General features: G+C 33.4%; 3 protein-coding genes and 1 pseudogene across 3 annotated transcripts in view; 1 reads left to right on the forward strand and 3 right to left on the reverse strand.

The window, feature by feature from the left end:
- LOC109362648 (LOB domain-containing protein 19) lies at nucleotides 28,414-33,210 on the forward strand. The gene is made up of 2 exons (XM_019608600.1): nucleotides 28,414-28,895; nucleotides 32,707-33,210. Exons 1-2 carry the CDS (start codon nucleotides 28,590-28,592, stop codon nucleotides 33,034-33,036), a joined length of 636 nt encoding a protein of 211 aa, XP_019464145.1. The 5' UTR covers nucleotides 28,414-28,589; the 3' UTR covers nucleotides 33,037-33,210.
- On the reverse strand, nucleotides 35,210-40,235 carry LOC109362647 (bifunctional purine biosynthesis protein PurH). The gene is made up of 11 exons (XM_019608599.1): nucleotides 39,902-40,235; nucleotides 39,486-39,561; nucleotides 38,741-38,837; nucleotides 38,434-38,536; nucleotides 38,182-38,315; nucleotides 37,908-38,085; nucleotides 37,298-37,452; nucleotides 36,910-37,119; nucleotides 36,013-36,360; nucleotides 35,799-35,925; nucleotides 35,210-35,544 (listed from the first exon to the last, which is right to left on the reverse strand). Exons 1-11 carry the CDS (start codon nucleotides 40,128-40,130, stop codon nucleotides 35,393-35,395), a joined length of 1,809 nt encoding a protein of 602 aa, XP_019464144.1. The 5' UTR covers nucleotides 40,131-40,235; the 3' UTR covers nucleotides 35,210-35,392.
- Nucleotides 46,930-48,154, reverse strand: LOC109361834 (annotated as a pseudogene).
- Nucleotides 70,298-72,089, reverse strand: part of LOC109361542 — a 2,177-nt gene continuing 385 nt past the window's right edge. The window contains exon 1 of the mRNA XM_019607028.1: nucleotides 70,298-72,089. This exon is cut by the window's right edge and continues 385 nt beyond it. Within this exon, the coding sequence (XP_019462573.1) occupies nucleotides 70,557-72,089 (1,533 nt within the window). The 3' untranslated portion in view covers nucleotides 70,298-70,556.

Below are 72,089 nucleotides of genomic sequence, written 5' to 3' on the forward strand. Positions count from 1 at the left end.
GATAACTAACTTAACTGTAAAAACAGAAAGAAACTAAAAGAGGAAACTAACCTAATAACAAACAAAACAGAAAACTATTTTAGGAAATATTACATAACAAGGCTAAAGAGGGAATAATATCACAATACTAGTTCCAAACACTAACTTAGTCATACATTACCAATAGACAAAGACACAACCCCTATCTCCAAAAATTATCACATAAACCAGTCATCTCATCATTAATGCACTTTACCATGTCATTTATATGAAAGATATTAAGACACTAACTTACTGATCCAAAATTAATGGAAAAAGCCACAATTTCACTACACTTTACAGCAATGTTATTAATACTATACCAGTCATCAAACCTGTTAGGGCAGTAGTTGAGTGATATAGTAATTTAATCAGTGATTCATAAATTAAACTGCATATCAGTTAAATCAAATATATATAATATTATTCATATAGATTTATTTACTATTTAATACTTTTATTGGTGGGATGGTGAAACATTTGTTTGTGTTAGGTTATTTTCCATTATTCAACTCATGTTTTTTATTACAATAATTAATTAATCGTTTCAGCAATCCATAATAATGTAATGAGTAAGGTTAAACTCATATTGTGTAAATAGTCCAACCCAATTAAAGAAGAAAAAATATTAATTGTATGCAACCCTAGTTCACAACAGCATAAAGAAAGAGGCAAAAATGAGTTTCATTCCTAAACAACATCCTCAAGAGTCAAACTCTATTTCCTATCTCTTACTCTCAAACAACCACCACCAACCTTGATTCATCTTTCCATAATATCAATGTTGGTTCTTCTCTACTATGATAATAGTTGTTGTCATGAAGAAATATTGGTTCCTCTTATTTCTTCCTCTTACTGTGTTTGATAAACACACTTTATGTTTCGTTGAATTTCTTCTTCTTCTCACCTATTGCTATGATTTGCACAAATTTGGCTGGTTCATTGGTTTTCATCAAAACTGGCCGGTTTTTCCCAATATTAGTGCATGTCTGGTCTAACTACCATCTTGTACTGGAATGAGGTGTGGTTTGCTGGTTTTTCGGTTCGACCGGGACGGCCTGATACATTTTTTATAACATTGCTTTAAAGTGTGAGAATATTTGTAGGCTTTCAACAATTTCAACTTTTCAAGAAATATCAATTGAGTTAATCGTCTTAGCTTCAATGCATTTATATTGTGTCATGTCCTCTAGACAAGCCTCATTCTCCAACACTTTCCAAGTGCGTGAGTAGTTATACGCTCTTAACAAATTCAACTTTTCATCCATAATTACCAAGTCAACTTAACTCTAAACATACTTATAAAAAAAAGTGATCTCGAATAGGCTCATATCCAAATTCATTTTTCTTTAACTCTCAAATATCTTATTAATAATTAGTTCTTGTTTTTACTCCTTACATATTAGCTACTATCTTTCTTAATTTTGTAAATAAATTGATATTCCATTCTCTCACTTAAATATTTTTTTAGAGTAATTATCCATTTTGGTCCTTCATCTTTTTCATGGTTACCAATTTAGTCTCTAACAAATTTTAAGTGACATTTTAGTCCCCAAGAAATTCAACACCGAGTCACGTTAGTCATTCCGTCATATGTGCATCGTTAATTGTAACAGAGTTACTGGCGTGACACGTTTAATGGTAACATGGACTATGGTGGATGGTCCTATGTGTACAACTTGTCATGTCATCAACCCGATTTTTTTATTTTTTTTCCTGTACAAAATGACTTCGTTTTTGTTCAATAATATTTTTTAAATATTTTTTATACAAAACAATGTCATTTTGCATTGATAAAAACGATGTCATTTTGCTCCATCCTCTTCACTCATACATCTCCTCCTTTCCTCCAAAATTCTTCACCCTTCACACCTAAATACGAAATAAAAATTTCTTCACCCAATTCACCCCTTATATTGTTCACCCTTGACATTCTAAAACGTTTATTGTTGGTTTGTTGCTCTGATTTTAAAGAGAACCGAAGCTGTGATTTCAAGGTATGTAGTCTCTTGTGTTTTTTCTTTTTGCTTCATGTGGTCCCAATTCTATTTTTTTAATTCATGTTGTAGTCCATTTGTAGCTTAATATTTGTATATTAGATTTTGTTGAGGTCCATCTTTTAATTCTGCTTATGTGACATTGTGTTTGCCAAAACATTTATCTTCTTGTGTTAATTGTTGTATTTATTTCGAGTATTTAATATGTTAACATTCATGCAGATGTCTCAATATATTGTTTTGGTTTATCAACATGTGGGTCGGTTTGTCATGGACACTGATGGCAACTTCCAATACATTAGTTAAAAAATTGAGAGAATGCCTCCTTTGAACGTGTGTGAATACCCATTTTTCTCTGGTCCAGAAAAAGCTCAAAACCTTTTTTTCAAAATAATTTTCACAAAAAATGAATACTTAGATTTTTAAAAAAATATTAAATAAATAATGGGCTTGTAGAAACCCTATACTTTTTTTCCTAAAATTCCAAAATTAATAAAGTATTTTTATCATTTATTTTTATTTTTTAGAATTTATATTATAAAAATAAACAAAATATATTTAAAAAAATTTATTAATTTTTATAATTAAATTCGAATTTATAAAAAAAAAGTAAATAATAATAAATAAGATATTCTAAATATCCCATTTATATTCCAAATAAACAATAAATATTTTTTATTTTTTCGAAAATATAATTTTAAATAATTAAAACTTATTCAACAATATTTTTTATCATTTACTATTATTTAATTTGAATATAAAAATTTAATAAATAACCAAATTTAAAATGTATTTTAAATAAAAAGAATTAGACAAAACACCAAGTCAATGTTGACTTGGTGGGTACCTACTAATATGGGATTATGGGTTAGTAGATATTAAAATTGTTAGCAATTTGTTAGCATTAGGCTAGGCTAAAAAAAATAATAAATAAATATTCATAGTATTAGGTTATTCTTCTTCCCTGGCTGTTAAAAAATACAATGCATAGAGAAAAATTGCCAAAAAACTGCAAAGAGAAATTAAAGAGAAAAGAGAGTGAAAAAAGGATCTAATACACCCGGTCCTGGCGTTAGCACTGTGCATCTGAATCCACCGCTGTTGGATGTGCAGATCGGTTTGGTTGACCTCCATTGAACGCACGAGATCGTGACGTGCAGGCACACCCACGTCCCTTCACGAAGATGTGTGCATACACAATCCAGGCACCCCATTCCTAGGTAGCGTTCCAGTGTAGTCGTGCTTAGTCTACACGCGGTGCACTCACCATTCAGCCAATAATCACGTGAAACATAGGAGGTTCACACTGCTCTCTGTAATTCCATAACATTACCATAGTTTATAAAAAATTTACAACATTTTGGGATTAATCAAATGATGGAGATTGATCATGTTAACACTTTTTATCCTCATATCATCCTCTAATGGTCACATTAAGATGCTTCTTTTCACTCGATTAATTCCTAAATTAATAACTGAAAACCAAAAAATATATTATAATTATTTTCAAACCTTTTTAAAATGGGATGTGGTATGGACATTAGTTTATGTTGCTTCATCTTTTTTAAGGAGATAATTATTTTACCAACAAACCATTTTTAACAATTAGAACTACATAGTCTTGATTTCCTAAAATGTTTAGGGATACATAGGAGCAAGTAACCTTGTTAAACTTCAAAATAAAAAATTAATATTTTGTATTATACAAATTAAATTTTAAATAAATTAAGGGTATTTAAATCATACAATTGGTAAGGGTACTGTTTAATTACAGGCGGACGAGGTGCTAATACTTTCCTTGATCTATAATCGACTCTCGAACCTGGATATCACAATCCAAAAGCCCAATGTAATTGGGCTTAAAATATTTTTCTACATTTTTTAACCATAAAATGTAGTGGCGGCTCTAAGAGGTCGCATAACCGAAAATCGAGGTGCGACATCTAGCGACTCTGCTGAGGGATTTTGTTTAAGAAAGTCAGGCCCAGTTGTAGCCAGTTGTATGATTTGAATAATTTTTTTTCCTTTGTCTATTATTATTAACTATAAAAAAACAATAGTAATGAAATACTTTTTTTTACAAGTTATATTTTCGCTTTAATTTAATATTATTGTATATGCTCACCATTTTTTTGCAGCTTTGGGGTGGAGGTTTACTTTTTCAAATTTTTCTGCTTCCTCACACACTCATAGTACACTTGGGTTACACGCATATACGCCCTATACTCGGGTTGTTAAAGATTACAATTGAGATAAGAGGGACATGTGCTTTACCGGTGTTAGATTTGTCTCCTGGTATTAACATAATGGACCATCCAAATTGTCCTGGTATCGTGAGTTAGACACTCAAGGGGCTTGACTCCTCTTGTTTCTAACCTAGGATATTGGGACTCCTTTCTTTTGAGATTGGGGACAATTTGGTGACCTAAAAGTCTAGACCCTTTATCGATTCCACTTTAACGAGACCTAATACATTGCCATAGGGTTGTGTGACCATTAGTCTATCCAAAACCCTATAACTATACCATGCGTAGGACACTGGAAGCAAATTATGTCCACACCATTCTGCATTCATACATGTCATAAGATGAGATTTAACGTTCTAAGTAATTTAAAAGCTCATAACTCATTTTTGTTATTGCGCTATAATTGCATACATACAAAAGGGTTCCATACCATAGGCTAGTTTTTTTTCTTTCCCAAAAAAAAAGATAACATAAATTTTGCAAAACTTTGGGGGTTACGCCCCAAAATGTAATCATCACTCCTAATGATGGGCCCAAAGCCCGAGGGTAAGTTTTGTCCACTTTTTGAAAAATACTTAAACTAAGCCTTGACAATATAATGAATATCTATTATAACATGGTATTTAGTTTATATTGTAATGAGCTACATTATCCCACAAGACAAGGTCAACCACCCTAAAAAGGGATTTACACCATTTCATATCATAAATTAATCATTACATATATCATTGCATTAATCATATCATAAATTATTACATATATTATTGCATTAATCATAAATTATTGAATGTATCATTGCATATTTATTCATCATTTTGGTTGTTTTGACAATTTTAATCACATTTAATAAACAGGCACCTTTTCAGCTAAAGTTTTTCGGTATAGCAAGACATAGATGCTATTTCTAAAACTGTGGGTCTAACAATGCTCTCTCAGCAAAAAATAAAGTGAAGTTCGAATTGCAGACTTTTGATGTATGCCATTTGGTGGAGCTCCTCGCCAAAGTCCCTAAAGATATTATGAGTTAGTTTGCAAATGAGTATGGTAAATTGGCAGATCTCCTTCTCGTTCCTATTGATGCTGGTGCTTTACATGGTATGGGAGCCATGGCAAAATATTGGAATACATCCCTGCGAATTTTCGAGTTTTCAAATGTAGATGTTTCTCTAACAATTGAAGAGTATGACATTCTTCTAGATATCCCACTAGAGAGTCGACTTAAGGTATACTTGTTCACTAGCACACAGAATGTTACTAAAGGTCTCATTGAAGAATTGGTAGACGTCCGTCCAGCCGCATCTCAAATCATCAAGCAAAGGGCCTTATTATGGATTGAAGTGGAGTTTTCTGGAAAAAAACATCTTGATCAAGTGGTGGAGAAAAAAGATTGGAATTTGTTTAAACTAGCATTTACATTAGCAATATATGGCAGACTCTTCTTCTCTTTTGTCAGTGATATGGTGGACCAATGCACGATCGATGTCCTAGTCAAGTTCAGAAAGTTCAGAGTCAACCCAATTCCTGACGTGCTAGCAGACACTCTTCTCGTCCTCTAGAGAAGTCTCGAAAAAGGTATCCCTAAAATCAGATGTTGTGCACAGCTGCTGTATGTATGGATGGTGACAAGGTTCAAGCATCATCGATATCCAGCTTGGATCATCAATCCTCTTCGTCGGTTCAGAAACACAAAGCTCCAACCTATACAACTATCTGACTAGGAGACACTATTCAGAGAAGTCACCCCAAGAAATTTTGGGAATAAATGCACTATGTATGATAAGCAGGACGAGATCATGTACTCATGTGGAGGCTATCCCAATATGGTGCTCATGGGACCACGAGGATGAATTACTGTCACCCCTGCTTTAGTACTTGGACAGATGAAATGGAGCATGATGTCAGTCCCTCAGGAGCAATTGCAAGGCTTTGTAATCTGGCATAAGGACAAGGAAACCACCAAAGAAACCTTAGACATAGTAAGGAATGCCTTGAAGAACATCCACATCTATGGGAAAAATGAGTTGGGAGAGCATCCAGCTTTCTACACTGAAGAATACAAGTTGTGACGAACTGAGAGGTGCAAAGGAGAAGCCACCCCGCCAAGATCTCCACCTCATGAACCAGCTTGTCCCTCAGAAAATGAATTTTTAAAGAGTCAGCTCAAAATCTTTGATACAAAAATGGAGGACGCCCGATGCAAAATTGAGAAGTGTTAGCTAGCCATAGAGAAGCTTAATAAGACCATAGCTGCATTAAAAAAAGGAAGAACCCAGCCGGAAAAGGGATTATGCTCAGATGTGCTATTAATCTGACAAGTAACATCTGATCAAGTCTTTACAGCAAAAAGATGCTCAGCTAGCTGACTTCAGTCGACAAATGAAGGCTCAAAATCGCGTTATCAATGTTGCACAAGCCGATAAAGGAGATCTAGAGGCGAAGTGAAAACAATTGCAAGCCGCCTTCCATGAAAGTCAACAAAATGAGAATGACGCACGGGCACAGTTAAAAGATTACTAGTTTGCACTGGATGAAGCAGTGAAGAAGGAAGACCAACTCAAGGCAATCTTGGAAGATACACAGAAAATTCACCATGAATCCATAACAACTGCAAGTCATAGAGAGGATCATCTATTGAGGTAGCTCTAGGACCTTCAGAGAGCATATGATGAAATGACAACCAAACAAGAGGCATGGTCAGAAATTGGGAAAGAGTACTCTAGGAAAGCCCGAGAGAAAAATATCAATGGGAAAACATATGCAGAAACATGGTTGATGGCCTTGGGGACTTTGCTGATGATTGGCTGAGGACATTCTTCGATGTCAAGAGGGAACTAGAGATGTATCCAGAGACAGGGCTGCTCCCAGCTATGAAAGCATTCTATGAGTCTTGCAAGGAAGTAGCTAGAGACTTAAGAAGATGGAGGGTTTTAGCAAATAGGGAATTTTGATTACAAGATATAGACAAATAAAGTCTTGAAATATTTTTTATTTCTTATTTTTCCATGAATAAAATAACACCTTATTGCTACCAAGCTTCTTATTCATTGTCGTGCAAACAATCAAAGGTTGTTTTTCGTGCAATTAACCGCACACAAAAAAGAGAAAATGAAAGAAAAAATCATATTGAGAGAGATAATAACAACTTATATTAAGATGCGATATCGGTCCGAAAATTTGTGTGTTCTCTTAGATTGCCATCAACTGTATAAGGCCTTGTAGAGTACACTCTCAAGTTACCACGTGTAGGGAAAGATGTTTAATGCTAGTAACCCAAGTTAAAAGAATAAATATAGATGCAAGTATGATCCAAAACTTAAGGTTGTCATCAACGCAGGAAGAGCTAGCGGGGCATGCTTCATGGTCATCAACTTCAGGTCGAAATGTCTTGCTATACCGATCCTCCAAATGAAAAGGAATTTAAAAAACTATTGCCTGCATCATTCTTTTCTTCATTTAAACAAGAAAACGTTGTTTCATTCAAGAATCATCCAAACATTGCTCCCAAGCATCCGTACCACACTAGACTACAGTCCAAGCTGATGGAAGACCAAGAATCCAGTAGTGTTGATAACAGGTCCAAGCTTGCCAAAATCAAAAAGCAAATGAATCATATGATGAAAATAATCCATGATATCCAAAAGGCTTGAAGCTCAGAAGAAGACACCACTACGCCAGGCATTAGACAATCACAATCCATACAAAAGGGGGTCCAAAGACAATTACTGGGCCAACTTTCGTAAGAGTGTTGTCATAAGGTATGAAGAAACAACTGATGATCAAGAGGAAGAACAATCACCTGAGGTAGACGACGACGAAGAAGCCGAAGATCCTACTCACGATCTTTCTCCTAAAGGCAAGTCCATAAGCTATCAGGCTGAAAACTAAGATAAACAAGGGTACCCGGACGACTCCTCAAGCTAAGAGAAGGCAAAGCTTAAGCTTATAAAAGAGAGACTAAGGGCCATTGAGGGAACAAATTTTCCTGATGTAAAAAATGAATTTGAGATTTGCCTGGTACCAGATGTAGTGTTTCCACCAAAATTTAAAACTCCTGAGTTTGAGAAGTACGAGGATACTTCCTGCCCAAAAAGTCACCTACATATGTACGTCAGGAAGATGACAGCTCATCACGGAAATGACAAACTATTTATTCACTACTTCCAAGATACTCTGACAAGAACGACCATGGGCTATTACATCCGCTTGGAGAAGGCTCATATTAAGACTTTCATTGATTTATCCAATGCCTTCATGAAGAAGCATAAGTAAAATGAGGGTGTTGCTCATGACAGGGCCCAACAATGGAGAGATTTGGTGTCACAAGTCATACCTAGATTGGAGGAAGAAGAACAGTTGTCCATCTTTGTGGACATTTTGAAGGAACCCTATTATGACTACTTGATAGGAAGTGTTGCATCGAGCTTCAACACACTTATTAAAGTAGGAAAGAAAATAGAAGGGCGCATAAGAAGTGGAAAGCTAGAAGGAGATCAGTCCAAATCAGGCATGGGCAAGAAGCCCAACTTTATGAAGAAGAATGAGGGAGCTGAAGGGATACAAAGCCCAAAACTCCAAATACCAGACCTTATATAAGGCCACACAACCTAGCTACACAGTCAACAATAATAACAACAAAAACCGCCAAAGTTATAACCAAACACAACCTTATCAACACCGCCAAAACCACAACCAAACACAAGCCTACCAAAATCAAACCCAAAATCGCAACCCCGAAAGAAGAAGCCCACAATTCGACCTGATACCAATACCCTATGCAAAACTATAATCTCATCTTCTAAGGGAGACAATGATAAGCCTTATACATCTATAATTTGATACCAAATGTTACTTGTGAGTACCATTCTGGAGTCATTGGCCATTCCATTGAACAATGTTGAGCTCTAAAGCATAAGGTGCAAATCCTAATCAATGCAAAGCAACTACATTTCAAGCCCATTGTGCCTGATATAGACAGGAATCCATTACCAAATCCTGGTAATCAGGGTGTGAATGATGTAGATGAGGCTCAGGGTAGCACATTCTTTTGGGAGGTAGATGAGGTAAAAACACCCATGTAGTTGCGAGTTGCATGCGAAGTGGGTCACACCCTAGAAGAATGTCGAGAGTTTAAACTCTTATTGTAGAAGATGTTTGATATGAGGTTGATCACAATAGAGAAGGGACCTTCGTATCAAACTGTGAATGCTACTACAAAAAGTGAGGAGGATAATGCTCAATTACACCCACAAATAACTTGGTGGGTGCCAGTCATAAGTAGAATAGAGCTTGTTTTGAGGCCTACAACAGAAGAGAAACCATGACCTTTCGCTTTCAAGATAGATAAAGTTGTGTCATAGATCTATGCTGGAGGGAATTCGAAGACAACTCAGCAACAACTACAAGTCACCAATGTTGTTGGGGATAGTCGAATGACGAGAAGTGTACGTGTGTATGTTCCCTCAGATGTTGAAAAGGTCCTAGCCAAGGATAAAGGAAAGGGGAAAGCATGTACCCATGTGGAAGATGAATTGGAAATCAATTTGAATGACCTATTGCATAAGCATGGAGAAAAAGAGGAAGTATCTAATGAGGAGGCTTTTGAATTTCTAAAGTTCATAAAGCAAAGTGAGTATAAGGTCGTGGATCAACTAAACTGCACTCATCCCAGGATATCGATTCTATCTCTGCTAATGAGTTCTGAGCCCCCTGATGGAGATATTGAACCGCCACACGTCAGCCATGACATAACCACTGACAAGCTTGGTGATATCATCAATAACATTGTGGCTGATAATTATATATCTTTTAGTGATCAGGAAATACCTTCTGAAGGAATGGGACACACTAGCCTTATCCACATCTCTATAATGTATCAGAACTGCTTAATTGACAAAGTTCTTATCAATAATAGCTCATCTCTCACTGTCATGTCTAAAAGGACATTATCCAGGCTTCTAGTCGATGAATAGTATATGAGACCGAGCTCTATGGTAGTGAAGGCGTTTTATGGGTCGAACAGAGATGTCATGGGGGAAATGGAGTTGCCTATAAAAATAGGACCTTGCATTTTCTAGGTAGTATTCCATATCTTGGACACTAATCCCAGTTACAGTTGGTTTTTGGGAAGGTTATGGATCCACGCTTCAGGGGTTGTACTTTCTACATTACGCCAATGAGTTAAGTTTATAGTGGATGAAAAACTCCATACTGTTCTGGGAGAAGAAGATATGTTCGTATCAAGATATTTTGGCACTCCGTACATCGAAGCAATAGAGGAAGCTATTGGAACATCCTTCCCAGCATTGGAGATTGCCAATGCCTCATTTGTAGGAGGGGAGGCACCCACACTACGTCCCCAACCTTGGGAGGCATCACTGATGATGGCAAGAGTAATGCTGCAAAAGGGCTATGAACCAGGAAAATGAGTTGGGAAGTTTGGCCAGGGAAGAGAAAGTCTAGTCATGCTATAGCACACCAAGGATCAGTATGGCTTGGGGTACAGACCCACCCGGGAAGATATGGAGAAAAATTCTGAAGAGAAGAAGAAAGGAAGGATGGCTCGCCTAGGGTAGTGAGAGTATGAAGTGGAGGGATGTTCATCCCACACATTAGTAGGAACTTTGTCAGTGTAGGCATGGAACCAAGAATGATTGATATTGTGCGAGATGATGATTCAGAAGATGAGGAAGACTATGTTGTTTAGTGCCCCCCAGGCACCACTCTCAACAACTGGATAGATGAAGACACGTCTTTGCAAGTGTTTTTAGAAGCAATGTAATAAGATGCTGGAATCCCTTAGTCATGTCTAAAGCTATTGGGTTTATTTTCTTTCTTTTCGAATAAGGACAAATTATTTATGTTTCATTGAGTAGTACAAGTTTTTTTGAATTCAATAAAATGCATTTCTTTCTTCATATATTGTGTTTCATTTTATTCTTCACTTGCACACACTAAAAAAATCAACAAGTAAAACCATCAAAAACGCATAAAAAAAACTAATCATAGCATCAACATAATACATATCCAACATTATGTATAATCAGCTTTAGACATAGCATCAGCCACACGTACAAACATGATCATTTGATTAATTAGCTCGACGAAGGAGATAGTGATGAAGAATGAGAGGTATCACCTGAGTTATTGAGGATGGTTGAGCAAGATTCCAGAGAGATTAAGCCTCATGAAGAGCCCACTAAGCTAGTAAATTTAGGGATAGAGGACGGCAAGAAAGAAGTGAAAATAGGTACATTGATGAAAGATGAAGAACACAAAATGATAATTCAGCTTTTGCACGAGTTCAAAGATGTGTTTGCATGGTCATATGTCCATATGCCTGGTCTGAACAGAAACATAGTGGAACGCAAGCTGCAATTGAATACATATTCACGTCTGATTAAGCAGAACCTACGGAGGATAAAACCAGAAATATCCTTAAGAGTGAAAGAGGAGGTGTAGAAATGGCTAGATGTTGGGTTCGTGACAGTCTCTACATACTCAGGATGAGTGGCTAATGTTGTAGCAGTACCAAAGAAGGGAGGCAAACTCAGGATCTGCGTTGACTACCAAGATTTGAACAAAGCTAGCCCAAAAGATGATTTCTCGGTACCTCACATAGATGTCTTGGTCGACAGCACTGCAGACCATGCCCTTTTTTCGTTCATGGATGGGTATTTTGGTTGTCATCAAATCAAGATGGCCTCTGAAGATGTGGATAAAACTATTTTCATCACCCCATGGGGAACCTTTTGCTATCTAGTCATGCCTTTTGGTTTAAAGAATGCTATGGCCACATACCAAAGAGCCACAGTAGCTCTTTTCCATGACATGATGCATAAGAAGGTGGAGATCTATGTAGATGACATCATATGCAAGTCCTAATTAGAGGGAGAGGATGTGGAGAATCTAAGGAAGTTATTTGAACGACTCAAAAAGTATAGCCTCAAGCTAAATCCCACAAAATGTAGCTTCAAGGTTAAATCGCGACGAGTCCTTGGTTTCATTGTCATCCAGAAATGAATTAAAGTAGATCCTGAGAAAGTTAAAGCAATTATGGAAATGCCAGCACCCCAAACCGAGAATGAAGTCAGAGGTTTCTTAGGGCGTTTGAACTACATATCCAGGTTCATCTCTCAGCTAACAACTACATGTGAGCCAATCTTAAAGCTATTAAGAAAGAGTTAGGCAGTTAGATGGAATGACGATTGCTAGAAAGCCTTTGAAAGCATAAAGCAGAATTTGACCAAACCCTCAATGTTGATGCCTCCAGTACCTGGTCAACCCCTTCTAATGTACCTATCAGTACTGGATGACTCTATGTGATGTGTCTTAGCCCAACATGATGAATCAGGCAGAAAAGAGCAAGCCATATACTATCTAAGCAAGAAGTTCATTGAGTGCGAGACAAGATACTCATTGCTAGAATGTACATGTTGTGTTTTGGCATAAGCATCTCGTCGCTTGAGACAGTACATGTTGAGTCATACCACTTGGTTGATTTCAACGATGGATATGGTGAAGTATATCTTTGAGAAACCAATATTAACAGGGAGAGTCGCTCGGTGGCAGGTCTTATTGTCAGAGTATGATATACTGTATTTGACAGGAAAAGCAATCAAATGCAGTGACCTTGCATATTATCTTGCCAGTCAACCCATAGATAAGACCGAACGAATGAACTAGGCGTTCCTAGATGAAGGTATCATGAGTCTATCCTTAGAAGAACCAACAAAAGATGGTGTATGTACGTAGTATTCGATGGGGCCTCCAATGCACTTGGACACGGGATATGAATCGTGTTGGTATCTCCCGAACGCAACTTCACCCCTATTATCGCCAGGTTATGCTTCAACTGCACCAACAATGTAGCTGAATATAAGGCATGTGCTTTGGGTTTGTGGAAAGTGTTGGAAAGGAAAGTTAAAATTCTAGAGGTCTTTGGGGACTCGGCCATAGTCATCCATCAGTTGAAAGAAGAATGTGAGACCCGTGACAGCAAGCTAGCAACTTACAAGGAGTATATCCGTAGAATGGTTGAACACTTTGAACAGATCGACTTCTACCACATTCCAATGGAGGATAACAGACTAGTTGATGCCTTATCCACATTATCCTCAATGTTCCATATAAGTGGGAAAGATCAACCTCTCATCAAAATAGAAAGCATAGATCAACCAATTCATTGTTGTGAAATAGAAGGGGAGCGAGACGGGAAGTCGTAGTATCATGACATCAAGGCCTATATACAGAAGAAAGAGTATCCCATTGGTGCCTCATAGACTGACAAGAAAACCTTGAGAAGACTGGCCATGGGTTTCTTTCTAGATGGGGATATTCTTTACAAAAGGAATCATGACATGGTACTCCTCCGATGCCTAGAAGAGAAAGAGGCCGAAGTGATACTCACGGACGTGCACGAAGGCTCGTTTGGAACTCATGCAAACAAAAATGTTATGACTAGAAATATCTTAAGGGCATGTTACTTTTGGATGACAATGGAGACATATTGATGTGCTTATGTCAGGAAATGCCACAAGTGTCAAATTTATGCACACAACATCAATGTTCCACCAAGTCCTCTAAATGTCCTTTCATCACCTTGACATTTCTCCATGTGGGGAATGGATGTGATTGGACCAATATAGCCAAAAGCTTCTAATGGGCATTGCGTCATCCTCGTAGCCATCGACTACTTCACAAAGTGGGAGCAGCGCATTCATATGCCAATGTGACCATAACAGTGGTACTACGATTTATCAAGAAGGAGTTGGTGTGTAGATATGGGTTACCCAATAAGATCATCATGGACAATGCCACAAACCTGAACAATAAGATGATGACCGAGATGTGTAGTGAATTCAAAATCAAGCATCACACATCCTCGCCTTATCACCCTAAGATGAACGATGCAGTAGAAGCAACAAACAAGAATATTAAGAAGATTGTTCAGAAGATGGTAGTGACATACAAGGATTGGCATGAAATGTTGTCGTTTTCTCTACATGGGTACTGTACCTCGGTATGTACATCAACTAGGGCAAAAGTTTCCATCACTCAGAATCATGGCAGAATCAGGACTAAAAGAATCAGAATGGATCCAGGAATGGTTCGACCAACTGAACTTGATAGAAGAGAAAAGTTTAGCGGCTATATGTCATGGTCAATTGTACTAGAAAAGACTCATGAGAGTTTATGCTAAGAATGTTTGGCCACACCACTTTCAAGAGGGGGGGTCTAGTGCTTAAGAAGATACTTCCAATCTAGAAAGATCATAGAGGGAAATGGACCCCAAATTATGAAGGATCGTTCGTGGTGAAAAAGGCATTTTCTAGAGGAGCATTGATATTGACTACTATGGACGGAAATAAGTTTGTGCATTGATCATGCATTTTTGCATACTTTCGTGCATTCTCTTATGAGGATGATGTAAACAAATCCCATACGGTGTGTACTCTTAGACAGTTCATGTTGATGACACAACACTTCTTTGTTATCCCAAACATCAATGAAGATATCCTTAGTCACCCCTTTTGAGCCGAGACAACATGAAAGAAGTTTATTCAAAAAATACAACCCCTTCGAAAAACGCCATTAAATCGGAGAAAGGGTAGTTTTCCAACAAATCCTTAAAAGATAAAAAAAAGGATCAAGTGGATTACAAAAAGAGTCTGCTAAGAGTTTCAATAAACCTTAGGCAAAAATTAGGGAAAATCAAAGATATCTCATATTAGAATGGTTACAAAACCTTTCTTTTCAGAATGAATGGAAATCGTATCCATGATTGAAATATACGAGATGATGGAAATAGGATTATGGACAATATGGAGAAAGTCGGGGGCGAGTAACACATCATTTGAGCCTTATATCATTTTCTTCCTGTAAACCCCTAACCAGACCACGTTACAAACCTGAAAAGTCCTTGTTGAGATTTGAACTGTTTGAGATACACACCAAGGGTACCAAATAATTGACTCCAAAACAAATGCATAACAATTTTTATAAAAAAAAACTCTATGCATAGCATGACCAATATGCAAACTCTCTTAAAAATGAATTAAATCTAGTTAGGTCGAAAACTCAAAAGGGAGGTCTAAGCAAAACTTAGGAACAAAATAAAAGAAAAGGAAAGGTATCTTAAGAGCATAAGGCAATAAGTCAATACTGGGGGAAAACTTTGGAAGACCAAAAATCAAGTCAATAGTGGGGCAAATTTTTGGAAGACCAAATTTAAATCAATACTGCGATAATTTTTTTTGGATGGTCAATAATTGTATAGTGGTGATCTAACATGTTTTGTTATTTAAAACCAACTCCCACCACTCCACCCATAACACAAAAAAAGCCAAACACAGGTGTATTTCTTTAGTCATATATGAATTAAAGCCTTTTCGTTTGCATAACTTGTTTTCATTAAACTTGTACTATCTCAAAAATCTTAAACATGTGGGTCTGATTAATATTCGAAAAGATAAAAAAGCACTTTTCCGCTGAAAGAGAAAGTTAATTGTCATATTCTAGCATGAACAAACAATTACGTTCGCTGCAAACAGCAATCTACAACATAATGTTGAGGACGCGACGGAGCAATAACGATGAGTACCAATTGCAATTCAATTTGTGTTAACACATTATAGAATTATCAAACATGAGCATTTCATAGCATGCATCAATATTCAAATAGCTTATGTCTCCAAATTCCGGTAGTACATCGACATGTGTCTTTGGTTTCACCCTTTTCATTCCAAGTTCCGGCAGTACACCGACCTGCGTTCTTGGTCCTTAACCTAGTGTCATAAAAATTTCGACAGTACACCGACCTGCGTCTTTGGTTCCATCCTTTTCATTCCAAGTTCTGAAAGTACACCGACCCGCGTTCTTGGTCCTTAACCTAGTGTCATCCAAATTTCGACAGTACACCGACCTACGTCTTTGGTTTCACTCTTTTCACCTCAAGTTCCTACAGTACACTGGCATGCGTTCTTGGTCTTTAACCTAGTGTCATCCAAATTCTGAAAGTACATCGACATACGTCTTTGGTTTCACCCTTTTCAACAAAAGTTTCGGCAGTACACCGACTTGTGTTCTTGGTCCATAACCCAATGTCATCCAAATTCTGGCAGTACACCGACCTATGTCTTTGGTCCACACCCATCTTTATCATATCTATCAATAGTAAACTCATACCATCTTGAAGATAGCTCAAGTTTTAAAAGAAATATTGATATTTTCGAGCACTCAGATTTAGTCAGTTACGCTTCTTCTAAGCCTCAACAAAAATAACATTCATTTCTTTACTAGTTACTTATCATGGTATCCCTCAAACCTCGGTTTGCTTGCTATCAAATAAATAACTTGTAAAGAGGGCAACTAGGAATACTCATTTTTGTTCGGCCCACAAAAAGCACAAAACCATTTTCTCAAAATAATTTTCACAAAAAATAAATACTTAGATTTTTAAAATAAATAAATAATGGGCTTGTAAAAAAATCAATACTTATTATTTATTTTTATTTTTAGAATTTATATTATAAAAATGAATAAAATATAATTAAAAAGATTTTTACTAAATTTATAATTAAATTCGAATTTATAAAAAAAAATTAGCTAAATAAAATAAATGAAAAATTCTAAATATCCCATTTAAATTCCAAATAAACAACAAATATTTTTAATTTTTAATTTTTTCGAAAATATGATTTTAAATAATTAGAACTTATTCAAATATATTTTTTTATTATTTCATTCGAATATATAAAAATTTAATAAATAAACCAAATTTAAAATGTATTTAAATAAAAAGAATTAGAAAAACACCAAGTCAAATCTGACTTAGTGGGTGCCTACTAATATGGGATTATGGGTTAGTAGATATTAAATTTGTTAGCAATTTGTTAGGGTTATGTTAGGTTAAAAAAAACTTTATAAATAGGTGTTAGTAGTATTAGGTTATTCTTCTTCCTTGGCTACTAAAAAACACACTGCATAGAGAAAAAGTGCTAAAAAACTGCACAGAGAAAGTAGAGAGAAAAGAGAGTGAAAAAAAGATCCAATATAGATGGTCTTGGCGTTAGCACCGTGCATCTGAATCCACCACCGTTGGATGTGCAGACCGATTTGGTTGACCTCCGTTGGATGCACGGGATCGTGACATGCAGGCACGCCCACGTCCCTTCACGTAGACGTGTGCACACACAATCCAGGACCCCATTCCCAGGTAGCATTCCAGTGTAGTTGTGCTTAGTCTACACACGGTGCACTCATCATCAAGCCAATAATCACGCGAAACGTAGGAGGGTGCACACTGCTCCATGTAGATGCATGCACACACAATCCTCTCCCAGCTCCAATCCAGTACACGCACATGCATTACAGCACGATGCAACCATCCATCTCCAACATACCATATAACATGCCATATAACCATTAAATGTAGTGGTGACTCTAAGAGATCGTAGAACCGAAAATCGGGGTACGACAATGTGGATTTGGGGAACTTAATGAATTTGAAGACATTAATTGTTCAGTGTGGTTATCATGATTTCTAGGCAATATATTGGCAAAATCCTGAAGATCCATATTTGGAGAGTGAATTAATGACATTGGAGAATGATAAAAATATCAATGAAATGACGACTGCAGCATTGAAGACCAAGAATGTGGATGACATTGGTGATTTTGAGATGCATGTGTACTTTGAACATCTTGTGTTGAATGAGAAAGACACAGAATTTGTGTGTCAACATGAAGATGGTAATGATTCAGAAATGTATTCAATGGATATAGGAAGTTGTGATCATGGACCAGAACCTTCTTAACTTGCTGCCAAAGCTTCTGATCCTTCAACTGAACCTGCAACTCAACCTTCTGAACCTGTAACTGAATTTGATCAACCTCCTATAGCCGAATTTGCACCAGATTTTGCACTTGTAAATGAATATGATTACCTTGTTCAGGAAGGTATCAACAACAATAGAAAGAAAAGGAAATAAGGCCTGAAGAAAAGGAAGTTAGCACCAAATAAAAGGAAGTCACCACCAAAGAAAAGGAAGTCAGCACCAAAGAAAAAGAAGTCAGCACCAAAGAAAAGAAATGTTACCCTTGAACCTGAGGCTACTGATAAGGTGAATGAACCTGTACATGAAGTTGTTGAAACTGAAACTGAACTTGAACCAGAAGGTGTTCAACATGATCCTCAACAACTTGTAGCTTCTTTTGAGATTCATGGATATTCATCTAATAGTGAATATATGTATACCCATGTTTCTACTGATGATGAAGGGAATGCATGGAATGCATTTAGTAAGTACCTCATGTTAAATGAAAACAGTGCAATTGGACATGTACATTTGGAGATTTGAATGGAGTTTGTAAATCTCAAGGTTTTTAAAGATGTTGTCAAAGACTACAACATTTATCTAGGCAGACAAATTAAATGAAAGAAGAATGATTTGGTGAGGGTAAGGGTTGTTTATGCAAATCCAGATTGTGGTTGGTTTGCATTTTGTTCTAGGGATAGTAGGTTAAACACTTATCAACTGAAAACCTTCAACCCAAAGCATACTTGTTGCAGGACCTTCCAAAACAAGGTTGCTAGTAGGGATTGGGTTTCCAAAAAACTAGAAGCAAGGTTGGTGACACAACCTGATTTAAGGAGGACACAAGCAATTAATTTGATGAAAGAAGACTACATGGTTCACTTGGAGAAGAAAAAGGTGAGCAAAGCCTTGAAACAAGCAAAAGAAGCAATTGAAGGTTCAAGAAAAAAATAGTATGGTCAGTTGTGGGATTATTTAGAGGAAATTGATAAAACCAATATTGGATCAACTACTATAACATAAGTGTTGCCAATTCCTGAATCACCACCAATGTTCAACAGATTGTTTATATTCCTAAATGTTTATAAATAAGGTTTCAAGAATGACTGCAGATTCATGATTGGCCTAGATGGATGTTTTTTGAAGGGATATTATGGGGGTGGCTTTTGTCTGCTGTTTGACAAGATGCAAATAATTAGTTTTATGTTATTGCATATGTTGTGGTTAATTCAGAAAACAAGGATAATTGGAAATGGTTTCTAGAACTGTTGGAACATGCTTTAGGTTCTCAAGACATGTATGGTTGGAACTTTGTGTCAGATCAACAAAAGGGCTTGGAATCTGGAATAACTAAGGTTATGCCAAGTGCACATCATAGAAACTGTGTGCTACACATCTGGAATAACTAAGGTTATGCCAAGTGCACATCATAGAAACTGTGTGCTACACATCTGGAAAATTTTCATCAAATTTTTTAAGGATAAGAAGCTAAGAGATGTGGTCTGGGAATTAGCTAAATGCACAACAATTAGTGAATTTAAAACTCGAATGGCAAAATTGAAGGACAAACATATAATGGCATGATCTTAGCTAAACAATGTTGATGCTAGCTCATGGGTGATGAAATTTTATAACCACTGGCCTAAAGTGGACAACATTGCTAAGAACATGTATGAAGTATGAAATGCAAAGATTGTTGAGTATAGAGATAAACCAATTTTAACTATGTTACAGAAGTTTAGAAGCTACATCATGAGGAGAATGGGACATCACAAGCTAGCCATGAGGAATTAGAGAGGCAAGTTGCTACTTGTCCAACAAAGAAGATTGGAGAAACTCAAAGTATAAAGTTGTAAATGGACTCCAACATGGACTGGAGGTAACACATAGGTCAACCAAGTTGGGGGTAAGTTTGACAAACCAAACTTGCACTTGTCAAAAATGACAACTCACTGGATTGCCTTGTGAACATGTTGTGGCAACAATTGCATTCAATAATGATAGTCCTTAAGACTATGTCCATAATTGGCTAACTATGGATGCTTTTAATGTAACATATTCATATGTCATTAACCCAATAGTAGTGATGAATTTTGGGTTAGCACAAATCAGAATTCCAAACCTATTCCACCTAAGAAACATAGAAAGAGAGACTTAAATTCAGAATCTGCACCTGGTAGTTCACTAAAATTCCAAAGGTCATGGAAGGAAACTTGTCCAAAAAGTAATGAACAAAGACATTATGGTAAAATTTGCAAGGGTCTAGGTATGCCAAGAATGAGGAGTAAGAAACATGAAAAAGGGGTCCCTGAAAACATGCAGCAGCCTGAATTACTTCAAACTCAAGTTATCTATACTACCATCTGCTATCTATACTATTAGTTATATTCTTATATATAATATATGCTAAATTTATCTACACTGATTGTAAGAGAGTCAGGTTGGTTCATCCAGAACTGTAGCTGGAATTCCAACTCAGGTCAGATATCCAACAATGTTGGTAAGAACATCTTCTTGGACATTTAATTACATTATCATTTTCCTAGGCTAAACTAGTATGTATATACATTTTGTTTCAGTTTGAGGATGACAACACAATGGAGTCACCTCAAGTCCAACCATTAACAGCTAATACAACCTCAACAGCTAATACAACCTTCAAGGTTCAAGCCACTAAGAACTAATTTAAACAACATTAAGAAGAGATGATGGACAATTTGTAGTCATATAGTGTTTTGGTGTTTTTTGTAATGCTTAGAAGTTACCATTTTGTGTTAAGAATGATTGTATGCACTTTTTATTAGGATGATGGGGTGACATATGTCATTTTGTGTTGGATTAACTATTAAATGTAACCGACTCATTTGTGTTGCTATATTGTACTTCGTTCACTATTTATTGTTGTTATTATGTACTGCATTCACTTTATTGTGTTCACCATTACATTTCATTCACTATTAACTTATATTTTCTTTATTTTGTGGCAAACAGAGCATAACTTCATAATACAAAACTAACATAACTTGCATAAACGATAACTTTATTTCATTGATAATACATAACTTACATAACTAAACCATAACTTCATTACATAATAGAAACATAACCAAAATATATATAACTTCATTTCACTCATACTACAACTACTTCATCATTTCAAAATACAAATCATAAACCCACTAACAATATATAACAGGCTAAATACAGCTGCTACAACTACAACTTTTCTGTACCATATGACATGTTCTTTCATAATCATTCGATTTCTTTTAGATTAGCTTGCAAATCATCCATGTCTATAGCATGATCAATCTCATATTCTCCCTTCATGACTTGATTTCTTTCTCAATCATCAACGCACATAAAAAACTTCACACAATATTTGTTTCCTTCCAATAGAAGAATGAAAATTGTTTGAGAACTTCAAAATAACAAAAATTATAACTTCACATAAAATGGAAAATAAAAACAAAAACATTGTCAACCTTGAAATATAGACATTCATAGAACTGTTTCTTTGGGTTCTTCATAGTCTTTGATGTGTATACAACAACAACCGTTCTACAATGGCACAATAGAGGAGAAAATCTTCTATCTACAGAGTTGACATCGTCATAACTTTGATGAGAGGTGCAATAGGAGTTGACATCACCATAGTTTTCATGTCATGCAAGAGGAGAATACAACTATGTTGTTAGGATTTATAGTTATGAATTTGGAGGCAATTTCCCATCTTCTGGACCCTATGTGATATAAGGAAGAAGATGGAGCAAAACGACGTCATTTTGCTTAATGTATGAAAAAACCATTTAAGCGACGTCGTTTTACTTAATGTATTAAAAAACTCATTTAAAACAATGTCGTTTTGCTTAATGTATTAAAAAAGCATTTAAAATGACATCGTTTAAAAAAATATTTTGAATAAAATAATCTAAAATTTAGAGAAAAAAATTATTTTAAAATTAATTTATTTAAAAAAAGTGAACAAAAATATTGTTTTGTACAGGGAAATTGTTTTTGAGTTGATGACATGACAAGTTGTAAATGTTGAACCATCTACCATTGTTCATGTCAACATTTAACTTGTCACACCAGCAACTCTATTACAGTCAACGATGCCTACATGACGGAAGGACTAACGTCACTCAATGTTGAATTTGTTGGGGTATGAACTGGTAACCACGAAAAAGATGAGGGAAAAGAAAATAAATGATAAACTAAGAACTTAGGTTGGTGTACATCTAGAACTTGGGAAAATGAAATCAAAATAAACCAAGAATGCAGGTCGATATACTATCAAAACTTGAGAAATGAAATAAAAATTAACCTAGAATATTGCACGTTTGTCTAGTGACGGATCTTGGAAACAAGAATAAAGATATATAAAAAATATAGATCGATGTACTCTTAGAACTTGAGAAAATAAAATAGAAAATAAACCAAGAATGATAGTCAGTGTACTGCTTGAACTCGGTAAAATAAAATAAAACTAAACCTAATATAAGTTAGTGTATTATTGAAACTTGAGAAATACAAATAAACAAAAAACACATGTTCATTACGTCAGAATAGCAAAACAACAACACTAAAAATTGTCATTCAACAATGTTTATTGGGCATTGTCTATATGAGCACAATAGAATATAAGGTTATATTCAACAACGCTTTTGAACTGTTGTAGAAAATAAATATTTAATAGTGCTCACTGAAGCAAGCGTTATTAAATGTCTACTTTTAAATAAGACAAAATCTCTCTCAGACATTATATCAAACATGTAACAAACATGTTCAATTTCACCACATTTACTAGAGATTTGACAATATAAATATCATTCTAAAAATCTAATTCATAAACCATTACCTAAATTGATCTCCTTTAGTTCAAATCCACTAACCCGGAATATTATATGCAGTAATGAAAGGAACGAAGATGTAAAAGACAAATCTATGGATTTCTTCTCTCCTTTAACTAAAGAAATAAGAAGACAGAAAAACATAGTTTAGATTTAAAATAATAATAATCAAATTAAAATTTACATAGAAAATATGGATGAAAAAATCATAGTTAAATGCAAGAAATACATATAGAGATTGCAAGTTTGGTAAATCACCAACAGACCCACCTAGCTTCAACCTTGACATTTCCTATATTATAAAATAAGCAGTTAACGTAGATGTAAATGCAAGCAACAAAAGTGAATAAAAAAAGATAAAATAAGATAATGATTCACATTGTACTCGAAAATAAAAACCAAAAGCTAAAACTTGTTTGAAGAGAGAAAATAAGAGGAGAAGAAAAGTAAAAGAAATAGAATACTGAATAAAAAATATATTATTTGTGTGAGGTTTTGTTTTTAAATTTGCAAAGATTCGCGCTCACTAAAACAAACGCATTTTGAATATATGACTTTTAACTGTGCTTATTGTAATGAGCATTGTTTGTTAATATGCCACCTTTAACAACACTTATTTAAGCAAACATTGTTAAATAGTTTTAAATCAACAACATTTGCTTAAAAAGTGTTGTTAAATATCAGTATTCTTGAAAATTATTTAGTTGTCATATTATGTTCAACTTTTGATAATGGAATGACAAATAACATAATTTACTTACCAAATGAGTTTAAGTTGTGTCAAATTACATACTTTAATATTCTATTTTAATAATATTGGTTGGTGATATAAAATATTTTTTTGAAGTAATAAACAATTGCATTTTTCGTATATGTATGATAAAGTTGTGTTATATATGAAAAACTAGCATATGAGTTTCTGTTAACAATTTGAATTATTTTCGTGTAATATATACTAGAGCTATATCTTTCAAAATAAAATTAAATAATTTCAATAATACATATTAAGTAATAACTAAAACAATCTTTCTGAACATATGATTTTTAATAGCGCTCATTAAAGCAAGCATTGTTAAATGTGTGACTTTTAATAGCGCTTATTGTAATGAACACTATTGATAGGTCACCTTTAACAACATTTATTTAAGCAAGCATTGTTAAATAGATTCAAATCAACAACACTTTGCTTAAAAAAGTGTTGTTGAATATCTTAGGCAAACATATAACAACACTTCTCGAAGAAAGCATTGTTAAAGCTATATCAACCTATCAAAGTTTACAACGCTTGTTTGAACAAACGATGTTAATTATCTTCTGTATTGTATTTAACAGCATTGTGCTAGAAAACGTTGTTAAAGGGTCGTTGTTAAATGTGAATTATGACGTAGTGGTTGATGTACTATTGAAACTTAAGAAAAGAAATAAAAATAAACCAAAAATACAAATTGGTGTATTGATGGAGCCTGGGAACAAAAATAATGATAAACCATGAACATGGGTCGGTATATCGGCGGATCTTGGAAAACAAAATAATGGACAATCCAAGAACGAATATGAGTTACTACTAGAACTTTAAACAAAGAAATTTAGATAAATCAAGAATGTAGGTTACTGTACTATTAAAACTTGAGAGAAGAGAATAAATATAATCAAAGAATATATATCGATGTACCAGGAGAGAACGTGACAGAATATACTAGGTACATGACTGTGAAAATATGGATCTTTTAAAGCACAACAAACTTAACCCAAAAACATAAAAAAAAAATTAAAAACATGTCTAGAATTGGAGACTAGGAAAACATAAATTATTTTATAAATGGTAAATGTTTCTTTAAAGATATTTATAATAAATGCACTTAAATAATATTTCAAAATTTGTATTAATTTAATTTAAGAAATTAATATTTCTAACTCAAGATACATTTTTGAATAATGCTTTTGACACAACTTATTTTTGTAAGATATAGATTTGTTTGGCTATAAGATAACTTATAAAATATTTTTCTATAAGATAATTATAAATTTATTGGATAGTCATTCTAGGATTGACTGCTCATTTAACAAATCATATTTATCTTAAAATTATTTTATACAAAAATTAGTTAAACATTTTGATTCACATTTAAAAATGCAAGAAATTGCATTAAAATGTTCTTATTATAGCATAATAATTTTGTGATCATCTAATACATGTTGAAATAAACCACTAATAATACATTAAAATATTCAATAATCATTTAAACCAACGTGTTGTTGATTATTGGATTTAAAATAGTATAATCATTTTGGAGTTTTACACAACTAAATTACGGTCTTATTGATTATTGGATTTGAAATAATGCAATTTAGAGTGTTTTTCACTTGCTTGATATCCATTTCCCTTTTATATATGTATACTGCCATTGTAAGAATATACAGTCTCATTGTATATGGGTTAAATATCTCCTGTGCTCTCTTAATTGATTTTCTTATAAAATGTTACCTAACCAGATATATCACATATATGAGAAATTAAATATATTATAAGATATGATGCTAAAGTAAACCGAATAAAACTTACATGTATATGCACAATACAAGACATATATATTCAACCGTTCATGTCATAAAAAATTATTTTAAAGATGTTATTGTAATTTTAATAAAATGAAGACATTTAATTAATTATATCAAGAGTAAACATTCAAAATATTCAAATACTTATATTTAAAAGTTCAATAAGAATATTTATACTTAAGTTCACTGCATAAAGGTTTTTAAGAGAGACACGTAGAGAGAAGAAGTACTGTTCCGAATGAAAATTAAACTAGTACTACATAGAAAATCAGTGCATGAAACAGGAGCTAGCCCTATAAAAATCTATACGAGGTGAAAGAAGTGTAGACTCATTATGGTCAGAAGTACATAACCAACAGTATTTCTTTCATTCATTTCATTCACCTCTTCATGCCCTTTTCAGTAAATTACACCAAAAGTTTATGAATATATTTATATTATGGTGAGAAGTACATATCCAATATAAATATAATTACACTGACCCCTAAAGAAAATTAATTATAATATTTTAAACCAATATAATTAAGCTAAACATAATGAGATAGAAGTTTACTATTTTCTTACAGTCATTTTGAGGAACAGGAAAGTTAAAAAGTGAGAGGTAACAGCTGAGAATTACAGGCCCTAGAATAAGAGTGAAGAGGGGATAGGATGTTCAACATATATACCTTATTATAGATTTTATCTTTCGCACTAATGAAAATATTGACATATCAATTAAAAAATTAATTTTTTATTATTATTATTGTTTTTTTTTCATTATCATTACATAAGATAGCGTACGGGATAACATCTAGATCGGTCGATAAGATGTTTATAGCATGTGCTGTAGGAAGGTAGTTTGGCACGTGTGGCGGTTGGAAGCTGATGTTATTCCATCACAGCTTGTATACTATGTTTGCTTCACGCAAGCCCTTTTCTATCTTTCTTTCCTTTCCCTATTCCCTTCTTTCATTTACTTGCGTGGCTTCAAAGTTTCTAACTATCAAACCAAATTTACTCCCAACATCACCCTAAATTTATAATTTATTTTGAGATGTTGTAATGAATACAATAAAATTAATTCTTAATCAAAATTTGAGTATACCACCTTTTAAATAAAGAATTATAATTTTTTACAAGTTTTTTTATTTCTTAACAAGTATATTCTAGTATAGGAAACCAGATCCTCTCCAATATTGGATGGAGATCGTGACATGTGTCCTTGAATTTTTCTTATCAAGATAGACTTTTAAATATAGAAAAGTTATAAATCATCAAGCTCAATTTTTACTTCACATTCTAGTAGTGGATTCTCTAAAAAATATCTAGACCCCTAATATAATATTTTTTAGATGCCTCGTCACAATGAGGTCATAGGCTTAAACTTATAAACAATATCCTTGTGAGGACAATATTGCACTTACCCGCTTTTTTTAACTACATGTATCTTATACATAGGGCAATCTTTTTCAAGTTGGACACATGTAAGGCATAGTGGGTCTATCTCTTCAAACAATGAGCTTTTAATATAAGATCAAACTCAAAGGATGGGTCTAGTTTTAAGATGAGACAAATATGTACAATTTAACAAACAATCTTTTAATGAATATTTGTTAGGAATTAAATAATAAATAATTGTTTTAGAAAACTAAAATAAAATTTCTTAATATCTAAATATAGTATTTCTTTTCATTTCTTAATCACGATCCTTATTATGTCAAATGCTTGTAGGAATAAGGCACAGCCGAGCACGGGTAGTAGCTACTCGCTACCCGATTCAAAATAGGAGAGCATTACTCATACTTGTATAGGTATCCGCGTGCAAGTTTTTTTGCGGGTATTCTAGGTACTTGCAGGTATAACGGGTACAACAGATTTCCTATATTATAAATGAATTTCTAACTACTACTTCTATTATGTTTCAAATGAAATGAAACTTAATTATTTTTGTACATTTTGATTAAACATTTGGCAAAAATGCTAAATTTATTGGCGTTTTTTATTTGTGTGATTTGTTGTTCTCATTTCCTTAACAAAAAGTATATATATTTTTCAAGAGATGTGTGTTTCCACACATGTAATAATATTTGTAGGGTATTTTATCATCAAATTTAATAAAAGATGTAAACAAGGTAAAAATGTAAACAAAATAAAAGGAAAAGATGTATAATGAAGATTATAGTAGTGTACTTTTTATTTTAATTAAAGATAATATAGTAATCATATAAATAACGGATACTTTAAGTACTAGTACCATAATACTTATATCCGTCCGTATTACGAGTATTTTTAAAAACCTATTTGTAAAATATGCAGTACCCATTTGTGACTCGTACTCGTACCCGTATGAGTTTTACTCGTGGATACCTACAAGTACGGGTTTTTTGCCATCCCTAATTGTTTAGGTGAAGACAAATTATGTCACGAAAAAACGGATTTAGGTAATTAATTACTTAGCGGATGTAATGATTTTTTGTTGTTGCAATAATCAAATAAATTTCCCAATATTTATCAAATTTGTCCTTTACATTTATTCTGATAAAAAATTCATTTAATGCATCAGTAATGATAATAAATAATAATGGTAAAATATTAAATGTATGCAATAAATATTTTATAATTGTTTAAAATTTGTAAATACTTTCAAATAAAATACATTATAAAATTTAACTATTAAAAAATTATATCACAATATGTTGCTCTAACGGTGGAAGCTTTGCTAGATCCTGGAATAACTAAAATATCAACTGTTCAATTTCTGGAAGCGACACTTATTGGGAGAGATTATCATTACCCTGAAAGAGATTAGTTCCTTACTCGAAAAAGTGAGAATACTCTTGGTATTACAAAGAAAAAGTATTAAAAATGTATTTTATTAGAAAAAGAAATAGATAAGTGACATAAATAAGGTGACATCAAACAACCAAGTAGCTAGTCCAATATGAAGTAGTGACCCACACCAAAAGCATCCACTTATATTTCTCAAAATCAAAATTCAAGTTAACAAGTAACAAAACCAAACAAATCCTTCATCTATCTTTCTATTTGTTTCAACCTTGAACAAGAAAACAAAATTAGAGAATAGAGAGAGAGAGAGAGGGAGAGAGATTAGAGAGAAAAATGGATTGTAGAAATAAGAATGTTGGTGGAAGTGAGAAAGGTGGGCCTTGTGGTGCCTGCAAATTTCTGAGGAGAAAGTGTGAGAAGGGTTGCATATTTGCACCTTATTTTGACTCAGACCAAGGAACTGCACATTTTGCTGCTGTGCATAAAGTGTTTGGTGCTAGCAATGCTTCTAAGCTACTCATGAGGATTCCAGTTCCTAAGCGTCTTGATGCTGTTGTAACTCTTTGTTATGAGGCTCTTGCTAGGGCTAGAGACCCAGTTTATGGCTGTGTTGGTCATATATTTGCACTTCAACAACAGGTATAATATTATCATATCATTGCCTTTCCCTTCTTCAATATTATTGTGCTCATGATCTCTTTGTTAAGTTCTTTCCCTTCTTTCTATTTAATTGATAAGTTGAGATTTTGAAATGGGTTATATATATGTGTGTGTGTGAGAGCAAATTTAGAAATGCTTTGATTTGTTTCTCATGTTACAAAGCTGATGTATCTTTGCACCTTTGGTACTCTTTTAGTTTAATGAAATTATTTTCCCAAAAAAAAACTCAGAAAGAGAACTTTGTTGCCTTTGTGTGATCCTGATTGGGTTGAATTCAGATTAATCTGTCCTATATTGTGTTATCTATATACCGGATGGTTTATAAAAAAAGAGCTAAAAAGCCATATTATATGTTGAGAAAGTGAACAAAATTGCTTCACACGAACGAAGTAATTTTATACCTCATTATTATGTCCTCTTTATCCCTTTTTAATAAACAAATTATTTATGTTGTACTTCATTTTTTAAACTGGACCTTGGATGCATGGGTATCAAATAATGTATGTAATATGACAACAACAAAAATAAAAATAAAATCAAGTATGCAATAATGCTGACTAGTATATATAAAAAAAATTAGTTAAACTTGTATGAATTCTGATCTCAAGAAAGAAGAAATTGAAGATAGATATCAATTATCAAATAAAAAGTATCATGTTAAACACTATTGCTTGTGATCATACTAACATGCGCATGGGTGTGAAGTCATGTACATGTACTTTGTAGTATAGTCCATTGACAAGTATCACTGCTTTGTATTCCTCATAGGTCAAGATCTTCCCATTTAGGATATTGTAGTATGAAACAATTTACTGTTTGGTTTGACATGTTTGTCAGATTTGTGTATGATTTTCCATGAGAAGCCATACACTACATAATTAGGGTTCACCCCTATCAAAGTAGATAGGTTTTGTGATTTCAAGATGTAAGACTATATATACATTTTGTGTATGTTATTTTTTGTGATTAATTAAGAAAATATTAATTATTGAATATATGAATCAAATAATTTTTTTTTATCAAACACAAAAGTGATAGGTGGAATGATAGTCTTTTATAAAAAAACAAATTTTATTCCAATATATTTATGTGTTTCAAAAATAAATTTTTTCTTGTGGCATAGGTTATATATATCTATCATTCTCGTATTCCACTAAATGATAATCTTTGCAGTAGGCCATCCTTTCTTTTTATATTTATTATATATGCATTGTCAAAAAAAACTTACTTGCATCTTAATAGAAATTTTATGGTTTACAAAGCCTACCCAAAAGTCTACATGATTAGTTTTATATAGTATGAAATTTTGAATGCATGAAATCAATGTAGTGTAGCTATTAAGATTTTTAAATATATACTTTGTGAAATTCATGCCAACTTGCTATTTTTTATATATTGGAGTGGTGGTGGTGGCAGCCGCCAAGTGGGTGTGGCTGCCTACGGTGTCATGTTTGTTGCTTGCCGGAGCTACCAAGCAACACATTTTAGAAGCTCGAGACGTATTTAAATATTTTTTGCTTTGACTTTTAATCTCTTGCTACACATAATTTACGTTACATATTTTGTACATTAGTGAATAGTAATCTATATGTACATTTTATTGATTTTAAAAACTAAAATAATGTAGATGCTCCTTCACGTGAATGATTACCTTTTTATTTAATTTGTGAGAAAATATTAGTCTGACTTCTAGGAATTGTGATATTGGGTCTTTTAAATGTGCCCGTTATGGGTTATTTAAATTTGTTATATTACTTAAATACAATGAATATTTAAAAGTAGTGTTTTGGGACTTTATAAGTTTGACCAACTATTTAAAATGCACATGCTTGTATTTAAATTGATATATTTACTTACATCTTTCTGCCTATCCCCGTCCCCTTATTAAACTTATATATGCATCTCCTTAAAATAAAATTAAAAATTATATTTTCACATGTCTCTCATCAGAATTAAAAAAAAATCCAGAAGTATATACTCAATGAAAATATTTTCTTAAGAAAGCGTAGTATCTATAAATGTTGATTAAAGTAAAATTTCCTTTAGTTTTTATTTTGTTAACATTAAAAGCATACCTTAGGTTGTAGATTGCATTTCCCCAAAAAAGTTGTAGCTTGTAAGGTTCCCTAAGTTTTTAATGTTGCTTTGACATACCTATAGACTATATTAAGGTTATTGATTGATCTACATGCTAGATAATTAATAAGACAAGTTGCATAATTTTATGAGTGATAATAGTATGGCATATGAAATTCTAAGATGTAAAAATTTAGCTGCAGAACTTTTGTTCATATTAATCCATGCAGCTAGTGATTAACCAGAGGAATCAGTAATTTAATGGAAAAAATGTATAGATTAACAATATAAGAGTTTTTTATACTATCAATATATTATTTATTATTCATATTAAATCATCATTGATCTTAAATATAAGTAATAAAACCCAAATTAATATTCTTTTTAGATTATACATAAAAGTTCTTTTTGATAATTTACTTAGTCTAAATGAATAATAAGTAATTTAATGAATCTATATAAATCTTTTTACACTAAAAATATATGTAGATATTACCCTGATATATTTATTCATCTCAATATAGGCATTATTGGGCAGATATACACTAATGGATATTCCTTAGCTTTATTAGGCAGAATTCCATTGTGTATGTGATTAGTTACCAAATACCAATTGAGTAATCCCTTCTAGATTCTCTATCATGATAGAAGAAAGGACAAGTCACTTGGATAAGATTGATTATGTATTCTCTGCTGTGATTGAATAAACATTATAAATTTAATGTAACAGCCAAAATAATTTAGTAATGCCTATGATTATATTTAAAATGATAATATTCTTCGCATGCATGTATATTTATTTGAAGTATTACAAAAATATATTAAAACTAGGTGCACATAATGTGTATAAGTGGGCATAATCTCTATCTGCTTAACTCTGACATTTCTTTACTTTTGGTCTGTGTGACTTTTATCATGATTGGACAAATGCTCTTTTTAACAAGTTAAATTCTCTGTCTTCTGAAATTTTGGTCTATTGATTTGGCTACTTGATCATATAGTTCATGATATCTTGGAATAGTAATTGTGACTATAAGGTGTATAAATAATATAATTGAGGTGCTGCTGCTTGTTTCCAATTGTTATCAAATGTATTATAATTATAATTAAATAAGACTAAAATAGAGTAACTGTAAAACAACAAGAAGCCAAGTGAAAATCACAATTATTGAAGAGTGAAGAAGACTATCTATGTTTATACTTTGTTATCACAACCTAATTGCATACATATAAGAACCATTTGCTTTTTTCTAGGTCTTATATAATACTTTTAAGAGTGTAATATTTATGCATAATTAATGTATAAATTTATATAGAGTAAATATAACTTTTATTGTTCATTTGTATTACTTTTTTAAAGTTAATAATAAATATATATAAATGTTGTAGCATAAATACATACGTTTTTTTTCTCTATTTTTAATTTGGTTTTGCTTGATCTACTCCCTTTTTCTAGTAAGTTGACTAATGTTGTTATCACATTTTTCAACACAATCTTCATTAGTGGGGTGATTTCATATCAGAGTCACCAAATAGAAATTGAACTTGTGTGAATATTGTCATCACATTATTTATTTAATACTAGAAAGACAAATGTTGCTTTTCCTTTTAAAGGTAACATTGTTCCTTTTCTTTTGCTTTTGATGTACTCCACTCGCGAGTAGTCCACTCGGGAGTAGTGGAGACGGTTCTCACCCGAATTTGTGTGATGCAGGTTGTAAATTTGCAGGCAGAGTTAACCTATGTTCAAGCCCGTCTTGCCACAATGCATCATCTCGCAATATCTCCCCACCCTCAAACCTCTTCACCAACAAGTTTCCCTTCATCTTCAGACCACTTAGCATCAAATGCTGACTTGCACTGTTCCTCAAACATATCCATGCATTTTGATCATCCTCAACCACAATCAACATCACTAGAACTAAGCAACAATGTTAACCCATTTTGTCAACAACTTGAGGATGGTGAACTCCAAGCTGTGGCTCTTGAATTTGTCTCTAGGTACTTGCCTGGAGTAAGATTTCAGCCACCTAATTCTCACTAATGTTTCATGTCCTTTTATTTTGTTCTTGTATTTGGATACCAATGCTTTTGTTATCATGTATTATGAATATTATAACTTTGCTTAAATTGCTGAGACCTAACTAGTAGAAAGAGTACTCTTTAACATGGAGAATTATGTGAGTACAAGACTACTGGGTTCTCCAGTTCTTCAGCTGAATTTTTTTACTACCTTAACTTTGTGTTGTGATGATAAATATATGGTATGGTAAAAGTATTTTTGATAACTACAATAGAATGCTTGGATGCAGCGGTAATTATGATTATGGTTACTGTGATTGCAGTCATTATGACAATTGTGATGTGGATTGTGCCCATCACAATGTTGAATTAGTTTGTGAGTAAAAAAATATTTTTGATATTGATGTGGTTTGATGCGTTGCGTTGCGGTCTAATACAACTCAAATGCGGTCCGACATGGTTGCGTTGCGACACATTGCAATCACATAATTGTAATTCAATGTAGCCATAAATTGTGTTGTAATACGATTGTAGTGGTTACCACAACTACAATATTGTGGCTACATCATATGATAAAATCCCCAGTTTGAAACATTGGGTAGCAGTATAAAGTGTGTGATGCAGTGGTGTTGGTAGCATATGGCGACCCACAGTGTTTGCAAAAATTATGTCGTCATGGTGTTGCGCATGGCATTGCATGCAAATAGTTGATATCGGCGGTTAACAAAGATAATTAAAATATGTTTTATATGTAGAAAAAATAAAAATATTAATAATAACATAAGCTACACTACAACATCACGATAAGGCACCAAGCATCAAATAACATAAGGTTCAATAAAATTCATCACAGGTCACTAAAAAGTTAAAATTGAGGATGCTAAAAAGTAAACATCTTTTACAGAACGATTATATTTCCATCCAATATCTTTCATCCTTCTGATATTTGAAGATGCACCTCCGATTACTATTGTGAAGGGAAGTAGTGGTCCCTTACTCTTTGAAGACTAACAACTAGTACAATTGAGCGGTATTTGAAGAGGTTATTGCGTTAGAGAACAATTATAATTCTGATAACTCACGGCACTACTAAAATTGATAACAAATGAGTTTAACAAGTGAATAATCAAACAGTTGACCATAGAGAATAATGAAAATCTTATAACTTAATGAACGTGAGAGGAAAGTTATGGTCCCTAATATACCAAATCACAAGTCTTTTCACCTCTCCGTATCATATAGAAAATGAAGCTCCTAAAAGGAATTCGGGATTTAGTTGAGGAAGTTCATCCTACCAAAACCATCTCCAAAGACATGGGAAAAAAACAGATTTGAAAAACGTGAATTCAATTATGATTTTATATCATTGTTTCACATTATATATGAAAATCATGAGATTCGAAATCCTAAGATTCATATTACACCAATCATAAGAAAATTTGAATTGAAACGTAAACGAAGTTGCACGTTGTTAACTTGTTATCATGGTGGGTAGCAATTAAAAACACCTTTCAATGTTTAAATGAAAGTGAAACGATGCATTAAAGTAAACCAAAATTTAAACAAGCCATACAGACGATGCAAAGAGAGGAGAAATGCAGACAAAGTACATAGAGAATGAGGCTCTATTCTTCTATGCAAATGAAGCACATGTTTAATTTAGGGTTTATAATTCTTGGTAGTGGCATTTTCAATTTAAATTACACCACCTAGTAAGGAACCACCGAAGGGTCTATTTGTGAGTTAAATTTCAGAGATGAAAGAATGGAAAATTAAGACTTTAGAGTCATCTCATAAATGTATTTCACAAATCTCAAGTCTTTTATTTCTCACTACAATTCAACTCAAACAAATCATAAATCACATGATTTTGTTTCCACCACCGAAACTTCTTACTTTACTACATGAAGCCAACTTTTATGTACATGCTAATTCCAACAAAACATTGTCTTAATCGGAAAAAGTTATTCTAAAGTAAATTTCTCTCTGAAGTAATTTAGTAAGGGTATATCTATCTTTTGATCTTTTAGTGGGTATAATCTCTACACACCTTACTCATAATCAAGGCTTGATCTCACTCAATTTATATAATCAAATTAATATTTGCAACAAAGAATGTCAAATTTGATCATTGCTCACTAGAGAATGGTCGTATAACAATGTCAAGTACAACATAATCTAGTAAACCATCAGAGTATCAAAACATTATTTATCTCCATAAATTAGATAGTACAACAGCCTCACTCATGCAGCCAAGTGATGTCAAATACAGATTTTAGTTCATAAGTGAACTTGCTAGATATTGGAAGCAAAAGTTAAGTTTTCAGCGCTAAGACGTTAATCGAAACAGGAAGTTATCTCAGAACAAAACTTATATATCAATGCCTAAAGTGCCTAACATTGGTAAAAAGTAACGAAACACCATACTTATTACAGCAGTCTATGGCATCCTTGTCTCTGATACTGCCACCAGGTTCTGCAATAACACCAATTTCATTTTCACATGCTTCTTCCACTGCATCTTTCCAAGCTGTTCATAAATTAACACACAACCTTTGATTAAAGAAAAAGACACAAATCCTTTCTCTTTATATTCTATAAAAGTTTGCTAAATTATCATTATGGATTACTTAAAAAATTACTATTATTTGCTGATTCATGAGCCATAGTATTCTCCGAATTTATGCACCAAAAGGAATAACTAATCCATGAGTACATGTGTTCTTTATGACTACTATACACAGAATTCCAGTATTGCAAATATTATGATATCAACACACTCACCAAATGGGAAGAAGGCGTCACTTGCCAAAGCTGCTCCTTTAATAGCACCTCCAGCTTTCCTTATTGCTATTCTTAAACTCTCAACACGATTAGGTTGCCCACTTCCCATACCTAGCATGCAATTGTCCTGCCAAATATCATTATAAAAGAGGATCAGATACTTAAACCGGACACTGAAGCAAAGAAAAGCTTCGAAGAAATAGCAGATGAGAACCTTAGCTATCACAATAGCATTGCTCTTGACGTGCTTCACACACAACCATGCAAACTCTGCATCACGGAGCTCACTTTCCTGGGGTGCCTTCTCAGAAACTACACTGAACTGGATGTCATTTGGTGTCAAGTCATCTGAATCCTGAGCTAACCACCCTCCACCAACTTGTCTGAGTGAAAGCTTTCCTGGTTCATTCTTTTTTGCTTCAAGAATCCTTAGAGTCTTTGACTTTCCACGAAGAATCTCAAGCCCCTTCTCCGTATAGCTAGGTGCAACCACAATTTCATAGAACATTCTTGTCTCCCCATCTGTCGGGCTTCTAAATTCTCTAATTTCTTTAGCAAGAACCTGAAATATAAAATACAAGCATTGAATAGGAATGTGCCTCTACCTTCACAAAAATACAATGACATGTGACACTAGTTCTTGGCTTAAAATCTTAAACCACAGAACAGGTCATCTTGCATCAATCATCCTTTGCTTAAAATGTGAAACCAGGGAATGGGTCAGGGTCACCCTGCACGTCATCATCATCAATAATCCACCAGAAGGAGTCAACCACATGGATCAAATAGTGCCACTATATTCGGTCAAAAACCAAATCCTATGATAAGTTATTTACGTCTGATAGTTCATAATGTTTTCATCACGATTTTTTTCATTCTCTTACCTATAATTATGGAGCTATCCTACATGTGTTTAATTCTTTTAACTGGGGTTTCTATTTGATTTGACTTTACCTTCAGTTTCCAATATATAGAAAGAACAACAATCATTGTCCCACTAGGTAGAGCCAACTATTTTCCATTCCTGAATGTGAAAGTTCCAAGGATACAAACTCATCTAAAAAGAGATTTCAGATTTCTAGCAGCCAACATTTCTACCATAGGAATTTACCTCATCAACTTCCACATTGAAAGCTACAATTCCACCAAATGCACTCACTGGGTCCGCTTTAACAGCTAGTCTGTAGGCTTCAAGAATATCATCACGTGATGCTACCCCACATGGATTAGTATGCTTCACTACCACACATGTGGGGTTCCTAAATTCACTCACACAATTCCATGCAGCATCAGCATCCAGATAGTTATTATATGACATCTCCTGCATTATAATGTTAAGGTTGTAAGACCATGAAAGGCATGAACATATATGAATGTTAAAATCATATATTTTTTTCATTGGAAACTCTCATCCCAAAACATGATATATAACTTCCAAAATACACCAAAGAAATTTACCAATAATATTTAAATGAAAGAAATTAGTAACTGAATCCCACCTTTCCATGGTGCTGTATGGAAGTAGCAATTCCACCGGCGTTAACCTCAGAAAGTCTTTTGTCAACATAGAATGCAGCTTTCTGATGAGGATTTTCACCATAACGGAGAGAACTTTTGAGCAAAAGTGGCACTGTCAAGCTAGGAGGAAATTTATCTGTCATTAAAATGAGAACACAAGTTATATGCACTCTGCACTGCATTACAATTAACATTACTTCAAAACTTTACATCAGAGTATGATATTCTCATACCATCCAGTACCTCATACAAATATACAAAAATAAATAGTTTAGAGTCAGAAAATATATTAAGGTTTAAGTACACTAAGTGTGTGTTAGTATTAACATATTTTGTGTTTGAAACAGCTTATAAAAAAAATTCCCTGAGAAAGCTTTTTCAAAATATGATTACTTCCCCGAAAATATATCTAACCAAACATGTATTGTTAAGTGGTTAGGTCTCTAAACAAAACTATAAGCTGTTGGGTGGATTAAGCTTTTCCATTCTAGGATTACAATTTAATTTACTTTCCTGTAATCAACATTTTTGTATCACAAGTATCTGTCATGTATGAAGTAATAAATCCTTAAGAACTTTTAATGTTAATACCTCCCACACTCTGCTTCCACAGCCACTCAGATACTGCAGAGTCATAGGAAGCAACATGCTGAAAAGCTTTCCAAGCAAGCTTTAGCCTGAATTTATCATCATTCTGGTTTCCTTTAAGAAACTCCAGAAGATCAGGGTAATCTTCTGAATCAACCACAACCAAAACATCCTTGTGATTCTGCGCAAGAAAAACTGATCAGATTATATTAAAGATATGTCAAAAGAAAACCTACATTTTAGAGCAAAGATAGTATGCAATGACAAACTAAACCACCTTAGCAGCAGCTCTAATCATGGCAGGACCACCAATATCAATGTTTTCAATTCCATCCTCAAACTCAACACCTCCAGTTGATGTAACTTTATCATAAAATGGGTATAGATTTACCACCACAACATCAAAAGTACCTGAAAATGAAAACTTAGTGGAATCAATAAAATAACTATTCTCACAAAATTCCAAATTCAACAATATAAAATTATACAACCATGCACTTGTAGTAAAAGGCCTGGTAACATAACTTACCAATTCCATGTGTATTGAGAGCTTCGATATGATGTTTTTGGTCTCTTCGAGCGAGAATACCCCCATGTATGTTAGGGTGCAAAGTTTTGACACGGCCATCAAGCTGTGAAGAGAAGCGAAAACATTCTTGTCACAAAAATGTCTAAGTTGTGTAACAAATAGGAGACGGGAAAACAAATGAATCATAAGAGGGGAAAGAAAACATATGGAAGATGATATATAAGAAAAAGCAAAACATGCAACAGCTGACAACGTACCAAAAAGAGAGGAAGAAGAACTCAAGCTACAAAGTACAAAGCAAACTCACCATTTCAGGGAACTGAGTAAGCTGTTCAACTTTGGTAACAGCAACTCCAGCACTCTCCAATGCAGAAGCTGTTCCTCCGGTTGAAACAATAGTGTAACTACAATGTGATAGAGGGGCTATCATTATAGCAGCTGAAGTTGATTGAATGCCATAAAGTGCTTTTTGAAAACGAGCACGAATATGGTGTACCAAAAAAAAGATAACAAGACATGCATATGAGAAACAATAAAATTTAACATGTTAAAATAAAAACATTAAAAGAAGGGGAAATTGCTATCTGCACCCCGGGGTTTGTCATATAGACACACATACCCCTCGAGTTTAACAAATGACACTGACGCAGAAACAGTTTAAAACATCAAGATTTTTCTTCCTTTCTCTCCCTTATCTCTCCTTAAAACACCCGCAGCAAATTTTCATCAAATTTTAACGAATCAGAGATCAAAACAGGTGTTAATGTGACATGAAATGCAAAATAAGGGAGGTCAGTGTCATTTCTTAAACCAGAGAAGGTGTGTGCTTATAGTTACATGGTACGCAGCACTGCTACGTTCATGATTCATTCGCGGTTCACATGGGTATGTCATTCGTCATTTTTACATTAATTTAGTAAGACCCTCTCCCTATGACGAACTCTATACATCGCGATGATACATAAGATAAATGAGAGAATTATATAACCATGAGTCTGTCATTGTCACAAACATGCCGAGTGCAATTTCCGCTTAACGGAATTATAACTTACCCTAATTCCTGAAGCCCATTCCCAACAAAAGCAAGATTCTTCTTATCTGATAATGATATCAGTGCTTGCTTGCTGCCTGTATCACAACAAAACAACAAAACATATCATAAACTGTTAATCTTACATTTTAAATAAACCAGGCATATACTTGACATATAAAATTATAACAGTAAACATAGAAGAGAAAAAGATTTATACACTGACACAGTGTAAGAGTTTTTTACATGCATTATTCATCATTCATTTTCAATCATCATTGACTCTGAAATAAAAGTAATGCAAATGAATGTGGATAGTGCACTCTGTACAAATCTTTACACTGTCAGGGATAGATATACACTCATAGAATTGCCTAAAATCACATAAAGAATAATAAATCATAACTCTAAAATTAAAGTTGGATGTAGCAATGTTACCTGGTTCGTGAGAAACGTTGCGGTCCGAAACGACGTTCATAGCAGCAACGTTCCTATTTGGTGATGAAGAGTGAGAGAGAGAGAAGCGCAACAACCTTAGGGGGTGACTATGGTTGTAGGGGGCGGCGGAATGAGGAGAGAGAGAAGAGACTAAGCACGGCGGCGTTTGGCGGAGCAGGAGACGGGAGAGAGAGACGGTGGTGGCGGCTCCAGTTGGAGACTGAATCATTCTTTTTGAGTGTTTTGTTTTGTTTGTTGCCCAGTGACAGCAATAAAAACCCAAAAACTTAGGGTTTTCTTAAACTACTACAAAATGTAATTGAATTATTGAACCTATGTTTTTTATTATCATTCATCATTTATAGTATTTTTATTAACTATTATTAAATTAATATTAAATAATATTTATATCTATCTTTCTATACTTACTATATATATACTAGTGTGCGTGTCTCTCGAGTGTCTGTCGGTCACGTTCTTATTTTAAAATACTAAGTAATTAATTTTTATACACTTCATTTTGTAGAATTAAAATGTCTTTTTTGTATTATATTTACTTTATATTATATTTTTTTTGTCTTTATTAGGTAATATGCAACTTATAATTAATATGTTTGATGTGATTATATAGGATTATATGGTTTTTTCAATTAAAAAATTGAACGATAAAATATGAATATATAAATTATATCGTGGTGGTGGTTACACCATGTTTTGGCTTTATATATAACTAGCGTGTCGACTGACACTATATAAATTTAAAGAAATTTTTTGATTTAAGAAGATAAAAATCATTATGTGATTGTTAGATATTAGTATTGTGTGGAAGTTTTTATTAGTTATTAAGGAGAGAAGTTAAAAAGGATAAAAGTGGAATATTAAAATTATGCCATGCATGGTGGTTACCACTTGTTTTGGCTTTATTAATAGTATAGATATAAATATATATATATATATATATAAATTTGTAATATAATTTTTAATGAAATATATAAAAATTAAATATTCAATAATAAAAAATAAGAGTACAAGTTGATAAATCTGATATACTAATGTATATGAATGGATGAATGATGGTGGATAATGTATGGATTTCAAAGAAACATTAATTGAAACTTTAAATATATTGAACTTGTTATTATATTATCATCAATTTCATATATATGTATTCATAAGTTTTTTACATCTTCATTATATCATATGTATTATTTAAATATCTTCTAATAATATTGATTCTCCATTAATAATAAATGTATTGACATCTCATTATAGAAGAGAACATGTTTATGTACTGAAAAATGTTAAAGTGGTGAGGTTTAAACATAACAAACAAAATAGTCAGTTGCTTAACTCTAAAGGATCTGTGGGGGATGCGAGTTTTAAGATGATCAATTTTTGTACTCATCAAAGAATTTTATAACTATTTATATGAGGTAATTTTACATTATCTATGTTGTTCTTCTAATTAACTATTATTATAATATTTTCCTATACAATAAAAGAAATATTAATGGAAGTTATAGGAAGTTACATACACCAAAAATATCAAACAACCAATGTAATTTTTAATATAAGTTTTTAATAATATCATAATTCATTTTTATATTTTTATTTTACATAAATTATTTTTTGATACATGTTCATGTACCGAAAAATGTCAAAGTGGTGAGGTTTAATCATAACAAATAAAATAGCCAGTCGCTTAACTCTAAAGGATCTGTGGAGAAGGCGAGTTCTAAGACGACCAGTTTTTGTACTCATCCGATGAAGCATGTAAAAAGCAAGGGTGTTCGTTATGTACTTCTGATATGTTCATCTATATATATGTGTGATGTAAATTTTATTTTCTTAACTTTTCACTTTTGCATTTAATAATTGGTGTTATTATATGTTGGTTACTTGTATGACAAACTTTTGAAAGATAAAAAGAAAGTGATGTTCTTATCCCCACAAAAAATCTCTTTGTTGATTAGTAACTCCAATGTAAAAAAGAAGAAGGGAGGGGAGCATCCACGACATATAGCTGATATGTTCATCGGACATAGAGATAATGATTTATTTCTTGCGCCATTTAATATTGATCAACATTTTTTTTTCTAAATATAGTTTACTTTTCTTTAGTATGTCAATTCTTAACATTTCCTAACCATATGCATATATTTTGTATGACTCAATGTATTTGATTGTCATTAATATGATTAAAAACAAATATACTATTTGGGGATGATAATTCAAACAAGTACCCTGCTACGAAGGAAATAATCACTAGGTAAGTGGATTCATTTAAACTTACTATTTTTAGTACACCTTCCGCACATTTTCTGTTTTGTAATTAAGTACAATTTTTGTTTTTTAGGGGACTGCAAATTTAGAGAACTCATGTTCATACTAAATCTACATCAAACAACATCGAATGCATTCATATAAACGTACTGACACACATATCAAACAATTATATATGTGTAGTATTCATCTTTCAAGTAAATGTATTTATATATTTATTTAATTTTAATTGTAGACCCATTGGTAAAACATCACGAATGATTACAATTATTGTGTGTTGTATTTCACGAAGGAGGACATTCAAGAGTAGTCAACTTCAATATAATTTGATGCAGATTCATACACATATGACCAAATCACATAGCTTATAGAAGATTGGTCAAAATTTCACTTAGTATTAGTGAGTAATTTAGGGGATACATTGTATAAATTACATGCTTGAGAAATACAATGTATTATTTTGATTTAACCAATTAATGAAAAGAATATCGTTTTTGTTCTAGCTTTTGAGCATTATTAAATCTTTGCATATCGCATATACAACATCGCTCCTATAAGAAAGCGTTGTTGAGTTGAATGTTATATATTCCACAATATTTCTTTAAGTGGATATTGTTGAATGTCACAGTATCATATTTAAATATAACATTGTTTCAATAACACTCTTTTGAGTGAGCACTGTAAAATGTGTGATTTTCATATATTCAACAACGCTCCTTTAAAAGAGCGTTTTTGAATGTCATATATTCATGCTCCTCGTTCATTTAGACATCACTCATTGGTATATGATAAATTATTAAAATTAATATATGATAAATTATTAAAATTAATATAGGATAAATTATTAAAAGAAATTTAAATATGATAAAAATTTAAATAATTTATATATTTTATTTAAAAAAAATCCAGTTACTTCTTAGAAGAACAACTTTTAATAAAATATTTTGATTCAATGATTCAACAACGCTCCTTTGAGTGAACGTTGTTGAATATTATATCTTCAACAATACTTCCTTAAGCGAGTGTTATAGACTATATAAAATTCAACATCGTTCTCCATAATGAGCGTTGTTGAATCTTTAATTCTCAGCAATCCCAAGTGCAATCGGACACTAAAAAATTAAATACTTTCCCGCATTTAACAGTGAAATTCATTCAACACAGAAATCACTCATTCATTCAACACCAAAATCACTCACTCATTCAACCTCAAAATCATTCACTCATTCAAACTCGAAATCATTCACTCATTCCACCTAAAAATCATGCACTCATTCAACCTAAAAATATTCACTTGTTCAATACCGAAATTGATTCAACACAAAAAGTTCACTCATTCAACACCAAATTTCATCCAATGCCAAAAGTTCATTCGATATCGAATTGAAAGTGAGTCTACCATATCTATATTTGTTTTTTTTTTCAATTAATTTAGCTTGTATTGACTTAGCGTTTCCCCTTTCATCTTATTACATAAGTTAATGCTTATAATAATGTATTTGTTCTGCTTGGTGAGCTTAACTCCAATCTTTTAGGGTTTCCTCTATCGTATTTTTTGTCCAATTTCGTTTTTAGAAAATGGACCAAGATACATTTTGTCCGGAAATTATTTGATCAAAATCGTTGAGTGTCAATCGATTGACGTAAGAGTATGAGGATATAGTGAAATCACTTATTATGTTTGCAATTGAGAATGCTGAAAATCCAAATGAAATTGAATATCCTTATTTAAAATGTTGTTACACTATCCAATTTAAAAGTTTATTTAGTGTGTCATGGTATCAATCAGAGTTACACATGTTGGATAAAGTCTGGTAAGACAAATGGTGGTTACACTAATAAGATATTTATGAAAGATATCAACACATATGCATATGAAGGCGGTCGTTTCGACAGAATGACAAATGTTGTCTGATAAGGCAAATCGCAAGTGCATGATTATATTATCAAGTAATAAATATTGATCACACAAGGACTGAAAAATTCCTTTAATTATAGCAATTAATTTATACTTAACTCAAATAAGGAAATAAAATTGAATTTAGAACGATTGAGAAATTAACAAGAATAGTTATGAAGGTATTAAAAAAGTTTGAAATCTAATTCAGGGAGAGTTCACAGGATAAGGGTTACCATATTTACACTCGCAAATCCTTGTTTTGCTCATTTTCATGAACTTTAAGTTGTGAGGGTGAATTGTTCTCTGATATGTGTCATTCTCTCTTGAACTCCGACATGCGTACTCAATTGAAGTCGCACCTACTCTCGTGGTACGGTTATCAATCAAATCATGTACTTGGATCTTTCTATCCAATCGCTTCGTAGCAACCTAAGGTGAATTCCAGAAACCCCCGAGAATCCTAATACTACTCTAGTGAATTAGGATTCTAGTTTGAATAACTTAATGGTCAGATAGTTGGGTTCACCTCTCGGTCCTTCCCCAATGTATCTAAGATGTGTAATTTATTGGTCAAACAACTCACACGAATAAAACTCAGTTTAATGATTCAAATTACAACACTCAATGAAAAAGAAATAAGAACAAATGTTTATTGAATGTAAAAGGGCATAGCCCCAATCCTAGAAACAAAGGGAATTACTCACTCATGATGTAGAAGAGAATCCCAAATTCTAAATTAGAGAATTGTAATGTAAAGTGTTTTCATCCTTGATGGAGAATCCTTATTTATCCTAATTACAAAATATTGGGCTAAACCCAACAAAACAAATCTAAAAAATAGGAATATAATATAACATCTATGACTTCTTTTGGCTCTTCAATTGGTCTTCGCATAACCTCAACACTGAATTCTATCTTCTTGCATCCAATCTCTACTTTTTTTGGCTTTAATCTATCCAAACTGCACAACATAGCCAAAAACACCCGCTCAACCCAAACAAAGAGAAATAAAATCTAAAAACAATCATAACGTCCTAATTATATCCTAAAATACAATTTAAATGCAATGCAAATATAGCATAATTTCACACTCATCAAATCCCCCCAAGCTTATCTCTTGCTTGTCCTCAAGCAAATATTATGTCTAACTTTCACAATCATGTATGAATGATGATATAGAAACCATGACCCAAAATAATAAGCAATCTCATGTTAGTTTTGAAAGAATCTAAACATCAAGACAAGACAATCATAAACAAATTTAATTCCAGCTAAGTCTTTGAGACATAACAACTGCATGAATTAGGGTCACTCTTCTCTCATCACTCTCATGTGTTTAAATGTCAAAGTGTTTCGCTAAAAAAATTCATGAAAGTAAATTACCATAGACTTGATTATAGACCAAATCGCCACTGACAGTATTTGAATGCATGCAAAAATCAAGAGGTCTTTAAATGGTTGTAATGGAGCCAAAGTGGATGATTTAAGGTGAGATAGTCAAAGAAAAAGTAATTCAAAAGGCTTACAAATGTTTCCCAAAATACTTAAACATTTTAGACATCTGATTGAAGCATTGAGATTCTCTTAATAGACTTTAGTTTATCATATGATCTTTTTTCAATCAACTTTTCTCCCCACAACACACTTTTTTTCACTCCATTTTCTTTTAGTATATTTTGTATTTCTTCAAGGGATGAAGTTAATTTACTTGTTTTCTTCTTCACATTTTTATGGATTCTTTCATCACACATGACCTTTTTATCTTTCTCATTGCTTCAAATAAACATCACAAATTACCCCAAACCATCATTTGAGTAGCTATGAAAAATTGTTAAAGTTCAGGCTCAAAAGTGAGCAACTAATGAGTTTTCAATGCTTATAACAAGCAATTGAAGGTCAAAAGAAAAAGTCCTACTTGTCTCTTTCATTTTAATGTATACAAACATACTTCAATCTTGAAACGGTCACAAATCAAGTTCTAGACTATACAATCATAGAAAATTATGCACTCATGAAAGAAAACAAGTTTTATGCAATTGTCAATTTAAATCAGAATCCTTATTGTGTTTGGCCCAAGTTTCTCACATTTGGTACATTCAGCAGAAATTATGAAACAAAGACCTTTATTTAACCAAATTTAATTCACAATTGTCAAATCTAATGTCTTTCATGTTATTATTCTATCAACAATTTTTTTCTTCAATTGGGGTCACAGTTCAATAATTATTATTCATGCATACTTTTTCATTTAAAGAGCAGACAGACAACACATAGAACTAAGCAGAGAATAGATGAAATATGAAACATATGTGAAATGCATGATAATATGAATATTAAACCTAAAAAAAATTAAAATCTATATAGTATGCATGGCATGAATGAACTATCTAAATGCATAACCCCCTCAAGCTTAGAAATTTACATTATCCCCAATGTAAAAATCTAAACAATAAGAGAAGAGAAAAAGGTCCTTAACTCATGTGCCAATTATAAGTGATTGACTTTATTTGGTGTAGTGGAAGTACCTGCACAAGAAGAGAAAAAAGGTCACAAATGGCCCATATGTTCGAGATGTACTAGGTGCAAATATCATATTTAAATTATGCAACTGATATGCATTGTCGTGTTAGCACTTTTCCATGTAATTTTTTATTTTATTTTTTAGAGTTTATGATATTTTTTTGTCAACGACACTATATACATCCCATTACAAAGGCTCCAAACTCAGGGAGGCACTAAAGCCGACACTAAAATTAATGAATTAAAAAAAATGTAAATCCAGCGTGGGTTGCCTCCCACAAAACGCTTGTTTAACGTCATTAGCTTGACGGTTGATCCTTACAGCTCATGTAGGGTCCAAGAGGAAAAAGTTTGTGTGTTTCTCTAATCGCTCATCTGCTAGAGAATGTTTTAAACGTTGACCATTTACCTTGAAGTTTCCCATTTCCTCATTCCATATCTCAACTGTTCCATAAGGATAGACCTTGGTGACTCTGAACGGACTTGACCATCTAGACTTTAGCTTCCCTGGAAAGAGTCTCAATCTGGAGTTTAATAAGAGAACTAGTTCCCCTATTCAGAATTCTCTACGGAGTATGTGTTTGTCATGCCATCTTTTTGTTCTTTCTTTATAAGTGCAGGCATTCTCATAAGCATCCAACCGTAGTTCTTCCAACTATTGTAGTTGGAAATTCCTCTTTTCTCTAGCAACTTTCATATCAAAGTTTAGCAATTTGACTGTCCAATACACCTTATGCTCACGATTTAAGGGTGGCAGGGCTTACCATAAATCAACCTGAATGGTGACATACCAATAGGTGTTTTATATGCAGTACGGTAAGCCCATAAAGCATCATCAAGCTTTGAGGACCAATCTTTCCTCCTCCTAGACACTGTCTTCTCCAATATGCTCTTAATCTCACGATTTGATACTTCCACTTGACCACTTGTTTGAGGGTGGTAAGGGGTACCAACTCGATGAAAAACACCATACTTCTTCAAGAGGTTTTCAAAATGTCTTTCAATGAAATGTGAGCCTCCATCACTAATAACCAGCCCCATGACTATAAACCTTAGAAATATGATCTTGGTAAATAGTTTGATGATCATTTTAGCATCCTTGTGTGGAGAAGAAATTGCATCCACCCACTTAGAAACATAATCAGTGCCACCAAGATATATTTGTTGTTATTTGAAGTAGGAAAAGGTCTCATATAGTCAACTCCCTATACATCAAATATCTCCACCTCAAGGATGGGGTTCATTTACATTTCATGCCTTTTTGACATGTTCCCCACCCTTTGGGAAGAATCACAAGTGAGAACAAAACTTCTTGCATCTCTGAATATGTGTGGCCAAAAGAAACTACATTGGAATACCTTTGCTATTGTTGTTGAAGTACTAACATGGCCTCCATAAGAGGCAAAGTGACAACAACTCAGGATCTTTGAAACTTCTTCTGGAACACATCTTCTGTAAATACCATCAGCATAAAGTTGGTAGAGGTAAGGATCACCCCAAATATACTTCTTCATATCTGAGAAGAATTTCTTTTTCTCTTGCGATGTCATTTAACGTGGAAGAATCTTGCTGACCAAATAGTTTATAAAGTCAACATAACAAGGTGCCTCTACAATGTCGAGGAGGAGCAGTTGTTCATCAGGAAAGGAATAATCAATTGGTATGTCCTCCTCTCCTCCACTTGGATGTTCAAGCCAAGATAAGTGATCTACAACTGGATTATCTGTCCCTTTTATGTCAACAATCTCCGGACCAAATTCTTGCAGAAGGAGAATCCATCGGATGAAACATGGCTTGACTTCTTTCTTACTCATCAAGTATCTCATGGCTGTGTGATCAATATGGACTATAACTTTAGAACCTACTAGGTAGGACCTAAATTTTTCGAAGGCAATCACAATAGCTAGTAGCTCCTTCTCTGTGGTGGCATAGTTGGCTAGAGTCATCAAATGTTTTGCTTGCATAGTAAATTGCATGCATCTTCTTGTCCTTCTTTTGGCCCAACACTACTCCCACAACATAGTCACTAGCATCACACATCACTTCAAATGGAACATTTCAGTTTGGTGATTTCAATATTGGTGTAGTGACCAATGCCTCCTTAAACCTGCAAAACAATTTGAGACAAGCAACCCTTAAATCAAATGCAGCATCTTTCATCAAAAGTTTAGAAAGGGGTTTCGCAATTTTTGAAAAATCTTTTATGAATTTGCGGTAAAATTCTGCATGGCCTAAGAAACTCCTGACACCTTTTATGTTAATTGGTGGTGGCATTTTTCTATTACTGCATTTTTTGCTCTGTCCACCTCTATCCTTTTTCCTGAAATTAACTGTCCCAACACAATACCCTTGCACACCATGAAGTGACACTATTCTCAATTTAATATAAGATTTAATTCCTCACATCTCTATAATATTTTTGTCAAATTTGTTAAACAGTTATCAAATGAAAATCCATAAATAGAAAAATCATCCATGAAAACTTCCATTATGTTTTCTATAAAATCAGAAAATATTGCAGTCATGCATCTTTGAAAAGTGGTTGGGCATTACATAGCCCAAAAGGCATTCTCCTATAGGCAAAGGTGCCATAAGGACATGTGAAAGTAGTTTTCTGTTGGTCTTCAGGGTGAAAGGGGATTTGGTGAAATCCTGAGTACCCATCTAAATAGCAGAAATATTCATGTGTAGCAAGCCTTTCAAGCATTTGATCAATGAATGAGAGAGATAAGTGATCTTTCCTAGTGGTTGTGTTTAATTTTCTATAATCAATGCACATTCTCCAACCTGTGACTGTTCTAGTTGGTATTAATTCATTTTTCTCAATTTTCATTACAGTCAATTCTCCATTTTTAGGAACCACATGAACTGGGCTCACCCATTCGCTATCAGATATAGGATATATTACCCATCATCTAAATGTTTCAGCACTTCTTTCCTAACCACTTCTTTCATATTAGGATTTAGTCTCCTCTAATTTTCAATTGAAGTTTTATGGTTAGGTTCCATGATAATTCTATGCATGCAAAAAGAAGGGTTTATACCCTTTATATCATCTAATGTGTATCCTATTACCTTCTTATGTATTCTCAAGACCCTTAACAATGTTTCAGTTTCCAATTTATTTAATTTAGCATTAACAACTGGATAAGATGAATTAGGTCCAAGAAATTCATACCTGAGGGTGGAGGGGAGTGTTTTTAATTCAATTTAAGGTGTTTTCCTCTCATCCCAATCTTCAGATTTGGGCATTACCTTCAATGTCTCATCTTGCGGGTTGTGAGGAAGTGATGGGCTTGCATTCAGAAATTCAATAACCTCAACCACTTTCTCATCAACGCCTGAAGTGTCACCATCTACTATGAATCTCTCTAAGGGATCTTTAGATTGCACTCTATCTGCTTCCTCTTTCATAAGTTGGTTCAGCATATCAACCCTGAAACATGAATCCTCAAGAGAAGGTTGTATAATAGATTTAGCAATATCAAATTCAGCTTTTTCAACTCCTATGCTTAGGGAAAGTTTTCCATTCTTTATATTAATTATAGCACCAGTAGTAGCCAAAAAGGGTCTACCTAGTATGATTGGGATTTGCGAATCCTCTTCTATCTCTAGTATTACAAAATTTGCTGGAATGAAAATTTTCCCAACTTTGATAGAAACATCCTCCAAGATGCCTAGAGAGAATTTAACTGACCTATCAGCTAATTGAAGTGATATAGTAGTGGATTTTAGTTCACCAACTTCCAATTTTTTGCACACGAATAAAGCCATGAGACTCACACTTTCCCCCAAGTCACATAAGACATGACCAAAACTAGTATTTCCATTTAAACATGGGATAGAAAAACTACAAGGATCTTTTAATTTAGGGGGTAATTTATTTTGAATTAAGGCACTGCACTCCTCAGTTAAAGCAATTGTTTCATAATCCTCTAGTCTTTTTTTAAATAAAATATCCTTAAGAAATTTTGTATATGCAGGTATCTCCTGCAGTGCCTCAATGAAGGATAAGATGATATATAATTTCTTAAGAATATCCAAAAAAAATTCCAAATTTCTTTTCTAATTTTGCCTTTGCTAATCTTTGGGGAAAAAGAACTAGTGGTACATATGGTGATGGAGCTAGATACTTAGACACCTTTTCAAAATTTTGTGCCCTTTCAGGTGTTGTGTCTCAGTATGTTCCTCTTTCATTTGAGTCTTTTTCCTAATTTGAGGAATATCAGTTAGTTCCTTTCCACTCCTTAATTTGACAGCTTTACAATGTTCATTATTTAAATTTTTTCTGGTTGTCTTGAAACATCCATGTTTGCCTATTAGGATTACTGGCTTGTTGGGCAATTTGTGTTTCTAGCATTTTACCATGGATGGTCAAGTTTCCTATTTTAGGATTCAAGTCATTGAGCATGTTCGAAAAACTTTTATTAATCATGACTTGATCTTCATGAAATTTATTTTGGTTAGCAAGCAATTTTTCTTGACCTTCCATTAATGTTTTAAGAGTATGGTCAACAGGAGAAAATTATACTTGTGGAAACCTTGTTGAAGGTTTCTTGTTACATGACCCATCCTGGTATTGATGATTCAGAGTGTTGTTGCTCCTCCAAGAAATGTTGGAATTGTTCTGTCTGTATGGTAGATTGAATTGTCGTACACTCTTATCCTTGTAATCATAGTAGTTGCACGATTCAGGTTGTTCATTGATAAATGCTCCATGTTCAGGTTTAGTGAAGTATTTGCATTCAGTCCAGTCATGACCTTTTGCTCCACATCCCTCACAAGTTGCAGTAGACCTAATAGTATTAGCATTATATTTTTCTAGCTTCCAAACTTTGAGAAATGTTCTCCAACGTGGAAATTACCTTCTCCATTTGATTGCCTGAATATTATGCACCAGAGTCTCTTCTTGGATGATATCTCCTCTCGTTTACCCATTGGTGAAGATTGGAAACAACATTCTCTATGATCTTTGAAGTAGCATCAATTCCTTTGCACATAAGATCGTTAGTGTCCATATTAAATTCCTTCTTTTTCTCACTAACCACTTGATCTTTCTTAACTTGTAACTCTTGATCTATCATCTACATTTCCTTTATGTGGTCGAAGAACTCATTTGCCACCTTAAGCACTCCCAAAATTATACTTCTTAAGTTCATTTGAACCACCAAATTCATATCTCTGAATTATGTTATCAATTTCATTTCTCGCACCATTAAGGCATACAAATGTAATGATTTTCGACTTAATGCATCTGATACCTTATTAGCTTTCCCAGGGTGATATTGAAGACCAAAACCGTAATCCTTGAGAAATTCAATCCATCGCCTTTGTCTCATATTCAACTCCTTTTGATCAAACAAATATTTTAAACTCTTGTGATCACTAAATACCTCAAATATCACGACATGAAGATGGTGCCTCTATATTTTCAAAGCAAAAAGAACAGCAACTAACTCTAGATCATATGTTGGATAATTTTGCTCATGTAGTCTTAATTGTCTCGAAGCATAAGCAACAACCTTCCCATCTTGCATCAACACACAACCCAAACTTTGCTTTGAAGCATCACAATATACATTGAAGTTACTGTCTGAACATGGAAGAATCGATACGGGTGCAGAAGTCAACCTCTGTTTTAGCTCTTGAAAGCTCTCCTCACATCTTGTTGTCCAAACAAACGGTTGTCCCTTTCAGGTCAACTTAGTCAATGGCAAAGCTAATTTTGAGAACCCTTCAATGAATTTTCGATAATAACTAGCTAGTCCAAGAAAACTCCTAATCATTGTTACCAATTTTGGAGCTGCCCATTCCATCACCCTTCAACCTTAGAAGGATCCACTATAATTCCTTCCTTAGATATGACATGCCCAAGGAAAATCCACAAACTCAAGCCAAAATTCACATTTTCATAATTTGGCATAGAGATGATTGTCCTATAAAATCTTCAATACAACTATTAGATGCTTAACATGTTATTCTCTACTCTTAGAATACACTAGGAAATCATCTATAAATACCACCACAAAAGAATCTCGGTACGGATGAAAAATCCTATTCATGTAATCCATGAATATTGCTGGAGCATTAGTCACACCAAATGGCATCACAAGGTACTTATAATGTCCATATCGTGTCCTAAAAGTAGTTTTAGGAACATCCTCTGTCTTAACTCTAAGCTGATGGTAACCTGGCCTGAGATCAATCTTAGAGAATACAACAACTGGCCTCAACTGATCCATCATATCATCAATTCTAGGCAATCGATACTTGTTCTTAATTGTTAATTTGTTCAACTGTCTGTAAGTTGTGCATAACCTCATAGTGCCATCCTTTTTCTTAACCAACAACACTGGAGCACCCCTTCGTGAAACACTTGGCCGAATGAACTTCTTTGTCAATAAATATTCTAGTTGTTTTTTTAACTCAACCATTTCTAATGGTACCATCCTATAAGGAGCTATTGAGATGGGTTCAGTTCCCTGTACCAAATCAATTGAGAACTCCACTTCTCTCACTGGTGGTAAATTAGGAATGTCATCAGGAAAAACATCTGGAAACTACATACTACTAGCAAATCCTTGATCTCTGGCATCTTCTTTCCTTCCAAGGAAGCTAGAATAATGAAAGCAAGCGCTCCCTCCTTTAGAGAAGTCTTAACTTCATTGGCTGACATGGATCTCTAGCATCTAGCAGTGCTATAGGTCTCATTAGGTTCACAAAATAATATAGTTTTATTAAAACAATTCAGAAGTACTCGGTTAGCATATAACCAATCCATCCCAAGAATCACATTTATTTGGGATAACGGTAAGCATATCAAGTCTATCAAGAAGGTCATATTGTTTACAACAACAATGCACTTTGAACATGGAGTGGAAACTATAATTGGTGTGTTGGTAGGGGTAGATACAATCAAGTCAAAGGGTAGGGAATCTACTTGTAACCCTAGTTGTTTCAAACAATCAAAAAATATGAAAGAGTGTGTTGCACCGGAATCAAATAACACAAATAAGGGGACTAAATTCACAAGACATGTACCTTGGATCAAATCATCAACATCTGCAGCCTCAGAACCACTCATTATAAAATCTTGTATATAGATTTTATAGATTTGCCAGAACCCACTTTTTAGAAACGAATCAAAGAAAGATATTTGTTTTCATGAGAGTAAAGATTGAAAAGAAGCGTATATTGTTCCTTAGTCATTTCACAGAGAATTTAGAGCAAACAATTTCCTTTTAAAAAATCAACATTCTCTTTGTATGAGATTAGGCAAGAAAAGTGTAAAAGTTTTTACCCGTTTCTCTATGTTTCTCTGCTGCGAGGATAGGTTGAATTAAGAGAAAAGTTTCTTTTTTTCTCTCCCCACTTTCAATACACTTATTGGGAGTTAAAATTTTAAGTTAAGGTTCCACCTAAGATAACCTTAAGTAATATTCCCTTAAAATAGCTAAAAACTTTATCTTAATAATAAAAAGATAAGTTACTCACAATGTATAACTATATAGCCTATCTAGATAATTTTAGAGAGATAACTATGTTAAAGGTTAACCAAATAATTAGGAATTGACTATTAACAAATATATCTATTTTCAAATCAAGTGGAAAATTTGTAGCGATACAATCCTTCCCTCTACTAAAAATTTTGTCCTTGAAAGTTAAACATACCTTGGTTGAAAAAATGAGGGTAAGCATCCATCATGTTACTTTCTACTTCCCAAGTAACATCTCTATCATCAGCTTCACTCCAAACTACATTCACTAAAGGAATCTACTTTCCTTGTAGTTTCTTTGTGAGAGTAGTCTCGACTATAAGAATTGGTCAAGTCTTAAAATCTCACAAGCTTACCCTAAGATTTATTGGATCTTATCGGATTTTAAAGAGGATCGGTCTTGTTGCATATCAAATAGATTCACCACCATTGATGTCAAACCTCCACAGTGTCTTCTATGTGTCGCAATTAAGAAACTATTATTATATGTAAATTCAATCAAAGGCAAATTCATATCCCAACTTTCGGGTTGTTCAAGCACACATGCTCTCAATAAATCTTCCAATGATTGAATCGTCCTTTCCCACTGACCATTTGTTTGTGGATGACATGCAGAACTCAATTTCAATTTAGTCCCCAATGCAGATTGTAAACTATTCCAAAATTTCAAAGTGAATCGAGGATCTCTATATGATATGATGCTTGAAGGAACACCATGGAACTTGACTATCTCCCTTATGTACAAATTTGCCAATTTTTCCAAAGAGTATCACATATTTATGGGAAGAAAGTGAGAAGACTTGGTTAGTCGATCAACTACCACACAAATTGAGTCAAAACCTTTTTGATTCCATGGGAAACCTGTCACAAAATTCATTGCAATGCTATCCCATTTCTAAACAGGAACTTCCAACAATTGTAATTCACCACCAAGCCCCTGGTGTTCTATCTTGGCCTTCTAACAAACCACACAACGAGAAACATACTCAACAACATCCTTTTTCATTCCAGACCACCAAAATATCTTTTTCAGATCCTGATACATCTTAGTCGCTCCAGGATCAATACTCAGCTTACTCTTGTGAGCTTCGTCTAAAATCATTTTCCTCAACCCAACATCACACGACACACAAATTCTCCCTCTATATCTCAAAAGATCGATAGCGTCCATATTAAATTCATTCACTTTCTCACTAACCACTAAATCTTTCTTAACTTGTAACTCTTGATCTATCATCTACATTTCCTTTATGTGATCGAAGAACTCATTCGTCACCTTAAGCACTCCCAAAATTATACTTCTTGAGTTCATTTGAACCGCCAAATTCATATCTATGAATTCCTCTATCATTTTCATTTCTCGCACCATTAAGGTAGACATGTGTAATGATTTTCGACTTAGTGCATCTGCTGCCACATTAGCTTTCCCAAGGTGATATTGAAGACCAAAATCATAATCTTTGAGAAATTCCATCCATTGCCTTTGTCTCATATTCAACTCCTTTTGATCCAACAAATATTTTAAACTCTTGTGATCACTAAAGACCTCAAATATCACGCCATAAAGATGGTGCCTCCATATTTTCAAAGCAAAAATAGTAGCAGCTAACTATAGATCATGAGTCGGATAATTTTGCTCATGTAGTCTTAATTGTCTCGAAGCATAAGCAACAACCTTCCCATCTTGCATCAACACACAACCCAAACTTTATTGTGAACCATCACAATATACATTGAAGTTACTGTCAAAATATGGAAGAATCCATACGGGTGCAGAAATCCACCTCTGTTCTAGCTCTTGAAAGCTCTCCTCACATCTTGTTGTCCAAACAACCGGTTGTCCCTTTCTGGTCAACTTAGTCAATGGCAAAGCTAATTGTGAGAACCCTTCAATGAATTTTCGATAATAACCAGCTAGTCCAAGAAAACTCCTAATCTTTGTTACTGATTTTGGAGCAGCCCATTCCATCACCACTTCAACCTTAGAAGGATCCGCTGCAATTCCTTCCTTACATATGACATGCTAAAGGAAATTCACAGACTCAAGCCAAAATTCACATTTTGATAATTTGGCATAGAGATGATTGTCCTTTAAAATCTTCAATAGAACTCTCAGATGTTCAACATGTTCTTCTCTATTCTTAGAATACACTAGGATATCATCTATAAATACCACCACAAAAGAATCTAGGTACGGATGAAAAATCATATTCATGTAATCCATGAATATTGTTGGAGCATTAGTCATACCAAATGGCATCACAAGGTACTCATAATGTTCATATCGTGTCCTAAAAGCAGTTTTAGGAACATCCTCTGTCTTAACTCTGAGCTGATGGTAACCTAACTAGAGATCAATCATAAAGAATAGAATAGCTCCCCCCCCAACTGATCCATCATATCATCAATTTTAGGGAATGGATACTTATTCTTAATTGTTACTTTATTCAAATCTATGTAATCTATGCATAACCTCATAGTGCCATCCTTCTTCTTGACCAGCAACAATAGAGAACCCCATGGTAAAACACTTGGCCGAATAAATTTCTTCGTCAATAAATCTTCTAATTGATTTTTAACTCAGCCAATTCTAATGGTGCCATCCTATAAGGAGCTATTGAGATGGGTCCAGTTCCTGGTACCAAATCAATTGAGAACTCCACTTCTCTCACTAGTGGTAAATTAGGAATGTCATCAGGAAAAACATCTGGAAACTACGTACTACTGGCAAATCCTTGATTTCTGGCCTCTTCTCTCCTTCCAAGGAAGCTAGAAGAATGTAAGCAAGCGCTCCCTCCTTTAAATAAGTCTTAACTTCATTGGTTGACATGGATCTCTAGTAACTAGGAGTGTGAGAGGTCTCATTAGGTTCACCAAATACTATAGCTTTATCAAAACAATTCAGCTCGGTTAGCAGATAACCAATCCATCCCAAGAATCACATCTATTTGGGATAACGGTAAGCATATCAAGTCTATCAAGAAGGTCTTATTGTTTACAACAACAGGGCACTTTGAACATGGAGTGGAAACTATATATGGTGCATTGGCAGGGGTAGATACAATCAAATCAAAGGGTGGGGAATCTACTTGTAACCCTAGTTGTTTCACACAATCAAATGATATGAAAGAGTGTGTCGCACCTGAATAAAATAACACAAATAAGGGGATGTCCTTCACAAGACATGTATTTTAGATCAAACCATCAACATCTGCAGCCTCAGAACCACTCATTGTACAAAATCTTCCTGTTGCTCTAGGTCTCCCAACTCTCACCACATTCATACTCTGCTTCAACTTCGAACAAAACCTCTTGACGTGTCCCAATTCTTTAAAAAATAAACAAACATTCTCTAATTCGGACAAATCGCTCCAAAGTGATTTCGACCACATTTGTTGCACCAAGGTGGAGAGTTCATTGGTTGGCCCCTAGGAGTAGTAGCAGTCTTCATTCCTTGAGAATTATGTCCTCGATAGCCAATAGGTGGAGTGTATGGCTTCTTATTATCATAAAACATCTTCCCTTTTCCTCTTCCTTGCATTTGGTTTAGTTGAGGTCCAAAATTTCTCTGGGAATTCACATTCCTCAAAGCAACATCCCTTGCCTTCATGTCATCTTCAAACATTCTACTCTTGTTAACCAGGGTTGAAAGTCGGTCATTTCTTGATGGTCGAATATCATCTTCAACTCAGGCTTTAGACCAATTTCAAACTTGGCACACTTTGATCTTCCATCAGCATCTAGATCATAATAAGGGTAATACTTGGCCAATTCCTCGAACTTGGCAGCATATTCCCCCACTCTCATATTCCCCTGCTCCAACCACAAAAAGTCTAGCTCTTTCTTCCTCTTAAGATCTGCAGGAAAATACTTTTGAAAAAACTTCCCCTTGAAAGCTTCCTAGGTAACTGCTTGTTCCTCTGCCTCCATTTGTCGCCTACTATATTCCCACCAGTTCCCAGCCTCTATAATCATCATATAAGAAGCATAAGTCACCTTTTGGGCATCATTGCAACTCATAGCTCAAAAGATCTTCTCCAACTCTTGAATTCAATCATTAGCAGCATCAGGAGCAAATCCACCCTGAAATTTACTTGGATTGCAATTACAGAACTCATCCAGACCACGATATCCAATTGATCCTTGTGGTGGAATTGGATGTTGATTAGGATTTTGGTTGACATTTTGATTTAGATTTTGTAAGTTCTCATTCAGATTTTTTAGATCAACTGCCATTTGAGCCAATAAATCATTACGACCACGACCTCGTCCAACCATAATCAACGCACTCAATGCACATAAGAACCAAAAGTTCATAATGATTGAATTACACTAATGAAATCACAAACAAACAATTCACAAACAGAGTTATACAAGAAGCGTGTAAGGCCATGCCCTAAGCCGTAGGACTGACCTATGCGCTGATACCACTAAATGTAACACCCCAATTTGCTTATAGGAAAACATATAATTTCAAGGTAAGATTTAGTAAATAATATCCAAGGTAAAATAAATTTTTTTTAAAGAAATTTTATAATTGTTCCTAAATCCTCATAAAATGTTTAATAAGTAACATCCCTCAATATAGTAAATCATTGTCTCCCAAGATAATATTAAATAATGTTTTTTCTAATAAAATCAACAAAATGTTAAGATACCAAGAAAATGTGGATGTATAAACATCTAATCCTACTAGAGCATGAGATTACTAACACAATTACATAAAATAAAACTAGAAGGCTTCATGAGTCATAGTTAAACTATACTACTTTAAATCTTCAACATGCTACTCAACTCCTCCACCTACAATTCATTTATACATACAAACAAACAAACAAACAACATAGAGGGAGTAAGACATTAAATCATGCAAAAGCGATGAAGTGGATTTATAAAGAATCATAACATTAGAGCGAACAAACAATTGCAATGTCATAATTAGACAATACACACAACAATTATTATCTCTACTCATAACAAATATGCGCAATGATGAATGATGTTAGTGTATCATGTATTGAGATGTATACACCACTATTAAGTGATCTCTCATGCTATGCTCATGCAATTCCACCAACCAATCGCCATCCATCGCCCGGAGGCCAAGACCCTAGTGGGAAAGCAACCGGGAGTACAGATTTCCTTAACAACGACAATTAACAATATATATTGTTATCCCGTACTTCTATCAGAAGTGCTTACGTGGTAAACCCAGCCCGTTTCAGGAATCCTCTCTACCGATCACGAAATGCGCAAGGGGGTGTCAGAGACTACTTAGTTTGCATGTAGGACTGTCCTGGTCATACGGTTTATAAGACCGGACCCTCACTGGATCATCCCACCTAAGAAATCCCTCTAGGCTTCTTGACAAGTCATTGTTATTGACTCCCCTATCCAAATCCCAATCATATTTCTATCATCGTATCTTTCCATTTTCTCCAACTTCAACTAAAAATGCAATGATATATGCACACTGATCAAAGTTAGTAGACTAAGTCTTTTTAACAATATTGTCTCAATTTCAATTTCCAATAACATCACCTAAGTTAGTGGTCTCATCCCCAATGCATTTTTTTCATACTATGTCCTTAGGACGAGCTAAGACATAACTTAGTGATCAAAATAAATGAATAACATCTCAAGGTCACTACAGTTTTAAGCGAATGATTAGCAATAGGCTCTCAAGTATCTGCAAATAATTATCATTCACTTATGAAATTAATCATGATCACTATCACTATGATAAGTCAAACATAAACATTCATTACTAATGATAGTAGTCTAATAATAGTATAAAGTCAGATCAATAAGTCATCATTATCAAACATATAATCATTTCAGTCGAGACATAATATTTTTATTAATGACTAAAATGATTAAATGAGGAAGTCCATAACAATCAAGACAATTGACCCTTCATTAATCATTTTAGTCTAAGGATTCTCCAATTAGTGAGTATCATTGGACACCCCAATGCTATATTCTAATACCATTATGTCTAATACTTCTCCCTCACCTGGATTTACGCAAGCTCCTTGTCCAATAAATAAACTAGTTCTCTTGTCATCTCCTTCAACCTTGAAATCTTTTCTCTTGAACATGCCAATAACAATCAAGACAACAAATTAATTTCTAATCTACCTAAAACTAACAATTAGTACATATGAGTTTCAATTACCATACAATATAGATGCATGGGTGCACATCTGTTGTCCCACAATGAGTTTCACTCTATGTGTCATGACCTTGTGATTGGTCAGAAAAATACTTAAAAAATAAATTTTAATTTTAATATATATTTTTCAACCAATCACAAGAGGCACATAGTGTGACACTCATTGTGAGATAGCAGATGTGCTCCCATAGATGTATATAGCGTACCCTATTAGCAATAAAGAAATAATTACAGGTTGTTACTACCTAGCATTTGAAAATAAGTTGCAAACATATTAATTAAAGCACATTGCAGTATCAGTGTTTATAAGGCAAAGAGTTTATGCCTTTACTGTTAGCATGAAGAATTTTGTGAAAAATAAGAAAGAATAACAGAAAAAGGGGTTATAATGCTAAAATCGGTTGCTATTAAATGAGTCCCTAAAAATATAATATTGAATGACCTAAACAACATTTACCCTCATTGTTATAGAAAAAGTATATTTTTCTTGAATGAAACTAAATTTCCTGCAGAGCCTATATTGAATTTGCTAAGAGAGAGGTTGATGCATAAAGTCTTGTATAAAGATTTCATAGATTTGCCAGCACCCACTTTTTAGAAACGAATCAAAGGAAGATATTTGTTTTCATGAGAGTAAAGATTGAAAAGAAGCGTATACTGTTTTGTAGTCATTTCACAGAGAATTCAGAGCAAACAATTTCCTTTTTAAAAATCAACACTCTCTTTATATGAGATTAGGCAAGAAAAGTGTAAAAAATTTTACCTGTTTCTTTATGTTTCTCTACTGCCAAGATGGGTTGAATCAGGAGAGAAGTTTCTTTTTTTCTCTCCCCACTTTCAATACACTTATTGGGAGTTATAATTTTAGGTTAAGGTTCCACATAAGATAACCTTAAGTAATATTCCCTTAAAATAACTAAAAACTTTATCTTAATAATAAAAAGATAAGTTACTCACAAGGTATAACTATATAGCCTATCTAGATAATTTTAGAGAGATAACTATGTTAAAGGTTAACCAAATAATTAGGAATTTACTATTAACAAATATATCTATTTTCAAATTAGTTGGAAAATTTGTGGTGTTACAATGAATATATTTTGTTAAAGTTGTATCCTAATTGTAATGCATCATGATATAAGAAGAAATACTCAACTTCCAAAAAAGGTTGTATGGTATTTTCCCATCAAATCAAGATTTAAGCGCATGTTCAAAAATAAGATACAAATCATTTGATATGACATGTTGATGAAAGGATTAAAGGAGACAATCTTTGGCATCCTGCAGATTCTTTTCAATGGAGAAAAATTGATCATGATTATCTTAGTTTTGGTCAAGAATCAAGAAATATATGTTTTGTATTGTCAACTAATAGAATTAACTCACTTAGTGTTCAAAGTAGCTCCCACGTACATGGTCATTGATTTAGTGATATACAACTTACCTGATTGGCTATGCATGAAGCGTAATTTTATGATGTTATCTATATTAATTTATGAACCTAAACAACCAGGAAATGACATAGAGATATACTTGGCTCAATTTATTGAAGGTTTCAAGCAAATGTGGGAGGCATGTATAGAGGTATTAGAAGAAAGATTCAACTTGAGGGCTTTGGTGTTCAGCTCAATCAATTATTTTCGTGCAAATGGTAATCTATCAAGATGTAGTACAGAAGGTCATTTTGCATGTCATGTATGCAAAGACACTACACATTCGACAAGGTTGAAACACTATATGAAGAATGTATTCCTCGGGCATTGTAGATTTTTTTTGCATTATGATCATCACTGTCGGCAATGAAGAAAAGCATTCAATGAAAACAATGAAGAAGGTCATGCTTCTTTGACGTTGATGGGTGATCAATTATTTCAAAAGGTAATAAAGGGTTTGAATAATAACTTTGGCAAACCTTTTGTAAGAGAAATAGTCATAAATGGGTGGAAAAAGAAATCAATCTCTTTGAATTTTCATATTGTAGCTCAGTATATGTAAGACATTTCCCTGATGTTATGCATAATGAAAATTTTACTTGAAAGTCTCATTGGTACCTTACTCAAGATTCCTAGTAGGACCAAAGATGACTTGAATGCAAGATCAGATTTGGTTAGTATGAGAATAAGAAAGGAATTGAGATTGATAAAGAAGGGAAAACATACATATCTACCTCTAGCAACTTATACTTTGTCTAGGAAAAAGAAATTAGAATTTTGTAAATTTGTTCATGGTGTTAAAAGGCCTTAAGTTAAAAAGTCCTAAGTATTATGATTGTCATGCACTCATGGAACATTATTTGCCTATTGGCGTACAGTCCATTTTACTAAAAAAGTGTGAGGAACCATAACTAAATTATACTTCTTCTTCAAGGCAATTTTGTAGTAAAGTGATTGACCCCGTGAATTTACCTATATTGCACAGAGAAATTATTTTGACTTTGTGTGAGCTTGAGATGTATTTCTCGCATTCTTTCTTTGACATAATAGTTCATCTAAGCATTCATCTTGTTCGAAAGACATAACCACGTGATCCTTTCTATATGAGATGGATGTACCCTTTTGAGCATTATATGAAGACATTAAAAGGGTATGTGAAAAATCGATCATGACTAGAGAGTTGTATTATTAAGCGACATATTTTTGAAGAAGCTCTTGAATTTTGTACTGGATACCTTGCCCATTTTAATTTCATAGGCATTCCAAAGCCCCATTATGTTGAAAGAACATTTGGTGAAGGGATTACTGGGAAACAAATATTAACTATATCAAAAATAGAATTGGAGCAAATACACTTATAAATTTTACTTAATGCCGACGAGGTTGCACCATATGTTGAAAGACACAAGATGCTTAGGATTTCTAACTGAAGAATGAACGTTGGATTTCCACATAGCATAATCGATGTTTTATAAGATGGCTAAGAAATCACGTTGTTGATAAGTTGAATATAAATGCACATTCGGTTTCCGAAAGATTTAAATGATTAGTTAATGGTCTAATTATTCATGTCTTATCTTTCACTAGTTATCTAATTAATGAGTTCATATTTTATACAAAAAACAAGATGATCAAAGTAAAATTCAAAATAGTGGTGTGACTATTGTTGCTCAAACTACACATATGTCAAATGCAAAAGATAGAAATCCAATATATGTGAATATATTATACTTTAGGGTCATTTAATGAATATGAGAATTAGATTATACAATGTTTCAGTTGCCAGATTTTTTTTATATATGGATTGATAACAACAATGGATTTCGAGTTCATGAGTTAGGGTGCATGCAAGTGAATTTTAATATGTTAGGATATAAAATGACTTATTTATTCTAACATCATAAGCTCAACAAGTATTCTATGTTAGTGACCCAACTGATATGAACTGGTCGGTTGTTCTTTTGACTAATAAAATAATCATCATTAATATTTATGTTCAAGAACATGAAGATATTGATATGAAAGAGGATCCCTTTCTTGGGGCATTACAGTTGTGTGAGAGCATACGAATTAGAGAGGATGATTTATATAGAAAAGATGATCACAATGAAGGGCTTTGGGCGAATTCATATGTTCTTCAAAACAAGCATAATACAAGCCTAAACCGATCAAAGAAAAGGAAAAAAGTATATAAAAGATGTGTTGATGGATGTCTTTATATAATTATATCTTAATTTTGTTTGTTTGTAATATGCATTTTACTGATATTATTTTTTTGTAGTTTGTATTGATCAATGCCTTTGTACTTTTATCTTACTACCTTTGTCAAAACATAATTGACATGTTACTCTTTATTTGTAATTTGTATTATATTGTATTGATGTTAATAAAAACTTTTAGATATCTGTTGTTGAGAATATATATATATATATATATATATATATTGTGTGTGTTGTTGATGAATTTATATATATGCAGGTATTAATATATATAACATTCAGCAACTTTTGCTAGTATAGTTCTTGCAAGCGCTGTTGAATGTGATCCATACAACAATGTTCACTCCATAGAGCGCGGTTATATGAAATACATAAACAAAGCTCTTTCTAGAGAGCATTGTACTATGTGATACATTATTATAATGAGCGACGTCGTATGTATCACATATAACAATGCTCTATAGAGGGGCATTGTTATAAGTATAACATCTAACAACATTCCATGTAGTCAGTGTTATTGAATCATACCCGACATTCTATTATGCTAACATAGACAACACTCAGAATCCCAAAAATGAGCTATATTAAATGGTAACTCTGGGTTAATGGTTTTCAAACATACTTTCATCTGTACGAATTTTGTCTAGTGTGGACAATCAAAAGGTTGTTATTTGCACCAAAGCCAAATATCTAGTTCTGCAACAAGGTTGTTGAAGGCTAGGGTAAAGATAATTGAATGATGATCTACTTGAACTTGTAAATATTTTGGCATTATGATATATAATTTTGTTATTTTATAACTTTATAGAAGTGTTTGAGTTTTGCCATTATGTTACTTTGATATTTTTATAAAATTGTGGAATTCTTTTCTATATTTTGACATTATTGAGTTTTGCCAAAAATAAAATTGAAAACAGGTCCAAAATAAATTAGCACCATAAAAATCAAATGTGATTGGATTATGTTGGATTGATTTTTTTAAAAATGATTGGTTCAGTTTGGTTTTTAGATTCAATTTTAGGAACCAGATCGATCTAACTTGTACCACATTTATTTGGCTTATTAGAAATAGACACAAAGTTGTGCGTTTAAATGTTTAACATTTTAGTTTACTAATGTTCTAAAAGAAGTTAGAATGTAAACTCAACAATCAATTAATCAAATAGTAGATTAAATAATATTCATATGATATGACTATAAAATATGTGCTCACTAAATTTATATTGTAGAGATGATATTTCTTTTTGATAAATATAATTAAGTGAGCAGATTTATTTTCTCATGATATACAATAGAATTACCATGAAGGAATAAATCAATGTCAACTATTAATATATTAAATTGTTTCTTTTTTAATGAGAACATCAATGTATGATATAATAATTTTTAAATTTATAGATGGCTATTGGTTTGTTTAAATTAACATTGTGATAGGAACAAAGTTGTGGACTTTTGACATTATATCGTTATTTTGTATGTAAATAGTATTATGACAAGATTGTGACAATATTAATATGAATGCATGTAAACTTGTCACTTTAAAGTCAGGGTGTAAGTAGTTCTGGTTTAAACCGTGAAACCGGTGGAACCGAATCGGACCAAGTCGTAAAATGTGGTTCGGTTGAGTTTTGTGGTCCAGTTCGGTTATTTTTTAAGAAACCATTTATGCTCGGTTCGGTTTATGGTTTTATAAATTTAGAAACCGTTGAAACGGAATTAAACCGTATATTAAAGAAATAGATACTAGGGAATTATGTTTTATTGTTGCTTAAATTCTTCAACCAATTTTGTGACTTAAATTATTAATTTTGTATGAATTGTTGTGTTATATATGTTACTAAATTGCTATTATGTTAGTATTAAATCAATTATTACTTACTAAATTATTTCTTAGTATTTTGATGATTTGGAACATATCTTCCAACATTTGTGGTATGGAGTTTTAAACTAACCTATATCATATACTGTTATACATATATGTATTGGTATATGTGTTACTAACTGTGAATTGTAAGGTTATATATATATAACTATTATATATTATACTAATTAATATATATTATTAATCGTGAATTATATTGTTACTAATAGATATATATGTTACTAATTAGTTGTGGATTGTATTATTATATCTGATAATTCACCTTTTTCCATAAATTACATAATTGTTATATATATGTTACTAACGAACAATTATGAGTTTCAATTTTTTTATTCATCTATATATGATTCATTTTTTTTTATAATAATACTAGTAGTGTTTTTCATTTTATCAACAAATAATATCTTTTGTAATATATTTTAAACTTTCAATTGATACAAGTTTTTTTATAAAGAAATATTAGGAAAAATCGTGGGACCGAACCGTTCAAGAGCGGTTCGACTCAGTTCGATTCCTATAATTAAATTTGCAGTTAATTGAGCAGAACTGAACCATATGTGTTCAATTCGATCACTAAAATGCACAAAAGTCGAACCAAACCTAACTTTTACTCACATACTTTAAAGTATATTATACTTAATATTTTAGCCATGTTTATAATTTTAAAAGTGTATGTGTAGAGTTCCAATCTCTTATAAAAAATAGTCTAAACCGATCCAACCAAACATATAATATTTGGATAAGATATCCTAATGTAAACAAAACAGATCAGACCATACCACAAGTTAATTATGTATTTGAATCAGATGATATTTTGCCTAAAAACCGAACCAAACTGATTGTGAATACCTTTACTAACTTGTGCTTCATATATGTTTTTAAACTACTTAGTATAGTTTTGTGTTTATAATAGCAATCTAAAATGATACGAATTTCAATCCAATAAAACTAATACATGCAAACACCATTCCTCTCAAGGGCGGATTATCTCATGGACAGGTGGGGGCAGCTGCCCCTGAATTTTTCAAATTTTATTTTAAATATTGATTTTAACTAATTTATTAAAGAGTGTAATATTTATGTATTGTTAGTATAAAAATTTATACATAGAGAGTATGTCATTCATCATTGATTTGTATTTTTTTTTTTTGAAGAGTCAATGGTGATTAAAAATAAATGATCAATGATTGATTCACAATATATAAAATTCTTACACTATTAGTGTTATATTTTTTCTTCATTAAAATATTTATTTTACACTCTCAACACTACCCCGAATCCTAACAATGTCTATAAAAAATTTAATTTTTGTGTACAAATTCTATCATATGAATTTCATTGAGTAGGAGAAGATTAGTTTGAGATATCAATTTCAATATTTTATTTTTGAAGTCGTCAATCATTCGATTTGAATATTATTTGAATCATCTGTGTAACTTTTACTAAAATGGGAAATGTGAGTGCATAATATTTATTTGATTGAGTTATTTGTCTTAACTATTATGATTTCTATAACTATTTCAAAAAAGATCATTTTTAGAATTGAAGATAATCAAAACAAGATTTCATAATGATATGGAAAATGTTTTCTTGCACGCAACATGATAATTTACTGTTGAAAAGAAAATAACATGATCTTTTACTTCTAATTCATCGAGTGATGAATATAAATCTTTAAAATAACAAAAAATGACACTTTAAATGAATGCATAAATTTCTATATATATATATATATATTTAGTTGCTAATTAATATTATTCTGAATTAATATGTTATTTTGAAACTTTGAAATATATATATTTTCTTTATATATTATTGTTACACAGTTACTTTTATTTTAATTATAAATTTTAATTAAATATTATTATTCCCTCTAAACTTTAGATAACTATCATATCACATACATGACGTATACCTATGAATTCGTCACATGGCCACCATTCTAATCATTGCACCAAAGCTCCACTTCAAAGAACTATATCCAACTCCAAAGTACAAAAAGTGGACTTGATGTAAGTGGTAACTTTTTCATTTTTGGTAAAAAAAAACTGTCCCATAATGAAATGTGGAGATTATAGATGTACATTATTATTATCACGAATCTACTTCATCTCATGATTACTAAGCAATAATTTTACTGTCGTTTCAAACTTAATTTTTTTATATTAACAAGGAATTGGTCTAGTAGTGTAAAGCATCACTAGATGACCAAAAGGTCAACGGTTTTTATTCCTAGAAGCAACACCTATTGGAAAGGGCAGTCGCACACCCCGTAAGAGATTAGTTCCTTACGTATAAAAGGTCAGATGATAGTTTTGGTAGTACAAAAAAACTCAACTTTTTAATACAAAAAAAACGGACACAAAATTATATGTAACCTTGTTGGACACAAGAATTACTGAACAGCTCCTTTCATTCTCTGGATGATAAATACCAGTTCCACGTCTGATTGTTTGCGTGAGACGCTTTAGAGATAGACACAGGTCATATAACTAGGATTCATGTCTCCATGCCTTCATGGTCTTTAATAGAAAAACATACACTGCAACAAAGATTAATAACAGTCAAGTAACAGAGATTAATAATGTCATTTGCATATTGACTCAAACGGATGAACTTAAAAACCTAATTAATATTAAAAATATTAAGAATGCATTACCAGAGAGATTCTTGACTTGAAAAGGGAGCATATCTAGCTCTAATAAATACTAAGTTACAAACACAATGAGAAGCAAGGTGCACACTGTATGTGCTCTAGGTCATAAAACAGTAAGGTTACTATCTGTGTACTAAAGCTTCGCCATTTTTCTGGTATCTTTGTCCGGATCAGTTCCCTTCAGAGCAAACAAGAGCTTAAGCATGAAAGATGTGAAGTCATAATTAAGCATTAAAAAGGTATCAATAACACATGCAATAAAACCAAAAACAAAAGATCATCTTTGTTTAACTTGTATGAATGTTAGAAAAAGCACTAAAGAATGTAGAACTCAATGAGCAGCAGGTAGCTACAGGTAAACTTGGAGTGCATAAGGACCAATTAAAGCAGAACAATAACCTAATATTTTGAGTACAGGAATTGCAGATAACCTTAGTTCATAAGAGTGCATGAGGTTGTGGGTTCGAGTCTCATCATCAACAAAAAAGAAAAAAGTTATAAGGTGGTTTGATGGTTAGGGTGAAGGAGGTTGAGGGTGGAGTCTCACCCAAACAAAATACTAACATACTAATAATTGCCGATAAAAAAAAAAAAGAATAATTTCCCAAGAAGAACATTAGACAGAGGCTGATACAAATTTTATCCACATCTTCCCTTCACTCCAAGATATTTGAGCATCCATTTGCCTTCCAATAAACCATGTAAACATAGTAGCAATTTTCATAAAAACAAGATACAGCAAAGCAAACAAATATTGATAATTTATAGCATTTCTTTTACTAAATTACCAAACAATAGTGCAGTTCATCACACAGGATGGTGCAACATGTACAGAAACCAAAATCTCTGAAATATCTGTTCAAGTAGTAGCCCTACTACAAAATATTCACTCAAATGCAGAAGATGGAAAATTGTGATTCTAAGCACCAGATATAGGAATACCAGACATACACTCAGGTTAATGTCTAAAAGCATCATCATATATTCATAGTCGAGATTACCAATTGAATGACAACTGCAAAATGAATGAACATGGACGTGTTGCTACATGCCAATTCAATCTCAAGGGTAGTATTCTCCTTCCCCCAAATAAAGAATAAATAATAATATATTTAAGCCTAACATAGGTGACCAAGAAACTTCAATGACCTTTTCAAGATTTAGACATGTGTTCCTCGTAAAGATTGAATGGTACACCTGCCTCAAGTATTACTGTATCGAATGTATTCCTTTGCCAGCCATTTCTCAGGTAGATTATCATAGCACTTTGTAGAGGTGAAAATTATTTAAAAAATGTGAAAGCATTTCCTTGTTTATGATAAAAGTGGAATACATGTTGCCAGCTCCAACACAGAAAACGGGTGTGTGTGGGGGGAGGGGAATTCATACAAGAAACATAATTTTTAAGTTCTAAAACAGAGAAATCTGGTTGTACCTGAAATCATTTCTTTTGTAGCACCAAATGGCAACAATGTTAGATTTGAATAAAAAGGAATTGCCAAAAACATAATGAGATGAATGAAAAGTAGGGTAGAGCTACATGATGGTATATTGGGTTATCTCACCCATATGGCATAGCAACTGATAAATCTCCACATGGAACCAAAATGCCAAATAATCTTTTACATAAAAAATGAGTAAATATGTAGAGCAAATGGCTAAGGGGTAGAGCACCTACATGCTATAAAGAAAAAGTTCATATAAAACACCATACAATATGGAAACAGATCACCACTAAACAATAGCTCCTCATACTATATACAAAAATTTCTAAGTTCCAAACCAGATTACTGAAAACACTGATGTATCATAAAGAAGTTATGTGCAAAGAAGCATAAGATAAAAATCTGAAGCTGATAACTAGTTAACATATATACTCATATCATAACGAAGTTATGTGCAAAGAAGCATAACTGGTCATACTTTACAAAACCATGAGCAATAAATACAGCTAAAAAGTATGTGAGCTGCGCCAATATTCTGTATACATAAATGTACAATCGCACTTCTACTTGTCAGAAGGGGTAAATAGGATATAGGTTGATAGAATTTGATCACAAAGTTAGAGTGGATTACATTGATGTCATGGGATTATAAAATCTCTCCATGACGGAAGCCACTATCCCCACAATCTGCACCAGTATCCAAACCACATGGAGAATCAAACCATTTAGGATTATCTTGGTAGAAACTATCGACCTGTATACAGCCAAGGCCTACATCTGAAACTATAGCCTCATCATGTCTGATGGGTTTGGTTAGTTTAGTATCCTCGCAATCAAGAATAATTTTCTCATCTACAAAGTCGCCGCATTTCAACCACTTTTCCGGCTTACAAGTCTCGCTTAACAGATCTTTCTGACTTCTACATTCTGAACTCATACGGTCCCAACAAACCACTTCTCCTAGAGTGCGGCCAAAACTATCCTCATCGTCCTCAATCAGCTCTATATCCTTCCCATCCCCATAAATCCTGTCATGATGATGATTACTCCAATTTGCCAGATCATTGTCTCCAACCAAGACATCATCTGCGTGTGACTTATCAGCAAGTAACTCAGTTGGTCTCAAACTTGGTTCCCCTACATTTCTAATCTTATTCACTATATCAAACAATTCGCGAGAAACAGAACCCAACAATTCACCTGGAATCTTCGAAACTCTCCCTTCCAACATCCCAACTTCAGCTTTCAATTCTTGCATCTGCTGCAAAACCGAAAGCTGCAAATCCCCATCATCCTTCCCCATCAACCCAAAACCTTCACTGTCCATCTCTTCACTCACCCCATAAACCGTCTCCTGATCCATCATATAGCTCCCCTTATGCCCAACAACTCGATGCATAATCCTCGCATTCCCATCCAATGGCCCAGGCTCATGCCCTGAATGCACCGCATACAACTTGAACACCGCCATCCCCTCTTCCTGATACACAAAACTCTTATCCTTTTCATTATAATTCGCAATCGGCACAATCGCCCTTATCCTAAACCCACACCCACACCGCTTCGAAGCATACGGCTCCCTCTTCAAAACCTTCAATTTCTTCGCAGCAGGCTCCCCAGCTCTATGACAAGCATAATCCTTAACCTCAGCCATAAAAGGCTTATACCTAATATACTTCTGCCTAATACAAAGAACCACCTTATGCTTCGCCGCAAGTTGTTGCAACCTACTAGGCACTTCCATAGCAGGCACATCAAAAGACTCTGTATACTCAAACCTCCTCCTCTTACTCTTCCCCCCAGCCGATCCAACTGTGTCCGCATCGCAAACTCGACAAGCAGCCACACAAACCCTAATAAAGCTCTCGGGGATACCATAAAACTTAGCACCAACAGTCCAAACCTGTTTAATCCTCTCAATAGTTTCTTTAACCCCAAAGTGCCTCATATCGGTTTCGCCGTGGAAACTCATCACAATGTCCTGCCACTGATCAACATGTGAAACAAATTGCTGAGAATTGTTCTTGAAACAAAGGAAAGGGTTACCAGTGGGGTCCACATGAGTGGAAAGCTTATCCTGGATGCGTTTCCAGGCAGTGAGGTACGCAGTCTCTTCGTTCCGGTCCTTCCAGACGGTCCGCCATGAGCTGAGGACGGAGCGGGCGGTGGCGGCGCGGAT

The sequence above is a fragment of the Lupinus angustifolius genome, chromosome LG12 (assembly GCF_001865875.1).
Source record: "Lupinus angustifolius cultivar Tanjil chromosome LG12, LupAngTanjil_v1.0, whole genome shotgun sequence".
In the NCBI taxonomy this organism is placed as follows: Eukaryota; Viridiplantae; Streptophyta; class Magnoliopsida; order Fabales; family Fabaceae; genus Lupinus; species Lupinus angustifolius.

Excerpts from the sequence above, each read along its gene's own strand:
- LOC109362647 (XM_019608599.1), bottom strand. The coding sequence starts at position 40,130 with ATGATTCAGTCTCCAACTGGAGCCGCCACCACCGTCTCTCTCTCCCGT. Across the intron at positions 38,838-39,485 it reads AATGGGCTTCAGGAATTAGG|TTACACTATTGTTTCAACCG; the intron begins GTAAGTTATAAT and ends ATCACATTGTAG. Across the intron at positions 35,926-36,012 it reads ATGCTATTGTGATAGCTAAG|GACAATTGCATGCTAGGTAT; the intron begins GTTCTCATCTGC and ends GATATTTGGCAG.
- LOC109362648 (XM_019608600.1), top strand. The coding sequence starts at position 28,590 with ATGGATTGTAGAAATAAGAATGTTGGTGGAAGTGAGAAAGGTGGGCCT. Across the intron at positions 28,896-32,706 it reads TATTTGCACTTCAACAACAG|GTTGTAAATTTGCAGGCAGA; the intron begins GTATAATATTAT and ends TGTGTGATGCAG.